Source organism: Hibiscus syriacus, unplaced genomic scaffold, assembly GCF_006381635.1.
Source record: "Hibiscus syriacus cultivar Baekdansim isolate YM2019G1 unplaced genomic scaffold, ASM638163v2 tig00110450_pilon, whole genome shotgun sequence".
Lineage (NCBI taxonomy): Eukaryota > Viridiplantae > Streptophyta > Magnoliopsida > Malvales > Malvaceae > Hibiscus > Hibiscus syriacus.
The window spans coordinates 1,616,170-1,688,258 of NW_024062743.1; the positions used below are offsets into that span (position 1 = coordinate 1,616,170).

The following is a 72,089-nucleotide window of genomic DNA, read 5'->3' on the forward strand; positions in this document are numbered from 1 at the left end:
AAAATCCTCAAGTATGGAATGATGAATGTAAAGAAACTTTGGAATCCGTTAAGAAATATTTGTTCAATGCTTTGATTTTGGAAGCATCGGTCGTAGATCGTTAATTCCTTACCTAACAGTCTTTGAGAATTCAATTGGATGTGTGTTAGAGAAGCATAATGAATCTGGAAAAAAAAAGGAAAGAGCAATCTATTATTTAAACAAGACGTTTACCGACTGTGAGATTCGAAAGCCATTAACTCAAAAGTTATGTTGTACTTTAGTTTGGGCAACTCGAAGGCTCAAATAATGTATGTTATACTATACCACTTGGTTGATATCCATACTAGATCTGTTGAAGTTCCTGATAAATCTTCAGCTCTGACCAATGGATTTGCTAGATGGTAGATGTTGTTATTTGAATTTTACATTGTATATGTTAGCCAAAAGGAAATCCAAGAGAGTGTCATAGAAAACTTTCTTTCAAGTCGTACTTAGATGACTATGAGTCCCTAAACTTTAATTTTCCATAAGAGGATTTGATGTGCATCTCAACAGGTGTAGAAATAATTTTAGATGACAAATCTTAAACGCTTTATTTTGATGGAGATTCCAATGCTTTAGGATGAGGAATTAGGGCAGTGCTAATTTCTCTAGAAAGTATCTAATATCCTTTTACAAGTAGACTAGAGTTCTTTTGCACTAATAATATGGCAATATATGAGGCTTATGCCATGGGGTTAAGAGCATCCATGGAGGAAAGTTGATGTGCCCAAAGCGTATGGGATTCCTCTTTAGTTATGTATCAACTACGAGGAGAATGTGAGACAAAGGATCCGAAGCTAGTTGAATACCAAAATTTGATCCTTGAACTAATAAAAGAATTTTAAAAAGTCACTTTCACTTATCACCCTCGAGAAGATAATCCAATGGCTGATTCTTTGGCTACATTAGTCACTATGTTTAAAGAAAATAAGAAGACATATATGATGTCAATCACATACAAGTGTATGAAATCCCAACACATTACTATAACGTATAAGAGGAGGCAGATGGTCATGCATGGTACTATGATATTTTGCAGTCTATCAAGTATCAAACGTATCACCCGTGTGCATATGAAATTGATAAAAGAACACTTAGAAGAATGAGGTATACCCTTTATGGATAAATTTTATATAGAAGAGGAAGTGACAAAGTTTATGTTGAAATGTGTGGATACTAAAGAAGCGAGAAGTATCCTACAAGAGGTGCATGGTGGAATACGTGGAACAGACATAAATAGTCTCTCTTTGGATAGAAAGATTATGAGATATGGATGCTATTGGGCTACTATGCAGACAAATTTTGTTGATTATATAAAAGATTATTATAAGTACCAAATATATATGGATAAGATTCATGTGCCTCCATTCCTGATGTAAGGCAAATCTACAAGCTTTGATGGAAGAGAGTAGATAGCTTTATTGTGTCCCGATCTAGCATTGACAAGTACTGATGTCCTTGAATTTATAAGTTTGGGCTGCAAAATAAGATAAGAAAAGAATGATTAATAATGGAATTAATAAATGGGATAATAATATAAGTAATGAAAATAAATAATAAGAATGAAATGAAATAAAGAAAGGATAGAGATGGCTGCGGAATTGATGGAAAAGATGGATGATGGTGATAATGAAATGTCAATGGTGGTGATGTTGTATCTCAAACACGCCAAAGAGGAAACTATGCTACGAAGCATAATCCCGGTCTTCACAAACTTTCTTGAGGGGTGGTGATAGTGTCTTCAACCCACTAGATATCAATCTAGGAATTTTGGAATCAAAATGGAAGGAATGATGCCACAAGTATAGGAACTATACTTATTTAATCGATAAAGTTCACAAAGAACTTTGAAGAGAAATAACTCACAAGAGTATATTTTATATAAGAGATGAGATGATTAAAAATGAAATGCACTAGCCTATTTATAGTTTTTCAAAGGGTTTAGGCCGAATAGACACATGATGGTTCGGCCAAGGTTGAAACCCATTTGAAAATACATGATTTTTGATGAAAATACATGATTTTAATGAAGATACATGCTCTTGGCCGAATGGTTATGTGTTGGTTCGGCTCTAAGGATGATTTGAATGTATTTGGAAGTTATTTGGGCGCCAAAATGGAGAAGGAGGAGTCTTTGCCGAATAGGAAGTATCCCTTGGTGTTTTGGCGCCTCTTTGATGTCACATGAAGTGCACATGCTTGAATGATGCACATGGCAGCCTACTTGAATGCACACGGGCCTTCTTGCAAGGCTTAGGTGAGGTTGCAACCATAGGATGATGTCTTGAAGTCCATGGGCAGCCTAGAGATGAACTAGCTTCAAGTTAAGCTAGGTGAGCTTTTTGGTAGCTAACTAGGTGAGTTATAGCTTGATGAACTCAAGCTAGTTAGCTTTGGTCTTCTCAGCTCCTCAACTACTCTCCCAGCTACTTCTAGCTACCTTTAGTCCACTTTTCAACAATTTGGTCCAAAGCTCTCCTCCAACTAAGTTCAACTACATGCTAGCTCCTCCAGCTAAGTTGAAGCTCCTTAAGTGATAAAATGAGCTGCCATAATGTTCAAGAGATAGTGTGAGCTACTATGCTTATCCTTTTAGCTAACCAAGCTACCATAATATGCCTTGCTTTTTGTTTCACCTATAGGAATTAACAAACAAACCAAGTAAGCAATGTGTGAGCTCATTTAAGCAAAAATGCATGCTGTCGTGAGGTGTTTGAGTGATATAAGCTATGAATGATCATCTAGAAGCTAAGATAACATGTATATAAGCTAGATAAAAGGCATAGGACGTTCATGAGCTTTAAGAAAACATATATGAGCAAGAAAATAGATGCATGCCTGTAAATGGGCTAAAGAAACATGGATTTAAAGCTAGTGAGCTAATGTAAACATAACATGAGCTAGAATAAATGACATGAGTTAATGAATGAATGAATACATGATGCCATGATATCTAAATGATATGCAAACATAATAAATGAATCTAAAACATATGTAAACATAATATAAAGCTAAGTAAAGATGTGAAAACATATTTTATGCATGAAAATCATATAGTTGTAAGTGAATGATAACATATGATTATTCAAGCATAGTTTAAGATGCAAATGTATGCTCATAATAATATATAGTGCATAAATGAGTAAATATAATATAAAGTAAGGTATAACTCCCTTATATTGAGCATGATGAATCTTTAATGATGTGAGTGTGTCATGAAGAAAGTTGGTGCTAGACATGATCACATCATCCTCCCCTTCTTTTAGGCGATTTGTCCTCAAATCGTAAGGCGACTTCTCCTTAGTATCTTTCCATTCAAATTTTGCTGATTTGACTTCAAAATGTATCCATTCAATAGAAAATTGTTCAAGACATTTCCTTTTGAAAAGATCTATGAAAGGATCCTCGTGAAAGGTCATGAATCTTGAATAAGTACTTTGAATCTCCTTATCCTGAAAAGAAAAAAGACTTTTATAAGTAAGGGAAATATTAATCATTAGAAAGTTAAAGGTATGATCCCTGTTCACATCTTTTGGATGGCCAAAAGTGATGTCTTTTGAATCACAAGATATGTTGCTTTGAACTATTATGTCCCCAAAAGTCATGTTCCTTGGTCCTCCAATAGGTGTATTCATTGAATCATGAAAGGTTATAACTCTTGGAATGGAAATGTCCTTAGAATCCTCATAAGTCACGTCCTTTAGATGATAAAATGTCTCCCTTTGCCTGCATCTCTTGGCTCTTTGAAGGTCACGTCCCCTAGCCTCCCAATTTGACAAGTTGTGTCGCTTGGAACATTCGAAAATCAAAGAAAAAATCTACAATTACATGGTTAGAATAATCGTCCTTGATCTTTCGTTTCATCCATAGGCATTCTCGAATAACCTTGCCATCACCAAGTGATAAGATAATACCATAGATATGAATCAAATTGCTGCAAAATAAATCAAAACATGTAAAGGAAAAACTATTGACAAGATGAAAGGAAATATCAAACCAGGGTGGATGTTTAATGGGAGTTGGTTGCTGAATTCTATTCTGGATTGGCAATGTACTTGGAATGTCAACGAACACAACTCTTGGCACTTCAAGTGATGCTTTTTTTGGAACTTCAAATGGCATAACCTTTGAAATATCAAAAGACATGTTTTGTGAATCATCTCATCGAAAAGATATGTCTCTTGAATTATCCTGCAAAACAAAAGAGAGAATAGGAGAAGAAGTAAGGTTAGATAAAAATTGTTCTTCACTCTCCTCTTTTCTCCAAATTCATTTTTCAACTCCAACGGTTTCTGCATCCACTCTCGTTCATCATTTTCAACTCCAACATTTTGTTCAACTTCAAAATGCTTTTGTTCATTTGAATTTTTCTCCAAACATTCTTCAGTTGCATTGTCTTTAAGTTGTTCTTTCATTGCTTCAATGTTCTTCTTCAAGGTGTTTTGATCTTCATTTACTCGGCTAGGAGATAGTGGAGTCAAGATGATTTTCCTTTCATTGTGAAAGAAGGAGTATCGGTTTATGAAACCATCATGAACATTACGCTTGTCAAATTGCCATGGCCTCCCCAAGAGTAAATGACTCGTATTCATATGTACCATGTCACATAAAATCTCTTCTTTGTAACTTCCAAGTGAGAATGGAACAAGTACTTGTTCAGTGACCAACATCTCTTCCTCATTGTTCAACCATTCCAATTCGTATGGGCTGGAATGTTTAATCGTTGTAAGCCTCAATTTGTTCACCATGTATGTAATTGCAATGTTTGCACAACTTCCTCCGTCAATAGCTACAAGACACACTTTACCATTTACATGGCAACGAGTATGAAATGTGTTTGTTCTTTGCTGTTCGTTCTCCATTGTTTGGAAAGATGAAAGATCATAAGACATTGTTAGTAGAAAGAAAAAAAATTAAAACCTTACCAGCACGCTCTAAGAGCCTCACAATCTTCACTCCAAAGAAAATTAAGAGATCACTCCACTCATACTCGTGTTTACTCTCGGGAATAAAATTTGGCTTTTAACAATTCCCCTTCTGATCTCACTCTCTCAATTAGCCTTTTTCCACTCGATCTCTCTTGCTAAGTCCTTTGAGGAACTTACTCAAGATTATAACAAGTTAATTCTTTCCTTGTATGCGTCGGCTGCAAATAGGTTAGGGTAGAAAGAGTAGAAAAAAATGGAAAAGTAGAAGAAAGGATTCAAAGGTATTAAAAGAAGGAAATGGTTGAAGACAAGGAAAATTAAAGGATAGAAAATGAAGATGTGACTTACAATTCAAGAAACAACACTTACTGCAACCTTTCTTAAGAATAATAAGGTTATATTCTCTTAGTATAGATGGCCTTTTTGATGTACTTTGCAATGGTAGAGCACTTTCCTTGGCTTGCTTTCTCTTTTTTGAACTTTTCTTTTCTTTTCTTCTTTTCTTCTTTTCTGATTTTTTTCTCTTCTTTTTTTCTTTTTCTTTCTTTTTGCACTTCAATTTTGATGTAGGAGTATTTTCTTCTGTTTTTCTTCTGTTTTGCACGCCAATGACACTTTTGTTGTCAATCCAACTATGCTCTGATTATCGCTTGATGGAAGAGAGTAGATAGCCTTATTGTGTCCTAATCTAGGATTGACAAGTACTGATGTCCTTGAATTTATAAGTTTGGGCTACAAAATAAGATAAGAAAAGAATGATTAATAATGGAATTAATAAATGGGATAATAATATAAGTAATGAAAATAAATAATAAGAATGAAATGAAATAAAGAAATGATAGAGATGGCTGCAGAATTGATGGAAGAGATGGATGATGGTGATGATGAAATGGCAATGGTGGTGATGTTGTATCTCAAATACGCCAAAGAGGAAACAATGCTACGAAGAACAATCCCGGTCTTCACAAACTTGCTTGAGGGGTGGTGATAGTGTCTTCAACCCACTAGATATCAATCTAGGAATTTTGGAATCAAAATGGAAGGAATGACGCCACAAGTATAGGAACTATACTTATTTAATCGATAAAGTTCACAAAGAACTTTGAAGAGAAATAACTCACAAGAGTATATTTTATATAAGAGATGAGATGATTAAAAAAAATGCACTAGCCTATTTAGTTTTTTCAAAGGGTTTAGGCCGAATAGACACATGATGGTTCGGCCAAGGTTGAAACCCCTTTGAAAATACATGATTTTTGATGAAAATACATGATTTTAATGAAGATACATGCTCTTGGCCGAATGGTTATGTGTTGGTTCGGCCCTAAGGATGATTTGAATGTATTTGGAAGTTATCTGGGCACCAAAATGGAGACGGAGGAGTCTTTGGCCAATAGGAAGCATCCCTTGGTGTTTTTGCGCCTATTTGATGTCACATGGAGTGCACATGCTTGAATGATGCACATGATAGCCTACTTGAACGCACACGGGTCTTCTTGCAAGGCTTAGGTGAGGTTGCAACCATAGGATGATGTCTTGAAGTCCATGGGTAGCCTAGAGATGAACTAGCTTCAAGGTAAGCTAGGTGAGCGTCTTGGTAGCTAACTAGGTGAGTTATAGCTTGATGAACTCAAGCTAGTTAGCTTTGGTCTTCTCAGCTCCTCAGCTCTCTCCAGCTACTTCCAGCTACCTTTAGTCCACTTTTCAACAATTTGGTCCAAAGCTCTCCTCCAACTAAGTTCAGCTACATGCTAGCTCCTCCAGCTAAGTTGAGTCCTTAAGTGATGAAATGAGCTGCCATAATGTTCAAGAGCTAGTGTGAGCTGCTACTTATCCTTTAGCTAACCAAGCTACCATAATATGCCATGCTTTGTGTTTCACCTATAGGAATTAACAAACAAACCAAGTAAGCAATGTGTGAGCATTTAAGGTAAAAGCATGCTTTCGTGAGGTGTTTGAGTGATATAAGCTATGAATGATCATCTAGAAGCTAAGATAACATGTATATAAGCTAGATAAAAGTCATAGGACGTTCATGAGCTTTAAGAAAACATATATGAGAAAGAAAATAGATGCATGCCTGCAAAATGAGCTAAAGAAACATGGATTTAAAGCTAGTGAGCTAATGTAAACATAACATGAGCTAGAATAAAAGACATGAGTTAATGAATGAATGAATACATGCTGCCATGATATCTAAATGATATACAAACATAATAAATGAATCTAAAACATATGTAAACATAATATAAAGCTAAGTAAAGATGTGAAAACATATGTTATGCTTGAAAATCATATAGTTGCAAGTGAATGATAACATATTATTATTCAAGCATAGTTTAAGATGCAAATGTATGCTCATAATAATATATAGTACATAAATTAGTAAATATAATATAAAGTAAGGTATAACTCCCTTATATTGAGCATGATGAATCTTCAATGATGTGAGTGTGTCATGAAGAAAGTTGGTACTAGACATGATCACATCAATTCCCTTTACATATGATTTCCACAACATGGCTATTCTCTATGTGGAGTATGGATGCCATTTGAGCAATCACACTGAAAGCTTCAAATGAACATCTCTTCATCCTAGTACCAATTTATTAATTCATTAAGTGTGTGGAATCTACTTCCTATTCCAGTATCATAAGGTCTACAGTTTACAAGGTCATAAAAAAGTGATAATCTACGATATAGGTTACCAGAGAGAATTATCTCATATAACACCATTAATCTGAACAACACGATGATGGATGAACTTTGTGCACAATTCAAGATAAAACATGCTAATTCAGCAGCCTATCATCCAATAATGAATGAGGCAATAGAAATGGCAAGCAAGAACATTAAGAGTATTATCACAAAGACCATTAAAACTTATAGAGACTGGTATGAGAAGTTTCCCTTTTCCTTGTTTGCATATTGAACTAAAGTATGAACATCTACAGGGTAATGCCTTTCTCTTTGGTCTATAGAGACAGTATTACCTATTGAGATAAAAGTTTTGTCACTGTGAATTTTTAAAGACGTGGAGTTAGATGAGGGTGAATAGGTTCAGGCTCAGTTTGATTAACTAAATCTTATTGAAGAGAAGAGGTTAAAAGCTATATGTCATCGACAGATGTATCAAAAGAGGATGATACGAGCCCATGATAAGAAGGGTTTTCCGAGAGAATTCCGAGTAGGTGATCTAGTGTTTAAAAAGATTTTGCATATTCATAAAGATTTTCTTGGGAAATTGATGCCTAACTGAGAAGGGTCATATGTTATCAAAAAGGCCTTTTTTGGAAGAACATTGATTTTGGTAGAGATGGATGAATAAGTGTTGAGAAACCCAATAAAATCAAACTATGTCAAGAAATATTATGCTGAGAAGAAAAAATAGAAAAAATAAAAATGAAATGGGAGCTCAAGATGAAAATCCGTAAAGGGCGTCTTGAAACCAAAGTAATGATTTGAGTTGAAAATCTGAAAAGATAGCTCAAATGTGTTTTATTAGGCATTTGAAAATTAAACCCTCTCAAGAGCTTGTATTTTGGGAGAAACTTCACGCTTACAAACATTTTAGCAACATTTGAAATATTTCAGAAAGAATATCACCTTAGTGCTCCAAATTGTATCAAATTGACTAGTTCAGGAACACTTATGTTTTTGATCATTGGGGCATTTGATTCTTATTTTTAGATTTTCATCATTTTTATGATTGTCGTGACTTTAGATAATTTTTGAAATTTTATCTATAAATTTCAAGTTTAACATTTTAAACTTCAGTTTCAATCACTTTACAAACATCTTTCAAGTAGGCTAACATAGTTCAAAATAAAATAAAAGATTTCTTGGTATTACTTTGAGTTAACCTTTTTAAGTGCAGGGAATCTAAAGTATACCACAGTGTCAGCACTTGTGTTTATTGGTGGAAAGTGTGTGACAAGGCATGGGGTAATAAAATGATGATAATCAGTCAACGAAGTCCCTATTAGGGCATTATTAAAGGAAGATGGAAGAGTATTTTTAATAAAAAGAAAAAAAAAAAGAAAAGAAAAAGAGGAAAAAGAAAAGGAATCTAAAGTGGAAACCCGAAAGGGCGCTTTAGAATGTTTGATGTGGAAACCCAGAGAAGATGTGAAAAAAGTGTTAAACATAAGTTAGAAGTCAAGATTTGAAGAAGCAAAAGATGAAAATTCAGCAAAGATAAAGAACTGAACAAAGAGAATGAAGAAAAGATTTACAAGACATTGGAGCTCGTAATACTAAAATGACATCATGCATGCATATTTAGGCATTTTCAAAAAAAGAAGCATACATATTTATTTTTATAAAGTTTTTAATGTCCAACATGAATTCAAAGATCAACAAAGATTTCACTTCATAACTTTGAAAGCAAAAATTCAATCCACCTTTTCACTATTAGAAAGAAAGGACCATAGCAAATAATCAATGACCTTCAGGTCATTACCTTCGGATGCCTTAAATACATGTCAATGACACATGATAATATATTTGCAGGTTTAAAATTTTCAAGGAGAAGATAGACCAAGCATTTTCAAGGGAGGATTTCATAACGACAAGAAGTCGTCCAGTGAGGGAGAAGAGGTTCTTAATGAGAAGAACTTATTCAACCTTGGGTCGTCCATCACATAAGAAGTTGGACCATCATCACTCTTCTTGCTCGATTCCACCATATAAGGAGTTGGATTAGCGTCATTTTTTTGTTGAATTCCATTACAAAATAAGATTGATCAATATTCCTTTATACTATATTCAATCACAGAAGGAGGTGGATTAGCATAATTGAAGGAAGAAAAAGTTCATATAGGAGAACTTGTTCACCTCCACATGTCCATGTTGGGAGATAAAAGAGCTCATATAGGAGAGCTCGTCTATTTTTTCTAGAGAAAATTCAGTCATCCAAGATTAATTTTTAGTGAAAAAGGAAAATGATGAGAAAAAAACCAAAAAGGGAAAAATAAGTAATATAATAAAAAAAACCCCAAACATGCTGATAAATTTAATTTTTCTTTTGCATATCAAACATCCATGTGATTGGGGAAAATTGAGTGAGAGAGTTTTCAGATGCAGAGAGATGAGTCATTCGATCGAAATTGAAGGAACAAACCTACATGAGATCAAAGAAGGATATGGAAGTCTTATGGAGTTGCAATCGATCAGACAAAATTAGGTCGTTATTTTCTTTGCCATGTTCTTGTTCCCATAACAAGCAAAGAGGGACAACTATAATACCCTAATTTTGTTTGTAATTCTAAGTAGATTGAAGATATTCGAGGGTTATTTTGAAGGTCATTATTTCGATTTGAGATTTTGTTTTTAAGTTTTTTATCACATTTTAGTCCAAGATCAAATTTGTAAATAACCTTAGTAATTATTGATTCACTTGTATGTCAATTCACTATTTTCACAATGTAGCTATTAATCTTTTACTAATTTGGACTCGTTTGTTCTTAAATTTTTAATAGGACATTTAATTTGTGTAAATTTCTAATTCATACTTGTAAATTCGTGTACTTTACAATTTAGACCTTCAATCTATTGTTTGTATTTTATGTAATTTTTCTAATTCATGTTTTATTTTGCATTTTTATTAATTTAGTCCCTAATTAACAATTAGATTTTGGATTTTGATTTTAGTTTAGTCATTAAGTTGAGTGCTTAAAATCTAGGTTTAGTCCATAATAAATATTTAGATTTTCGATCTAGTTTTCTTTAGATTAATTTCATTTTAGTCCCTTAATTTAGGGAATATTCGATTGGCTCCCTCCTTAATGTCAGAGGGTCCATTTCGATTATTTGATTCAATAATTGGTTAAAATCAATTAGGATTAATATTAGAGCCTCCATTTTAGGCTTAATTTCACTTTATCACCTTAATTTAGGGAATATTTGATTTGGTTCTCGCCTTAATGCCCGAGAGTCTATTTCGATTATTCGATTCAATAATTGGTCAAAATTGATTAGGATTAATATTAGAGCTTCATTTTTAGATTTAGTTCTCTAGGTTTTTTTTTTAATTTCGTAATTTGACACTCCAAGTTAGAGGAAAGCCTTAATTAACCCATTATCGTAATTAGGTTCAATAATTAATTGTTTGATTGCATTACGATTTCAAAAGTAAGGCAATGTTCATTTATTAAGGAGTTAATAGTGTATATCCTGCATAAATGCGCGGGGGTGACCACTGTTGATTCCCGAAGTAAATCAACATCCTTTTTAAAACCCCATATCATGATTGCTTAATCGTCAAGCCAATGTTTGTTTATTGGGATTGATAATGAAGCTTCCGTATAAATGTCAGGGGTGGTCATTATTAGTTTTGGTAAATCAACATATTCTTTTAAAATTTGCATACATAATGAATTTTAAATTAAATGAAACCTCAAACTCAAAATTTGAAATTTTAAAATATATGGTAATTGACTAGGTACCAAGTTTTGGGCACTGTGGGGGTGCTAATCTTTCCCCATACATAACTGACTCCTGAACTTGACTTTCTATTTCGTAGACCAAACTTGGTATTTTTGACAAAATAAAATATTTTATTAAAATTACCTTATTTTAAGTGTTCCATTTGCACCTTAAAATGATTGGTGGAAACTCTTATCTTTTTACTAAAAATATTTTCAAAAACCCCATAATCGTATCTAGTTGGCTTTTCCCTCCGAAGGGCCGATTGCGACACCTATGATGATAATGTCATCACATAGGTAGAAAGACACTTTCTACAAATAACACTTTCAAAGGCGTTTCCTGTAAAAAAATATTTTTGTCCTACATTACACAAGAGATCAACCAGAATTATAAATTTATAAATTTATCTTAAATTGAAGTTAATATTAAATTATTAAGAGTCAGATCGAGAAATAACTTTTGAATAAATATATTCTAATAAAAATCCCCCAAAAAATATTAGTGTTAAAATATACATTTATACAAGAGATCAACCAGAATTATAAAATTATAAATTTATCTTGAATTGAAGTTAATGTTAAATTAAGACTTGATATAAAAATATTTAAACAATATATCTTTTCTTATTTAGGTGCTTAATTTTCTTCCGTTCAATTTAGGTGCTTAATTTTCTTCCGTTCAATTTAGGTGCCTAGTATTACCAATGTTATCATTTAGGTGTTTATTCCACAACAGTCATTAAAAAATCTGTTAAAAGTCATTCAATCAAATAGTATTTAAGATGTTCCATGATTTTTTATTTCCTTTAATTTAAAAAATAAAAGTCATGATTTTCTAGTGAAAAAATCCAAAATTTTCCTATTTTTCATAAAATACCCCAAGACATTCAATTTCGACACTGACCACTACCACCGTCAGAGATCACTGACTCACCCGTATGCCACCAATCCACCAATCATATGTCGACCACTCACCCACTGATTGTGTAACACCCTAAACCCGAATAGGCCTAAAGTGACACATTAGGCTGCCAAGGCAACCCCTGATTTTCAAAACATGTTCATTCATCTTTTAAAATATCATCAAAAATGTAAATAGAAGTATACAAATATTTTATAAACCGAAGCTCCGTGACACATAGTTTAAATCAAAATATTAAAAACTCTTTCTTATAAATTCGAGTACATGAGTAAGGTTCTATGAATACAGATACCCACTAAAGCTACAGTACAATACTCTGACAGACATGCTGGAAGTCCTACAAAGACGGTGCTCCATGAACGACCCAAGTTAAAATCCTACGAACGAAAACATCTGAACGTTGAGCTTATAAAGCTGAATAGTATAATTGCTAATCTAAAGCAACATTATGAGTATCATAAATACAAGGATGCTAATAACATGGTACTAAGTAGTAGGTACATGGATTATCCTAATCAAGTGTTGCCTACTTAAGGTTCAACAGTTCTACATCTTAGTGTAACCCTTTCGCTTACCTTAGTCTCTATTAAGTGCCTTGCCATGAGTAAACGTATACTATGTCTCTAACCTTACTATCATGCTACTAATAACATGCAATACTAAATGAAATCATTTCGTGGACATGTTGGTGCGTGAATCTATGGGTATGCAAAAGTATAACAACAAACATGAGGTAGGTCTAGTGGTGTGGTCGGAGGAATTTTATATATCTCTGGAAAACACACTAGCCTACCTTGAAAACTCGAGAGTCTCAGGATAAGAACAAGAATTTTACATACATTACATATAGGCTCTCAAGCATTGAGCACGATCTGAAATTTTAAGTGCATCGGATGCGTACGTCCCTAGTCTACATGTAGGTTCTAGATAATTGGGTGTGATCCATAATTTTACATGTATAGGATACATATGCCCGGTCAATTTACTCCGTCGAGTCTTGAGGCATCTACACCTAGTTGGAAAATTAGGTGCCTAAGGCACTATTAGTACTATATCTATATATTACATCATGAAGGATGATTGCCATATTGCTAAAGTAAATCCAGTGTACTGATTGTTCTCCGAGTATCACACAATGGGTAGTTTTATGAAATCTTACCTTATAAGGTTATTAAGATTATCACACATAGTATTATTATCTTATTACTATTTTGTCGTTATTACCAAGGTACCCCATAGAGCTAACATCTCGATGCACACAAGTTCAACCAATGCCACGCAAGGGCCATTAGAGTACCTCAGTTACTCGCTCTCGAGCTTATGAAGACAGATGAGCTCATCTCCTCACTCGACATTATCTCACTCGTTCTCTCATCTAGAATGATATAGAAGGGTTTATTAATCCATTATTATGATGCTCTATTTTCATTGATCGTTATTTAAGGGCATTTTACTCATTTTTCGTCTCTAAGTGTATCTCTATATGTTCCATGATTTTTCTACGATACTGATTATGCTATTCGCTTGTTGTAATATTTATTAGCCTGATACCTGACTCGATACAATACTGAGTAGAACTACTCTAGTCGCTCTTACTAAACTCTCCCTCTATTCACCATCAGTGACAATATGACATCTCTAGATGTTTATTTTGATATTACTAGTTGGCATGCATTTTTTTACGTTATGTTGCTTTGGTAGGAATGGTTGAAATATACTTCTGTAGTTATTAGCGAACTTAAACTACTATATGATGCTTATAAACGATATATTACATATTAGTAGTAAATGACGTTTTAAATGTTTTATTATTAGATCGTATTATTTAAAGAAACAAAATTTTATTGTTTTTCAAATACGAAAACTGTTTTAAAAGCATGTGACATCTCTTACTCATGTTCGGGAACGTATACAGGAAGGAGGTGTTACATTGTCTCTCTTATCAACCACTCTCAGTTCATGCACATTCAAATTACTAGTATTGCCGATCACAGCTCCTTTTTGCCACTATCGTATATGCTAGTACGAATGCCTCGGAGCACAAGAACCTATGGCCCTGGCTCTATTATCTAGCATCCTCCATCAACACCCCCTGGATTATTCTGGGAGATTTTAACGCCACTGTTAGTCATCATGATCGTCATGGGGGACTGATTATGGCTTACGTGATATGGGCTTTCAAGGACCGCAGTTCACCTGGTCGAGGGGTCATGTCTTCGCTAGACTTGATCGAGTTCTGTGTAATTCAACAATCTGTTGTTCTCCATCTCCTTCGCATGTGATAAGACCATCGGCCGTTACTGCTCATGGTAGGCAACATTAAGCCCATCGCTAAACAAAGATAACTTTGTTATTTCTCTGGCTGGTTGACCCATAAAGATTTCTCCCGGATGGTTCGGGACAATTGGACCACTTCTACTACTAATTCAGAGACCATTGCTACCTTAACAACAACAGCCGATGAATGGAACCGTACAATGTTTGGATATATTGGCACGCAAAAGAAGATAGTTGTGGCTCGCGTAGGAGGGGTTCACAAAGCTTTGGAGCGAAAACACTCAAGTTATCTAGTCCATCTCGAAGCATATTTAATGCTTGATCTTGAGCGCATTCTTGATCTTGAAGAATGCTTATGAAAAAAACGATCTGATCTTCAATGGGCAGCTAAAATACCGGATGCCTTATTTAGTATGGCGCCCCCCAAAGCCCCAGGACATGATGGCCTTCATGCAGAATTCTTTCAATCTCAGTGGTCAATTGTAGGCGATATGGTATGTAATATGGTTCAATTAGTCTTTAACGGTAACATGATTGAACCCTCTTTGAAGAGAACTGTCCTTGCTTTGATTACAGAAAAAGATGCGCCGAAGACCTTTGTTGATTTCAAGCCAATCAGTCTATGCACTATTGCGTATAAGATCATCATCAAAGTTATTGTTCGTCGCCTTCAAAAAGTTATCCTATTTCTAGTTTCGATGAGCCAAACAAGCTTCATCACAGGGTGCTCCATCATTGAAGACACTATTAGCAATCAAGAAATTATTCACTCCACGCGACAAGTTAAGAGCAAAAAGGGGTGGATGGCCATTAAAGTAGATCTCGAGAAAGCTTTTCACTGGATTAGATGGGACTTTATCCGGGATACCCTTTCTGAGGCTGGGTTTCCTCTTAAGTCTTATTCAAATCATCATGCAATGCATCACCACTTCCACTTTTCAGATACAATGGAATGGAACTCTATCACGTGTTATTACCCCGGAACGCGGTATCCGTCAAGGGGACCCGCTCTCACCGTATATCTTTGTGCTTGCCATGGAACGCTTGGGACATCGCATCTCTGCTACGGTTCATAATGGTGCTTGGAAACCGTTTACTTTTGGCCATCAAGGATTGCATGTCTCTCATTTTTTTTTCACCGATGATCTCGTCCTTTATGCGAGAGCCGATTCTCATCATGCTGATATTAACAATGATGTGCTCTTCGTCTTTAGCCACTTTTCTGGACACAAGGTTAGTAAAGCTAACACTCAAGTCTACTTTTCACCCAACACTGATGTAGTGGATCGCACTACTCTCCAAGCTTGGATTTCAAGAGGTTGATTCGCTTGGCAAGTATTTGGGTGTTCCTATTTTCCATAAACGACCCACTGCCTTGGACTTCTTTTTCATTGTTGACATGATCCGTAATAACTCTCAGGTTGGGTAGCCCAAACTTTATCTCTAGCTGGCCACCTTACTCTTGAAAACTCGGTTCTCAGTGCAATTCTAATTTCTTTGGGGCTCCAATACTTCAAGTCCGAAGGTATCGCTTGTCAACTGGGGAACCGTCTGCGAACTAAAGAACTGAGGCGGCGTTGGGGTACCTCGTATGCATGAGAAAAACATGTCCTTCATGATGAAAGTGGGATATAATAATCTCTTGACATGTAAGAATGCTCTTTGGGTCAAAATCCTTTGCCAAAAGTATAAAATAATCGAAGCCTGCCCCTCCTCTATCCAACGACCGATTTGTATCTCTCTGTGGCGTGGCCTTTCAAGGGCTTGGAAATCCCTTCTTCCCCTCCTTGTGTGGTCGATCGGATCTGGAGCTCGTTGCAGGTTTTGGAGCGATGACTGGGTACCTTCTTTGGGTTCTTTAAATAACTATGCTCTTGAAGCATCTACTATTTCTGATGATCTCCTTGTGCGCGATTTAGTAAATCCCGAAGGCTCTTGGAATATTCATCAAATGGCTCTCGTCTCCCGAAGACTCTATCCTTCAGCATCGTGAAAATTATGATGAAGGTTTTAGCGTAGCTTCTGCTTACTATTCGCAGCTTAAGCATTGCTGGCATGACACTAATCCCGTTTGGAAATCAATATGGTCTTTTCCTATTCCACAACGACTTTGGCTTTTCTTATGGCTCTCTTTGAAGCAAAAGCTCATGAGGAATAGTGAACGTGTCCGTCGTGGTATGACCTTGGATTCATCCTGTCCCTTTTACAAATTTGGTGAGGAGTCAATCTTGCACGTTTTGAGGGACTGTCCCAGCGTTAAATTTTTTTGGCGAAGCATCATCCTTGTTACTGCACGCACGAATTCTTTTGACTCTGATATTATTCAATGGCTCCTCCATAAGCTCACCATCAAGAAAACTTTGCAGGGATTTGAAGTCACTTGGTCTCCCCTCTTCGCTTCGATTCTCTGACAGTTGTGGAACGGCCGGAACAATGAAGTATTTAATGGAGATAGCCAACCACTCGAAATTACGTTCTAACATGCTTTTAGTTGGGCTCGATGTTTTGAGTCTCGACCACCAAAGACTCATATAGCCTCTTCGTCTACTCAGCAAGCTAGCAAATGGACTAGACCACCTGAAGACTGGTTTTGCTTAAATTGTCATGGTAGTGTCAAGGTTCCATCCAGACTGGGTTTGTCGGGGGGGTTATTTGGGACTCTGCTGGCCATTGGATCACTGGATTTAGCAACAACAAAAAATTGGTTGCTCAACTGTATTGCAGGCGGAAGTGTGGGGCTTATATGAAGGGTTTTGACTAGCTTGGAATCATGGTGTCGATTGATTGGAAATTCAGACTGATAACGCCGAAGCTGCAAGGCTTATCGGTTCGAATGATTCTGCCAACAGTCCCATACCGTTAGTCAGAGCTATTGCATTCATGGGAAATTGACGGTGGTGAACTTGTGTCCGATGGATTCCTCGTTCTGCCAACTCAGTCGCTGACATAAATAAATATAGTTTAGAGTTGTTTATTGTTTTCGTAATAGTATTTTATATTATAACTAAAATTTATAAATTTATTTATTCAATACATTTCACGAACCAAACGATCTTGGTGGAAAGGAATTATTATTAGGCTTTTAGGTCTAGGGCTCAAATACTAGTAATACCAAGGGTACGAACATTCAATGTCAAGTGGTTGAGAATTATTTTTTAATATATATTATCTTATAGTTACCCGGATTAATAATGAAAAAATATTCAATACATCAAATAAAAAGCTTGATGTAAAAATAAGTGCTTAAACTATATTATTTTTTCATTTAGATGCTTAAAAGGTTATCATTTAAATGTCTCAACCGTAATGATCATTAAAAAAATATGTTATATGTCACATGTCATATTTATAAAATTTTGAAATTTTTATTTAAAATTAAAAATTTTAAAAATTATATTTTAAAAAAAATATTGTTTTCTTAAATCTAAAAACACCCAATAAATTTAAAACCTTAATTCCAAAATCTAAAAATCAATCGTCGCCATGGTTGCCCTGGTGGTAGCCAATTGTCCACAAATAATCACCCTAATCATCGTCGGTCACCTATGGTTGTCGCCCTTTGATCGGTCGTGACAGTAGGTCTATTTGGCCATTCTATTATTTGAGAAAAGTGGGAGGACGCAGGTGAAGGTAGGGATGGGCATGGGTCGGGTTGGGTCGGGTTTTTGGTCCACCCGACCCGACCCGAGAATAAGAGTCCTTCATCCGAGACCTGTCAAAATAAGTTTTCACCCGACTCAATATATAACTTAAAATCTGAATCGATCCGACTATAAATAATAAAAAATTATTTTTAATTAATAAAAATAGTGATTTAATTGAAAAAAAAATAATATATAGAGGGGTATTATTATAATTATTCCTAAATATTTAAGATAAAATTATATATTTTTTCAAGTCGGGTCTGGTCAGGTATTTTTCATCCTAAACCCGAACTCGACCCGACCCAAACTCAATTTTTAAAAAAAATATGATCTAAACGAGTCAGGTCGGGTCGAAACTCGTCAGATTCGATCCCACGCTCATCGCTAAGTGAAGGGAAGTTGCAAGATGCACGGGGTTAGAGGATTATTTTTAATTTTTAATATTTTTATTTTTTTTAAAAATATTAAATTTTTTAAATTATATAAATACAATACACGTCAATTTTCAGACTTTTTAAGGGTCGTTATAATTAAAACACTAAAATTAATAACGTTTATAATATTAGACATATGTATTGATAAAATAAAATAAAAATTAAGCACTTAAATGGGAAAAAATGATATCATTTTAACATTTATTTTTATGTTAAGTTTAAATAAGATATATAAAATAATCATAACATTGAAAAAAACAAATATCGATGTAAATAAATACAGAATTATTTATAAAATAATGACAAAATTTAAAAACAAAATTTAAAATATTGAAATAAAAAAAATAAAACTAAATAATATGCTCCCCTCATTATATATTTTTTCTTGTGATACGAAGAGGAATGGGAAGATAATGGAAGTAGCTGTTGTTAAGACCCTTTGCTTGGGTTTAAACCCCAAGGTAAAATGGATGTTCTATTTTTTACTTTATACTATCTCGTGATTTTTATGCATTTTCTTCTCGAGTTCAACCCACTTCTTCAAACTATCCTCTTACTTTTTTGTTCTTTTTTTCACTTAATTTTCACGTAGAAAAGTGTGGTCTTTTCTTGCTTGTTGAAATGCAAAGTAATCCGGGTCGAATTCGTTTTAGTCGTTAATGGTGTTAGCAACCTTCATTTTTGTTTGCTTTGAAGCTTGTTAGATGATAATTTTCATTCTTTTTTATTATACAATTAGCATATTCAGTTTTTGGTTTAAGCATTTTTACATACACCTGGCGTGCAGCATCAACAACACGTTTTGATTATTAGAGGGAAGCTATAGTGTTAGGAAAGGGAATTCAGCTTTTAGTTAGTTGCAAAAAGGGTGTTAATAATCAGTTGATTTTGGATATCTAATTTGAAAAATTTTAGTCTTTAGTTCTGTATTCAGCCTTTTTGTGTTGTGTCCTTTGGGTTCTGTTAATAAGCAGGCAAACTTAGTTTTTGAAGGCAAAATCCCCATGAATTTTTCAGATTTTCATCTATTGCATTAATTATGTTGCTCCGCTCCTTTTTTTTCTCCCTTTAAGAACTCTCCAAATGCATAAAAGATTTAGGTAAAATATGCTTGTGTCCAATACTTACACCAAGGGATTTAAATTGCGGTTACGTTTTCGGTTACATTTCGTTTATCTTGATTGACAATAATGGGTGATACTGCGGCCATTTTTTGTATTGCAGTTGTGAAATAACGTTTTTGGCCGTCAACTTTACTGTTATATAACGGCTACTATTTCAATAGCTGACCACTATTTAAATCCCCGCTTACAACACTATCCGAGGAACGTAACCCATTAATGCATTAGTGGAATTCAACGCTCAAAAGTAATCCTCTTGAATGCAAAACATTAATCTGGTTTGAGCTAATACAATTTTTGCTTCTTTTTTTTGGCAGATTATTAGCTATAAGCATCAGAAGGGTATCTTTGTTCCTGATATTTCGTGCAATAGAGCGAGTTTTTCTCCTCAAATAAGATACAAGGCACTAAAGTTCCATGGAAGGTAATCTCATTTCACTGCTATTTATGTTCTTATGTCAGGGAAAGTATGTTCTTATGTTCTGTACTTGGAGTTCTTAGAGACTTTGTGAAATGCAGCATCCTACTAGGGTTATCACTATCAGGATTTTTGCATTGTAAAAAATAAACTGTTTAGATACGTGTTTGTAATTAATTTATATATGTCCTAAGAAAACTTCATACTTAGAGATTGTTACCTGGGTGTGTTGTACTCGATGTTGCTATTTATCTCATATTTGTTAATGTTTGCTTTACAACCTATTATTCATTGGGCTTTGCCTTTCCACGTCTTCTAAGTTATGATTAAGTGCATTTATATTTTTAAAGTCTTGTATTCAACTCCACTTCGAATGGTATCAGATAAAACTTGATATTATCCTTTCTGGAATTCAATATTATGTTTTTTCCTTTCAGAGAAAGACATGAAGGTCTTCATCCTGCTCATGCTATCTCATCAGGTGCAAAAGCTGATAAGTTCTCTTTCTAGTCTTAGTTCCCTTCACCCAAAAATTATGTATTTATTTTTTTTACTTTGTGGTGCTAATTTTTTTTTTATTGTGTTACTTATTTATCTAACTCGGTTAGAGGTGGAAAATGTTGGAGTTACTTCCCAGTTTGAAGACCTTACTGTTACAACTTCCATGCTGAAGACAGACGAGAGCTAAAGGTACAAAATATTTTATATTTCGGGGTAATATGTAGGCTTGTCCAATGACCAAGCTAGGCTTTGTCTCAAATCTTTTATTTTTCTTTTCCAATCCTGTTTCTAACCCAACTTCGCCTGTGGGCATACTTATTGTTTATTAAATATTAAAAATAAAAGTATTTTATAATAATTTTATATATTTATTATTTTTAATTTTGATTTGGGGCAAGCCTAATTACAAAAATTCTTGTCCAAGGCCTAACTTGGGTTGGCCTGGCGAGACTGGCCAACTATGGCAATAGCCTGGCCCTTGGATAGATCTAGTATCATGTCAGAAATGAAGTTCATGATGAAAGTGAAACACAACAGTCATGCAAAGGGGTGGCCTTTGCTTTTGTTGTATAATGAAAATTTGTTATGCTGATCTTTGAAGGCAACTGGAATGTTTGTGAAAGTTAAGCTAAGTTGTTGCATTTCTTCAATCAGATAAGAGTTGAGGTATCAGGAGCCAAAACTCGAGCTATATTCAATGATGTATTTGACAAAATGGTTGCTGATGCCCAGCCAATCCCAGGTTTTCGAAGAGTAAAAGGAGGTACTATTTTATTTCTAATGGATAAGTATTATTTCATGGTTTTCTAAATGCATCTTCATGTTTCTCGAGAGTCCTTCAATATTCATTAGATTGCGTCTTATTGGCATGGAAGAGCGCATTCTAACAAAAATATATCATACCTCATCAATACACCATAACTCTTGCTCTCAGCTCCCTAGTCAAAGACAGATGATTAATCAATGGCAGGATCTCTTTTATTCTTTCCTACATTAGCTATGTTCTTCCTTCCTAAAGGAAGATCATGCTTCATATCTACAAAGCAATGTTCTTCTCACTCTTTCATGGAACTTCCGTTTCAATTCCTTCTTGCCTTTTAGGATTCGAGTAGCAGTTCGACAAGTTGAGGCAAATGAATATCATGCCAATGAAGCATCTATGCAATACCCATTCCTCAAAAGTAAAGTGCTTTCTACTTGGATTCTTATTCATTGCGACATTGAAAATATATCTCAACTCTCGACCATTATGTTGACCCTCTATTCGCCTTTTACTTGCACTAAAGAAAAAGATACTACAATTGCAAATGGCATATGTGTGTGCACACATACTGTTATGTGTCAGAGAATCAAAATAGAATGTTTAAGAGAGAAGAAAAAGAAATAGAAAGTTTTAGATTAAGAAATTGGAAAAATCCAATGAAATCAGATGCCCTCTCGTTTTACATGCTTTTCTTATTTGTATTTTAAGGCCTTAGAAACAGGCCAAACCGGTTAGAGTTTGGGGCGCCTTTCTGTCTCAAGCGTTTACACCTTTCCCAGATATCCTTCGCAGCTTGTTCTAACTCTGAAACATCTTCCTTGGCTGCTGCCTGATCCTGCACATCATTCCCGCGTTGTAGCTCGGCTGCCTTTCTCAACATTACCCCTCCTAAATTAGGAACCATGCCCTCAAGGTTTGATGCAGTCGTTCACTTGATAGTCTCCTTCATCATTAAGGGCAGGGGTGTGATATGTTGGAGTGGTTGTTTGTTACATGGTTTGAGTTGGGAGACATGAAATATTGGATGAATTTGAGTGGAATCTGATAGCTCTAGCTTTTAAGCTACAAACCCTACTCCTCACTTCACAATTCGGTAGAGTCCGAAGAATCACAGACCAAGTTTCTGTTGCCTTCTCAATTTGAGCGAAAATTGTCGGTAGGGCTGTAAAAGCACAAACGCCCAATCTCCCTCTTCCAATTTCTATTCCCGACGACACTTATTTGCCTGATTCTTCATCCTCATCTGCGCCTGCAGCAAATTGCATTTCAACACCCGTAGCAACTCATCGCGTTCTTGAAGTTCATTATTTGAGCTTCTATCAAAATAGTTCACAATGGTAGGGGAATCTCGTCCATACAGATCTTGAAAAGGTATCATACCCGTTGAATTTTGATAGGCAGAGTTATACCAATATTCTGCTCATTTCAGGTATTTCTACCACTTATTCGGATCGTTGCCAGACACGTAATGTAAATACACCTCCAAACAACGGTTCAAAGCCTCAGTTTGTCTGTCGATATGAGGGTGGTACGTTGTGCTCATGCTCATCTCGATTCCTTGCACCTTAGCATTTAAGTCCATAACTCACAGACAAAAATTCGATCCCTGTAATTTCACAATTATCTTTATCATAATCTTTTTCACGATATATTTGCTGTCAAATTGCTTGGAAAGGGAAAAAATGTACGTACTTCGTGAGCCTATCCACAACCACGAGGATGGCTTCCTTTCCATTGGACTTGGGCATACCAACAATAAATTCTAACGAGATGTCTTCAAATACATGGTAAGGAATTGACAGAGGTTGGAGAACTTCGTCCGGAGCTAGGCTGTCGCTCTTCATTTTCTGGCAGACTTGTCACTCATTGACAAACTTTCTAACATCTCTCCGCATACCCTTTCGGTAAAAATTAGCGGACAACCTCTGCAATGTGCGGGTAATTCATGCATGCCCACCCATCATTGAACTATGAATCTCTCTCAAGTGACAGCAGAGTTATTTCCTTTGGAACCATGACTCACCCTTGAACCAACATAAGTCCCTTGTGTTCAATGTATCTTGGGTATTCATTCCTTCATTCAGTGATTCTTTCTTTAATGACTTTTATATCTTGATCTTGTTTACTCGCTGCTTGAGTATCTTCAATGATACCAAACAGGGGTTGAGACAGTCGTTAGACTCGCATTAGTTTTAATGTTGTTTATCTCTTGATCTTTTTTAGTCGCTGCTCGAATATCTTAAATGATACCAAACAGGGGTCAAGACAAAGCCATTAGACTCACATTAGTTTCCCTTGACAGAGTGTCTGCCGCTCCATTAAGCTTACCCGGACTAACGAATCTCGAAGTCATAGCCAATCAGCTTTGAAAGCCACCTCTGTTGCTCTGATATTTGTATGGTCTGTTGGGTGAGCTCTCTTAGTGACTTTTGATCAGTCACGATGATGAATCTTCAGCCCCAAAGATGAAGTCGCCATTTTCCCTTTGCTTGCGTGATAGCATACATTTCCCGATGGTGGTGGAGGGCCCTTGCATTAAGTAGGCCAGTGGTTTATTCTCCTGTGAAATGGAGCTCGATTCGACTCGAAAACTCTGAAATGGAGCTCGACTCGACTCGAAAACTCGCGAGCTTAAAATTTTCAAGCTCGACTCGAACTCGAAATCCTGAACTGAAGCTCGTGAGCAGCTCGAAAAGGCTCGAAATGAAAAAAAATATTAACAACTCTGAAGCCTCAAACTCAAACTCGAACATGAACCTTAAATACATGAATCTTACTGTATTTTTAAAAAAAAAACATAAATATTAATATTATTATTAATTTATTTTTTTAAATAAAATCTTAATATATTATATTTTCGAGCTGCTCACACGAGCTTTTCGAGTCGAATATCGAGTAGTTCGTTTTAGCTCGTTAAGAACTCGAGTCGAGCTCGAGCTCGAGTCGAGTCCATTCGATCCGAGTATTTATCGAGCTTGATCGAGTCGATCTCGAATAACTCGCGATCTGTCTCGTCTCATTTACAGCCCTACCCTATGTTAACACGACTCCTATCCTATTCTCGAAGCATCAATCTCTATGCAAAACGATGTCAAAGTTCGGTAATCCCAACATCAGTGTCGAACAGAGACATAGTTTTAGTTGTTCGAACTCCCCCCGAGTCCTATCGGTCCACTCAAATGACTCCCTTTTGCGGAGCAAATTTGATAAGGGTGTCGCGAGAGCGAAAATCCTGATAAACCTGCGTTGTACCCAGCTGCTACATCCATCAGAACCATTTCTAAGCAGTTCCATCCATTCGAAATGGTGCCATGGTCACACGGTTGTTCCGGTCCGTAAAAGTCAAAGAAGTATTGCGAGGAGGCAGGCCACTCCTTTGGGTTTTTACCAGTGAATAAAGGTAATTCCACGTGTATTGGTTTCGAGGGAAAAGAGAAAATATAACCGGATTCCTATTTTACCTTTGCCTTACCCCGATTGACCATAGCTTCCCCTACTCCTTCCCCCTCATGGTAGGTAAGAATGGTATAGTTTTATGAGATTGAAAATGGTTCCCTATGTTGAAAACTAATCATTTAAGATCCAATATTCAGGAATTGCAAATAAACATATTTCTTTTTTGCCAAAACCTATGTTGCTCTGACTCTACATTTTTGTAAGCTCCAAATATGGGTATGAAATATGAACCTCCAAATTCATGGAGATCTTGGAGAAAATTGAAAATACCCGTCCTTGAAACTTAAGAACTTTCATTGTAATTGCAGTTGCCTTATTTTCTTGACATGCTTTTTAATCCTCTTTATGATTTGCTGATGTTTTCTTTAATCACTCCATTGGTTGATTTGTCTCACAACAACACTTTCGGTGCTGGCAGGAAAAACACCAAATGTAAGTTTGAATATCTAATGATGTGATGCACATGGATGACATTTGCTGTGCTCTCTATGCCGTTCTGATTCGAGTGTGAATATTGGATGCTATTACTTTGCTTCGACTTTTCATTTTTCTTCAAGTTTCTGTATCCAACAATCATGTTAGATGCATATTCGAATATGGGAATAGAATGATCCTTCAAGAACCCTCCGAATACGTTTAAAATTTTGGGAAAATTGAAACATATCCATGTCAAATTCATATAATTATTTGTACTCGCACTCGAGTCTGAATGACATGGTCGGATCCCAATCCAGGTATGTGTCACAAATTGATATTTTTCATATATATAAATCCATTTATACAATGGAAAACCTTTTTTAGTTTTACACAGACTAGGATCATTGGATGAGTGAAAATAGACGGTTGAGAATTAAATTTTTATTTTTTTCAATAAATATATTTTCATTTCTTACTGTTAATCTCAGTTGTCTATTTTCACTCATCCAACATACTAAATCTGTATAAAATTAAAATGTTTTACATCGTGTAAAAAGATCATATCCCTAATGTTTTTAACATGTGGAGGGCTACATTTCTTGGAGGGTAATATATCTACACTCGTGTTCGAATATGTGACGGATAAAGATTGTCCGGAAAAATGAAGAGACGAAGCGGAACATGATGCTCTCACTCTCGTGTACATAATATTTTTTACTGTCTGGCAGATACCAAGAGAGATTTTGTTAGAAGTTCTTGGATCATCAAATGTATACAGGCAAGTAATCACAAAAGTAATTAACTCCGCCGTGGCTGAATATGTTGAAAAGGTAAGCAATGTGTTGGACAATATTTGCTCTGTCACTTCTCATTTTACGTATTTAAATGTTGCATCCACTTTTGCCCTTTTTTAACCTAACATTTTTGGCCGCGTCCATTTTTATCTTTTTTTAAATTTTAAATTAGGCTGTCATTTTTAGCCTTTCGCCATATTTTAAGGGCCTCGTAACCGGACTTTTATGGTAATTTTTAAATGTTGCAGAAAAGCCTATCAGTTGGTAAAGATTTGAGAGTTGAAGAAAGCATTGAAGATCTTGAAGAGATGTTTGAACCTGATGAAATATTTAGGTTTGGTGCAGTCATTCAACTTCAACAAACAGATTGAGCAATTTGTTTACGTTCGGTTCGACTTCGGAAATCTAAACCATCAGGGTAGACCAAACATCTAGCAGCTTCATTTGAATTTGGCTCGGTTGTTGTCGAGTCAAATTTTAGGTTTTAAAAGTTCCGATTCAAATTCAAGTTTGAACTTGATCCAATGTTAAGAGTTTGAATACAAGGATTGGGATAATCTTCTAAGATAATCTTCTATTAGGTAAATAATTTTTTGCAGGCAGATGGTAGTGTAATAATTTGAGTTTAATTTTAATTCATAAATAAGGGTAGTAAGTAAATAGGATGAAGAAACCCTAATTAAAATATATATATATGAAGAAACCCTAATTAATATATATAGTGGTATTTTTGTAAATACATTAAAGAATATACATTGGCTCGGGTTCGGGTTATTTTTTTCATATCTAACCCGCACCTGTTCCGAGCCCGATGACCTCCCTCATAAAATCTAAACCGACCCAATCTGAACCCGAATTTAAAAAAAAATTTGACAATATCGTCTTGGATCTGGGTCCAATGCCCATCTCTAGTCGTAAAATATTTTTTGAAAAACATTTTTCTCATTTTTTAGTATTTTATTGGCGGAAAATATGTTGGTTAGTGTAAACTATTTTCATGATCAATAGATTTTCTTTTATCATTTTCTTTTTTTGTAAAATGACTTATAGTTTGATTTTTCATAAATAATTTTTTGAACTCCTCACTTCAAAATTTTATAATATAATATTATATTTTAATATTCTAATAATATACGTAATTATATTATATAACATTATATTATATTCTTATTAATTACTAATAAAAATTACTATTTTTATTTAATATTATTGAATTATTAATAATGAATAATATATTTATATATTTAATATAAGTTTAACATTCTAGTGATATTTAATAAAAATGCTTAATATATATTTATTAATAAAATTTACGAATTAGTATAAAATGATTTATACTATATCATCCAAACATAGTGAAATAATTTTCATAAACTATTTTTTAAAAAATGTAAACTATTTTACAAAAAATATTTTTTAAAAACTATTTTCAATGGAACAAACAAAAGATTTTATGTCAAAGAAGGAAAAATATATTTAAAAAGTTGACTCACAATAAAATATTAAGTAATTAATGTTGGTAAAATAGACTGCTGCAAAACGAGGCGTTAGCACTTACTGGAAAATATTAAATAAAAGAATCAATCAGAAGATAACTGTTTCGTGGTAATCCAATGCCTTAGAAGCAAATTCGCCCGATGTGTGTAATCGCTACAATGGACGAACGTTGACTCACAATAAAATATTAAGTAATTAATGTTGGTAAAATAGACTGCTGCAAAACGAGGCGTTAGCACTTACTGGAAAATATTAAATAAAAGAATCAATCAGAATGATAACTGTTTCGTGGTAATCCAATGCCTTAGAAGCAAATTCGCCCCGATGTGTGTAATCGCTACAATGGACGAACATCCCCCTAAGGTTAACACGGCTCTCCAAGAATTCGTACACCCGAAAACTGGAGTAAACTTGGTGGTATTGCTCTTCTCTCAACTCAAACAACACTCAAAAGAGAGGAGTGTTTCAAAGCAAATGATTGCTTGGGATATCTCAAGTGAATGAAATTACCCTCTATTTATAAGCTAAATAATGAGGGCAAAATAGTCACTTCCAAATCACAATTTAATTCTATTAAACATAGAATTAAAAACCATTAAAAAACTGTTACAAATTGAGCATTACCAACATTCCTCCACTAATGCGAAAGAATTCTTTCGTAAAGATGAGAGCAATGAAGTTAAAACACGAGAAGAGCAATAGCAAGATTAGTTGCTTAAGCACTAGTGAACGTATCTGGAACTAGTACATAGTGATGATGAGCAATCCTTCTCTTAGATAAGTGAAACTAGTTTGAAAATGACTCAATGTTCATAGAAGGGGCTAATCCTTCTCACTTACGTAGGTTATTTCATCAGGTCTATCTCAACATAAACCACTCAAACTGAGCTATGAAATAATTAAGAGCTTTTATAATAGCTCAGCCTCACAAAGGGTATGGTGGCTTTCTTCAAGTTCATTAAAAATGAACCACCCAAACTCTGGATAAGAAATCATTAAGAATAATATTCAACCACATAATTCGGTGATTCAAATGTCCTTCTCACTAGGAACTCCCATTCAATATGCCTTCTCACTAGGAACTCCCAAACTCTTGGGTTTGAATTCATTAAGAGTTTAATAAAACTCATCCTCTCAAGCGGTAAGTTCATCTAGTCCTTCGCGATTATAACTACCCACTCAACTCTAGGTTATGAACTTATTAAGAATAGATATTCAGCCAAAATCGATAAATTCATCAAGTCTTTCTCACTAAGACCACCCAAAGCCTGGGCTATGAATTTATTAAGAAATTAAGCTCATCCTGGCATGCACATTATTCATCATAGGGATAGGCATAGGAATGTGCACTATGATCTTCCATGGTTCGTTTGACCACATGGAACTTAGATAACTAAGTTGGGTATCCACCATGAATTCCTCAACCAATGGGCTTTAGACCCATCCCCCTCGATGAATCTAGGACCAAGGATCTGCTAGGTTCCTTTCCGACTTCACATACTCTAAAGAGAGAACTCCGTTCTTTATTAAGTGTCTAACTGATTTATGCCTTATGTGAATGTGTATTTCCTTACCATTGTACACATATCACAACTGCGAATCACACAAAGAAATCGGAGGAGTCGGTTTTTCCCACAACATAATATCTGCTAACAAGCTTCTGAGCCACTCGGCTTCTTGCCCAGCTAGGTCAAGAGTTATAAACTCTAACTCCATGGTAGAACGAGCAATACAAGTATGCTTTGATGTTTTTCACGAGATTACTGCTCCACCTAAAGTAAAAACATACCCACTCGTAGAGCTTACCTCATCATTATCAGAAATCCAGTTGGCATCACAATATCCTTCCAGTACTGCAGGATAGCCAACAAACTCAAGTTTCCAATCCAAAGTACCCTTAAGATACTTCAGTAAGCGTCTAAGAGCAATCCAGTGTTCACCACTCGGATTATGAGTATATCTACATAGTCTACTCACAGCATAAGCAATATCAGGCCGAGTATAGTTCATTAAGAACATTAAGCTTCCGATGAATTTATCATATTCTGTTTGGGAAACGCTACTTCCTTTATTCTTAAATAGATATATGCTAGTGTCACAAGGGTTCGAACATGGACGACATCAAAACTGTCAAATTTCTTTAACACTTTCTCAAGATAGTGTGCTTGACTTAAAGAAAATTCTTTTTCAGTAATTTTGACTCCTAAGATTACATCAACTTCTCCCAGATCCATCATCTCAAATTTAGTGGACAAGAAACCATTTGTTTTGTTAATGGACTCAATGTTAGAACTGAAAATCAACATGTCATCAACATACAAAACTTATGATGACACAATCAGTATCAAACATCCTCAAATACACGCAAGCATCCGAACCATTCACAACAAAACCAAAACTAAGTATAGTTTTATGAAATTTCTTGCACCATTGTTCTCATATAGATCTCCTCATCTAGATTTCCTTTCAAAAATGCAGTCTTAACATCTATTTGATGTACTCGCAACTTATGAATGTAGACTAGTGCAAATAATGCACGGATCGTTGAGATGTTCATAACGGGAGAGTAAGAATCAAAGTAGTCTAAAATAAACTTTTGAGTGAACCCTTTGAAAACTAGCCTTGCCTTTTACCACTAGATCAAACCATCTGGTCTCATTTTCTTCCGGAAGATTCATTTGCTACAGATTAGTTTAAATCCTCTAGGCAAGTCAACTAATCCCAAGTATGATTAGACATTATCGATTCTAGTTCATCATTAATAGCGCGCTTTTCTAGAAACTTGCTTCGATATATCTTATAGCTTTTTTAGGATCCTCATATAATATTTAAGCTATATGATCAGAAAGAGAGTCTAAATCATTTATCTCAGAAATAAAGGAAGTGATAAAATTTGGTCCAAATAGCCTTTTACTTCTTCTAGTCTCGAAATCTATTTCTTGAGAAAACCTAGTAGAAATTCTAAAAGAAGTTGATAGAATTTTTTCTATTTAAGTTTATACATTTAATCTACATTTTGAGACACCCCCACATTTCTAACATTTTAGGATATCCATAAGTGTCGTGTAAACAAATACTCAATCATACTAGAGTAAAGTTTGTTATGAATTTTAGCCATAAAACTATATTTTAACAAACTCAAGTTTTGTTTACACATAATTCTCAAAGTTTTGAGAAGTTACAAATCATTAAGATTAAAATGCATAAATCAATATGAAATTCTTTATGACTTTTCCTCATTCAAAATGAATTTCGATTTTTTTCCTAACATCAGAAAAAATGATCTCAAGTTTAAAACAAGAGATTTTAGCACAAATTCTGAAATAGATAATCTCTTTTCTTTCCTCTACTTAGGAAAATCACTTAGAGATTTAATAGCTACAATATACTTTTAGTAGCAATAGAGTCTATCATATTCTCATTCATGATATTCAACATATTAGCCTTAAAGAGATCATCATATATTTTAATTACTATAACTAAATTTGGTATTCCACTCAACCAAATTAATCACTACTCTTTTAACTTCTGCACTACGTTTTAAGAGTTTTTATCTTGTCATAGTATTTTATAAATTGGAATAGTGAGCATAGTAATGAACAATGCACCATGTAGGTTTCTATGAAAGAGAGGTGCTGCACTAGGCACGCTTAAGTACCAAGTCTTCACAGAACCAATCCTAGACATGCACTTTCATACTCATCACACTACTTTCCAATAAATCATTTGTGAATTTCCTCTTAATTTAAATAAGATCTCTTTACAGAATTATGCTTGATACTTTTATTCACAATAGTATCTTATTAAGCATATATATTTTTGGGCTCACACTACTATCTTAGCCTTAGTAGTACTACCTTAGTCTTTACTAGTGGTTTTATCTCATTTCATAGTATCCAATAAGTTTTAAAGACTAGTTTAAAGGATCATGCAATCTAATTCATGTATTAACAAAACATGAACTAACATACAACAAGTCTAAATAATCTGACCTCGCAGGTAGAATCAAAATTCCAAATAGACTTGTTCATTCTCACCATGCATGCAACTTCATTCTTTGCATCATTATTTTGAAGAATCTTCTTGTTCAACATCATCATCTTCATGATTCTCCAAAATTGCAACTTATGTTATCGTTATAAATTTCTCAAAAGAAATTATTAGTACGAAAATAGAATTGACATTTTTTTCAACTTACTATTAAAAAACGGAATAGTCTTACCCCCACATGAAAATAAATAGTTACTCTTTTCCACATATTAACTAATCATACATACATTATCTCACAAAAAAAAAAATAATCAACATTAGAATCATATTACTTATTGATTATAGCATATAAGTTTCAAAATTGAACATTTACTAAATACCAACATTTATATAGCTATTAACAAACATTTATATAGCTATTTAATAAACCGTTCAACCTCCTATTGAAACTTAAAAAACATTTAAATATAATGGTTATAATTAACATTCATGCTTAAGATTAAAAATCATGAAACTGCAACACTAAATGTGTAAACATGAGTATCATATAAAAATTAATGCAAAGATTTATTGCATTTAAAATGATTAACCTTAATGCACATTAAAGGTTTCTTTCACCACACATTTAACAAATGGGCATTTCAATAACAATTCAAGATTTATTATAAAAATAATAATAAATTAACCAATTTCAACATTCTCGTGAACCAAGACCCAAACGAGAACGAGTGAAATCACTATCGGCTAATACTTAAATATGTATATTACTTTGTAAATAAACACCATTAAAGCTATAATTTGCACAATTGATGGCCAATTAAAATTATTCAACGTTTCAATTCAAATTTATTTACAAAGTAATATAAATCCAATATTTAAAGCTATAATAAATGCATAGAATTGTTTCAACCCAAATGTATTAGTAAATAAAGATGTTACTCACCTTTAACTCATGTAACAACACTTTTCTACATGCTCCTTTTAATATAACAACATAATGAGTTACAAAAATCACATTAGTGAAACCGTTATAGCATATTAATAAATATATAAATTCTCATTATGCTAACGGTGGTTATAACTCATATCATTATAGCATCTAAAGCATCTTAGCATCTTTTTTCCCAAATACCTATTTTACTATATTCTAAACTATAGCAATAAAATATAGGTATATATTCAAAAACGTTTTAAACGTTTAAACAACCATGAATTCTAAAAATCATTTCTCCTTGATTATGATGTTACAAAAATTAATCAAACATCTTTAAAGGATTTTCATTTAAGAGAAATTTAAAGTCATTTATAACTTTAATCTTCAACACATTCAAAGGTAAAACGTTTGACATTTAAACGCTAATTATTACCTCTTCTTTTTTATTACAAACCTTTCTAATCAAATGTAATAATAGAAATTAAAACCATTTAATATACCACCCAATGGCTTTATCACATAGCTTTATCACAAATGCCTTTTTATTCACCTTTAAATTCTTTCTATTCTAAAACAGTCAGTTATCAAAATTATATTCAACTTTCCACTATTAATGTTTGCCGACTAATTAAAGCATTATATACATTAAGCATTTACATAAGTTCTTATAGTGGCAGTTACTGACTGTTAATAAGTCATTTAATCGTATTAAATGTAAATAAACATTTAGACTTGTCAAAGCAAACCAATTTTAGTTGCATCAAGCTGTATTTTACCACGAGAATAATATTATGTATCAAAATATTACGTGCCACTTTGATGCAAGGTTGAACCGACATTTGAATCCAGACTTACACATTCGAATGCAACATATGGTTTCAGCGTTCATTTTACAAATATCTTGCAACAGTTCGAATTTGCTTCTAAATTGTTGGTAAAATAGACTGCTGCAAAACGAGGCGTTAGCACTGACTGGAAAATATTAAATAAAAGAATCAATCAGAATGATAACCGTGTCATGGTAATCCACTGCCTTAGAAGCAAATTCGCCCCGATGTGTGTAATCGCTACAATAGACGAACATCCCCCTGAGGTTAACACACTCTCCAAGAATTCGTACACCCGAAAACTAAAGTGAACTTGGTGGTATTGCTCTTCTCTCAACTCAAACAACACTCAAAAGAGAGGAGTGATTCAAAGCAAATGATTGCTTGGGATATCTCAAAGTGAATGAAATTACCCTCTATTTATAATCTAAATAATGATGGCAAAATAGTCACTTCCAAATCACAATTTAATTCTATTAAACATAGAATTAAAAACCATTAAAAGACTGTTACAAATTGAGCATTACCAACAATTAAAATATAAATTTATTTATAATTAAATGATTAAAATATGAATTTATAATATTTATTTAAGATTAAATGATATAATAATATAACTATTAAAATTTATTAATTAAATATTTCGACTTTAACTTTTTAAAATATTATATCCTAATTGTAAATTAATGTAATTTAAATTACACTAACCTAATGTGATGTCAAAAAATAATATTATAATGTAATCGCTCAGACCTTAATAATTTAACATTTAGAGTAGGTTTCATTTATATTATATAAGATTATTTTTTTGAATATGATTGACACGTTACAGGGAATTTACATTACCTTATTTAATTTATATTGAAATTGTTAAATATTATAATGTTCGATTGAAGTAATATATGATTAACTAAAAATAAATTTTAACAAATTGTACTTGTGACATATTTTATTTTTAATAACTAAATTTTTTAATATTAATTTAAAAATATTTAGATGGAAATTCATAAAAATTTATAAATGAATATTTTACATTTATCATAATATATGATAGGATTTTAAGTTAAGTTTTTAACAATTAAAAAAATAGTTATTTAAATCATTTTAAAAATTATTTTATGTTTGAAACTTACTTTGTAAATGATGATCAAACTTTTCGCAAAGTGCCAATAATAATATTTTATTCTTCAGTTCCAGAAGAATCCGAAAGTAAGATAATAGTAATCTCGTAGTTGAGTTTTAACATTTTCTTCGAACCAAATTTGAGTGAATTAAAGTTACTTATAACGGAAAATTTTATGGAACGAGTCCTATATCGCAATATACTATTAAATCGACGTATCAAAATACATTATAAGTGAATTTATTTTTAATATGTAAATATTAAAAAATAAAAAAATTATTTAAAATTAATTATTAATTAAATTTTAATTTTACTTTTAATAGAATTATAATTAAATCATGATTATTTATTAAAAATAATAATTAATTTAAGTAATTTAATTTGTTTAGAATTAGAATTTGTAAATTATTTAAGTTAGGATTTTCCATCAGCGGCAGTCATCGTCAGAGATCACTAGGAAATTCGTCGGAAAATACTATTGAATTGATATTTTGATATAACAGTAATTTGTAAAGTTAATTTTAGGCTTAATCGAAATTGTCAAAAATCATAAAAAATAATTCAATGTCCAAATTAACTTGAAAAATATGTTTTAAATGTTTTCTAACTTTGTTAAACCTTTTCAAAAACATCTCAATCATTTTCGCACTTTAAAGTTAAGTTTCTAAGGATTTTTATTGAGGGGGTGCTTAAATTGTGCAAACATATTTATTGTAGTATGCCTTTATCAGACTAGCTGAATCTTATCCTTAACTCCCTTAGTCCATCTTTACCGAAACTCATTATTTAGATAAATTTGCCATTGTCTGGCTAGCTGAATTCAACTTTATTGTAGTATGTCTTTATCAGGTTAGCTGAATCTTATTCATAAAGCCGGGACGTTTAACCAATTGCTCTAGTGGGACAACTCAAGCTTTATTGTATATATATTATAATCACCTTTATCAGGCTAGCTGAATCTTATCCATAAAGCCGGGACGTTTAACCAATTGCTCTAGAGGGACAGCTCAAGCTTTATTGTATACATATATAATTACATTATGGGTATAAGGATTCAATTTCTAAAGCTTGTCAAGAAGAACCTGTTATAGTCTAGGTGTTGTTGAAAGTCAACAAATCTCATCCTTAGAGTTCAATTTCCAAGCAACTGACCTAAACTAGATTCATCTACTTGACTATTCCATATTTAAAGATCATGATCATCATTGAACGTCATCAACAAAAGTAAAAACCAATCAGCTTTGCAATATCATGTGCAAGAAGCCCCATTTTGTCTGCATCTTTACATACCTGAATGCCAAGGCTTTAATTGTTTCTTCATGCGTAGAGAATGCTAGCTTGGTTCCTATAAGAGAATGGTATGGTGTTTGAGTGTATCTTCAGGGGTTAGGTTCAGGGTCATTGTTTTATCAGTTTTCAATCTTGTCACATTGTCAAAGATTTATAACTATAATCATTTAAATAGTTTATAATCCAGTTGATATTAAAAGAACTTCAAAATTTCACATTTGATTCAATGTTCACCATCTTTAAAGAAGCATAAATTCATTTACATATCCTTACAAAAAAGCTGAGAAAGGACGAAAAACAAATTCAAACAAGATGTTGCAAATGGAATAAAATTCCATAATGGATGAAATGATCTTCTCCTAATTAGGATGCCTCATTACTCATCTAATGAAGTGGCATTTCATCAATCAGATGCTACATATTTTGCTTTGATGCCCCACTCGAGTTCGTCATCCACAGTTCCACCAAATCTTGCGTCAATGACCCTTTTTCAACAAGCATCTCTATCTCCTTTAACAAAGGCCTACAATTCATCGTAGAATGGTCAGATGCCCCCAAGTGGAAATCAAATACACTATCTTTATCATAGCTGTGGACATAAGGTTGGTGGGACCTCCGTTGGCCTCGGTGTGAGGTACTGACCTTTAATCAAATGGGGGTACAGATCTGAGATGGAAGTTTTGAACACCTCCAAAGTATTTCAAAAGTCGGTATGTACAACTAGCTGCTCATTTCCTTTTATGGTTGTGGAGGTTCTGGACATGACATTCATTTACATCATCAATTTTTGTCGTTTGATCGGTTGAGCTTTTGGAAGTGACTTTTAATTTTCCTTTACTGATTGAATTTTCAAATAATTCCCCAACTGTCACAAGATCCTTGAAGTCCCCTGTTGATTTTACCAGTATCAGCTCGAAGAAAGGATCCGAGAGAGAATTATGAAACTTATATAATATTCCTTCTTTTAACATAAGAGGTTCAACTTGTGCTGCCACTCTTCTCCATCTTAGGGCATATTCTTTAAAGCTTTCAGTGGCTTTCATCCTTATTCCCTGAAGATCCTGACACCTTAGAGCTAAGCCTTTAACATACCGATATTTCCCTACAAAGGCATCAGCTAGATCGACCCATCTCTTGATTTGATCTCTGTTCAAACGGTTATACCATACTATAGCTGGCCCATCAAGACTACCCTGGAAGTAGTGACTCGACAGATTATCATTATTTAAGTACCCTTTATTTAAGTACCCTTCCATCTTTCTGAAAAACTTTCTAAATGAATTAGGGGACAACTGGTGCCATCATATTTCTCAAAATTAGGCATCCTAAATTCATGTGGGATGACCAAATCTGGGACCAAGATGAGGTCTCTCGCTTCTAGTTCTTTATGGGATGCATTGACATTTTTCATAGTTCCAATTACTTCTTTCAACTGCTTGAATTCATCTTCAAATTGTTCTTGAATAATGAGATTTTCCCTAAGTGTGAGTGTGAAGCTCCAGGGTAGGTTATCATTCTCGACGTATTAGTCTGATAACACTTATATCTTTTGTCAGGTATCTTCTCTCTATCAGTGACCTTGGTTGCAATCACTTGGATCATTTGATTCGACACGTCTTGTAGAGAACCCGATGCTTGATTCCTCGTATTTTGTTGTAACTCGGCCAACTGCTCTTGTAACCGATATTGGGATATCTCATAAGATTGCTCTATTATTTTCATTTGTTTGTTCATGATGATGAGGAAGTAGTATAAATGAATGATCTTGGTATTACATTCATATAACCCACCATAAATTATTTTCATGTTTTCATAACCAGTGCATGTAAAATGCTTAAATAAACAAATGTGATGCAAATGCATGTATGCACAAGGTGTCATTCCAGAGTGATCATCTTAGAACAACTTTCATTGAACAAAAAGGTTTTGATACATCAAATAACTTTATACATAAGGAATATCTTTAACTCCTAACTTCTCTATCTCTCTCAAAAGCCAAGTTAACTTCCACTCATGTTCAGGTGTAGAGTTGTCCATCTGCTCTATTTCTCTTACAAAGCCAGATAGATGAATCAATTTGTGAGCCAAATGACTTGCTTTGATCATAGCTTCTTTCATGACGTTGTCTTTTTCCTCTATCTTAAATTTTAATTCTCGAAAATGTAAACGAAGTTGTTCATTTTTCCTCGTAAAAAGTCTTCGTTGTTATGAAATCCTTGGGCAATATTTTAAAATCATCTACCATCCTCATCAATATTTTGTTCCTAGCTCTAGTGGCTTCTAGTTCAGCATCAATATCATGCTTGTGGAGATGATATAAAGTTTCCATGTTGGCTATGGAAAATTCAACATCTGATTTTCGGCTTGACATCTTCCTAAATCATTAACAGTTGTATCACTCTTTTTTTCCTGCAATATGTAAATCATAAGAGAACTTCTTGGCTCGACCTTTATGCATCTTGCAATTCTTTCTCAAGTGTTCAGCGTCTTTCTTAAGTTTAGTGACCCCTGTTGTCCACTCTTCTGGGGTATTTTCTATACCGTATTTTTAAAAGCTAGATTGATCATTTAAAAACCATTATGCATGGCTTTCATTTCTCTATTCAGTTTACTGTTTTCATTCCTCAAATGACGAACTTGAGTTTTTCCTTTAGCAAATCTTCTTCCTTCTGGATGCCCCCACTGATATCCTTACCTTTGAACACTTTTGGCTCTGCCTTAACAGGACAATAACTCACCAAACTTGGTCGACCTTTCATTTCAAACTCTAAAACTCCATGATCCAAAAGATGTTGGACTCGATGTTTGAAGGCGATGTAATTCTCAATAGAATGTCCTTGAACCTCGACATGATACTCACAACAAACATTGACATCATACCAATTTGGATACGGAGGCTGCAAATGTTTCACATAATGTCGGGCCACCTCCCGGGCTTCTAAAAGCTTATCATACAACTCCTTATATGATATAGGGAGAGAATCAAATAGAACCCCCTCTCAGCTTGGATGGAATTGGAGTCTTCAAGTTTATTCCTCCTGAAGTTTTAAGTATACTCTTAAATGCCCACGAATTCTGATTGCATGGTTTCTTTTCATCTTTATAACTTTATAGTTGTCACCATTTCTTTGGGGTCTCTAGACAACTTGTTGATACGAATGGTGAATGTGTGTGATTTCTAGATTGGTTAGGATTAGTTTATTCTAAAGTAGCCCTTTGTGTACTTGACATCATAGGATCGTTCTCCTCGAGCTCTTTCCTTTCTTTTATAGAAGTCTCTTTTTCTTTGGCCAAAGCAGCTATTCTATCCATCATCTTGGACATTTTCTCTCTTATCTCCTTTTCTCTTCATCGGACACACGATCCTTGGGCTCATAGTTCTTCACTAGAGTTTGCTCAAGATGCCATTCTGTGTTATAGTTTAATTGATCATGAAACCCTTTGTCCATCATGAAAACCTTTTAATATGATGACTACTCACAAATCAACACCTTGATTATGTCATGAAGATGCGATGCAAGCAAAAAGGAAAAACAACATATAAACTAGTTAGTACCAAAAATGATAATAAGATGAAAAGAATTATTATAGAAGCAAATAGTAAAATAAATAAATTAATAAGCTAATGCAAAACGAGAATGCGAATACAAATGCAAATGCCAAAGCACAAGGTGTTAGTTCCTAAAAGTGAACACCATAGAACAACCTTCATTTTGACAACAAGATTTCATTACACCATGTAGTCAAAATACAATTATGATTCTTCATTTATTCTTTTTCTCGAGTCGTATTCTTCATGGAATCCAATATTGCACCCAAAGTTGTCGGTATATTTTATCACCATTGATGATGTCAGATATACTTAAATTGAATCTTGAGATATCCACTTTTACTTTCAATGCAAAGTGGTCTTCATGTTTTTATGAAGGGTCTTTTCGTCCTTGGTATGACTGTATATATCCTCTAGGAACATCTTGGCCTTTTCTCCTTTAAAGGAAGTGTTCAATCCACTTCAGATTTCTTTATTTATCGGATGTCCTTCTTCATAGATCATTTAAACATCTTTGGATCTCCCGGTTTTGACTACATGATTAAGAATTTCTTATCTCATTATGACCAACCTTCTTATTAGTCAATAACTTGTGAATTAACACCTTTGGATGTCATGAAGATGCAAATGCAATAAAATAAAACTAAAATAGACATAGAACAAAAATGGGTTAGTGCACATAAGATAAACAACAAGATAGTAAGTATTGTAATCATTAAATACAACATACTCTCACATGCTGGCTACCCAATCATGCTTTAGTATGTCCTACCTCACATGATATCTACCCACACGCTTTTTTATTCACACAAAAAACCTAACCACATGATATCTAATTTGCATGCTTATTCGAGAAAAGTAAACCTAACATCATAATTTCTAGTTCACTTATATTTATTCGGAAAAGCGAAATTAAATAACTCAAAAAGCTTTTCCTTATGTACCCTCTTCACTGGACTCTTAAAGTTCGGGTTAGGCTCTACCTAGGTTCAGGTTCTAAGTTCACTATATGTTGGGTTCGGTTCTAATAGGTTCTCGAATTGTCCTTGCCAATGCCCCCTTGGGCTACTAGACCCTCAATCCTAGCCCAAAATAGTCTTTTAGGGATCAAGTTCAATTCGAGGGAACACACCTCCTTATGTCTGTACAAAGATGAATACTATTAGGATTTACGGAAGCTCGAATCGACAACCGAAACGGTTTGTAAAGAGGGGTCGGAATGATTTTTGTGTTTAGGAAGTAAGAAGATTGAAAGATAAAAAATTACAAAGCGATTTATAGTGGTTCGACTTCTCAACCAAGTCTACATCCACTACCTTAGCTCCTCACTAAGGATTTTCCAACAAATTCACTAATTTGTTCTTTCTTTTTCAAGGACAAAGAGATAACCTTTACAACTCCCTAGTTTTTCAATGGCTAAACTAGAACCTTTCCCCATCTTTTACACGGGCTTAGCTAGAACCTTTCCTCTTTACAAAAGGATAAAAGAAGTAAACAAATAAATCTCTCTATGGTAGGTGTTTACGAGAATTAAACTCACAAGAACAAATATTTATAAGAGAAAGATGAAATAAGAATGAAAGACTTCTTCTCTTGTGTTTGATTGCTTGGATAGGTGTTCTCATTCTTCTTCAAGTGTCCTCAGCTTGTATTTATAGCTTGGAATGTGTTTGAAGTCATATCTAGCCGTTGGGGATGTTTTGGAGCCATTTGAGGATGATTTTTCTATAAAACAATATTGTCCATAACAGGGGGTATCAATACCTCTTCAAGGAGTATCGGTACCACCCTTTTTAAATTCAAATTAAACTAGTTGTTGCTAGTCGTTGGAGCTAGGGGGTATGGATACCCAGGCTGGGGTATCGGTACCTAGGGTATGAATACCCATAGGGGTATGAATACCCATAGGGGTATCAAAACCCTTTTTGCATTCGATGTTTGAGCAGTCATAAGGGTATTGATACCCAGGCAGGGGTATCAGTACCCAGGGAAGATACCCTTTGAAGGGGTATCAGTACCCATTTGCATTTTTGCTCAAATTTGAATTTAATAGACTTTGAATTATTTTTGAAACCTTTTGAAAACTTTGAATAAATTCAATTCAAGTCCAAAAACATTTTGCCTAAAATTTGTTATATCGAAACATAGTTCTACAATCTCCCCATTTTGATATAACAAAACATTTGAAAAATCATTTAAGGCAAAACTCCCTCTTAATAATTTTTTAATGAAAAAGATACCAATTGATACCAATTGTTGGAAATATATGAAAAATGTTAAGCTCTCCCTTTTTCTTTAAGAAATTGAATTTTTCAAACCATACTTCTCCCCCTTTTTGTTATATCAAAAATAATTCAATCTTTGAAGTTCAAAATAACTTTGAAGAGTAAGTGGTAAATTTGACATTTAAAAATTATTTGAAAAATCAAAGTTGCCTCTCAATAATTGCATTCCAAACAAAATTAAGTTATTAACAACTTGACACTTAAAATTGAATTTCAACAAAGAATAAAAAACATGTTAGTAGCACATGAAATTCAATATATCCAAGTCTAAAATACTTTATGCAATATCAATTGTTGAAATTAATTGCATATGCATAAAGCTTTTCCAAAAATGTTATGCATTTGAAAATTTTGATATCAATTGTTAGAGAGATATCATTTTCATTTAAACCACATGCATAACATTATAATTTAGGTCAAAAAATTTAAAATATGTAAAATCAAAGCATTTGAAAAGTTGATATCAATTGTTAGAGATATATCATTTGCATTTAAAACCAATTTTGACCAAAATTTATTATGACGAACTAAAAATTATGAAAAATCATTAAAAATTTAAAGTATTCATCATAAACATCTTTTCAACATACATGAGATTAAAACAATAATGCATAATCATTTAAAATCAAAACTCATGCATGCATAAAATCAAATGAGCAACCAAATAACCAAAATTAAAAAAAAATAGCGTAGAGGTTACCCATTCCTTTTTCATGTGTGGCTAGAGCATCTTGAATATCATCATTTTCATCACTATTGCTCCTACACACCTACAAGAGACATTTAAGTAGATTTTGGTATCCAAATTGCTTTGGATCCTTGAACGTTAGTTTCAATGCCCCTTGTTCCTTTCAGAACCCATACTTGTCTAATTTTAAAACGTTTTTCTTTCTTCAAAGGACAAGTGTGTTCCTTATGACCATGATAATGAAAATGTGAGCATTTTTCCATTTTTAAACATAATAGGTTGTTTTTAGAAATTAATTCTTTTTCTTTTGTTAAGTTTTCAAGCTTAACTTTTAAATCAAAATTTACTTTTTCTAAATCATTTATTTTGATTTTTGAAAGCTCTAAATCATTTTTCAAAATTTCATTTTGATTTTCAAAATCAAGTCTTGCTTTCAAAATCCATTTATTTTCAATTTTGAGTTTTGAAATTAATTTCGTATATTTGGAATTCATGGTCTCAAATCCCAAATACAACCTATTATAAGCATCTTGTAACTCATCAAAAGTAAATGAATTAAATTCATTTGAGTTAGAAGATACCTCGAATTCTTCATGAGTAGCCATTAGGCATAGGTTGACTACTTCATCATCATTGGAGTCATCTTCATCACTCCAAGCTGCCACATATACCTTCTTCTTGGAAGATCCCTTCTTTTTTAGAAGGGGACAATCATACTTGACATGCCCCATTCTTTGACAATTGAAGCACACTGGGGGACTCTTCTTCATGGTTGATTCATGCTTTACTTCCTTGGATGTCATGAATCTATTTAAATCTTTTAAGAGCTTGACCATTTCATCTTCTTGTTCATCACCATCTCAGAAAATCTATCTGTCATAGCTTTGATGTCTTCATCGGGTTTCATCTTGAAGTTCTCGTAGCTATGGTTGAGAAGACTTTTCTTTGATTCCCTCACTTCGTTGGCTTCTTCATGAGTGACTTGGAGCTTATCCAAAATCTCTTTGGCACTGGAACAAGATGAGATTTTTACATATTCATTTGGGCCTAAAGAAAAAAAAATGTATAACCTTAGAATTAAGCTGGAACTTTTTCTTTTCTTCATTACTCCAATCGTCGTATTCACCGGGTGGAGTGGAGTAACCCCTTGTGATTGAGTTCCAAGCTCCTAGATCGTAGGCTCAAATAAAGAACATCGTCTTATTCTTCAATGTGCATAATTTTATCCATTTAAGAAGAGTGGCTTGTTGACCGATTGCGAATCCATAATAGGTGATTCTTCAATTTAATAGGCACCAGAGGTTGAAGCCATCTTTTTATCGATTGCGTCAGGAATCAATAGAGCTTCTTCGAGGATCATCTCAAGGATGTTAAGCCTTCTAATGAGTCAAGCTCTGATACCAATTGTTAGGATGTATGGAAGATTGAATCGACAATCATAACGGTTTACAAAGAGGGGTCGAACGGTTTTTGTGTTTAGGAAGTAAGGAGATTAAAAGATAAAAAATTACAAAGCGATTTATAGTGGTTCAACTTCTCAACCAAGTCTATATCCACTACCTTAGCTCCTCACCAAGGATTTTCCAACAAATTCACTAATTTTTTCTTTCTTTATCAAGGACAAAAAGATAACCTTTATAACTCTCTAGTTTTTTAATGGCTAAACTAGAACCTTTCCCTAGTTTTTACACGGGCTTAGCTAGAACCTTTCCTCTTTACAAAAGTATAAAAGAAGTAAACAAATAAACCTCTCTAAGGTAGGTGTTTACAAATATTAAGCTTACAAGAACAAATATTTACAAGAGAAAGATGAAATAAGAATGAAAGACTTCTTCTCTTGTGTTTGATTGCTTGGATAGGTGTTCTCATACTTCTTCAAGTGTCCTTAGCTTGTATTTATAGCATAGAATGTGTTTGAAGTCATATCTAGCTGTTGAGGATGTTTTAGAGCAGTTTGGGGATGATTTTTCTGTAAAACAAGGATATCCATAACAGGGGGTATCGGTACCTCTTCAAGGGGTATCAATACTACCTTTGTTAAATTCAAATTAAACTAGCCCTTTCTAGCCGTTGGAGCCAGGGGGTATGGATACCCAGGCAGGGGTATCGGTACCCAGGGTGTGGATACCCATAGGGGTATCATTACCATTTTTTCATTCGATGTTTGAGCAGTCATAGGGGTATTGATACCCAAGCAGTGGTATCGGTACCAGGGTATGGATACCCTTTGAAGGGGTATCGGTACCCATTTTCATTTTTGCTCAAATTCAAATTTAATGGACTTTGAAATTATTTTTGAAACCTTTGAATAAATTCAATTCAAGTCAAAAACATTTTGCCTTAAATTTGTTATATCGAAACATAGTTCTACAAATACCATCATGAGGACCATAAGGCATCAGCTCCAGGAGCGATTCAGTATCCCATTCGGAGGTGAAAACCAAACGAGGGAGTAGCTTCTCACTCCTACTTAAATAGGACGGAGCGGGGTTTTAGCTCATGTTATGCAAATGCAATTGTGCAGTGTGTGAGGAAAAGTAATAACAAAGCAAACAACATTGAACATAAACTCAAAACCTTGAAAAATATTTACTCTAAAAATATTAGCAAACAGATCAATACAACTATTTAGTGGTTAATCAAATCATAAACACTTATTTAAACCAAACAGGGGATCAAAAACCAAATCAGAGCGAACTTGTAATTTTTATTTGTAAAGACAATTTATTAGTCAACTAATGGTCTGACTCTCTAAAAAAAGTCTCCAGCGGAGTCGCTAAGCTGTCGAAGCGGTCTTTTCCCGGTTAGTGATAAAAATGTGGTGCGAGAAGTCACCACCAATATTTGATTAGGGTGTTATTGGGCACCCAAAAATAAATTTGCCATTTTAATAAAATATTAAATTTAATTAAAATGACAAACTTGTGGTCTGCGTTACCAAAATTTGAGTTCGAGAGTCGGTTACGTCTAGGAAAGGATTAGCACCCCCACAACGCCCTAAATCGATACCTAGTCAATTAATTAATTGCCTTTGCAATAAAACTTACAGGTTCGAGTCAAATTTAATTTAAGATCCCCTAAATAATGTTCTTTGAATTTTCAGATGGAAACATGCTAATATTTAATTATTTCCTATCGAGAAGAAATGACCTTTTGTGCATTAAAACAATCATTTATTACTCCAATTGAAATTAAGAGATATTACTATTTCATCTTCAAATTCAATATCGATTCAAGTGAAAATAATAACATCTTATGATTTCCAATTGAGAATAAATGACCTTTTGTGCATTTAAACAGTCATTTATTACCCAAATTGAAATAAAGAGATATTAATATTTCATCTAAAAAATTGATATTAATTCGAGAGAAAACGACAATATCAAATTATTTCCAATCGAGAATAAATGACCTCTTATGCTTTAAAGCAGTCATTTATTACTCCGACCGAAATGAAAGGATATTACTATTCTCATTATCGATTCGAATGTTATTATTTTGAAAATCTATCAGAAAACACATGCAAAAAATAAAACAAATAAAAGAAGCATACATCAAGCAAACACAATAAATTAATTATTTTACTGATATTTAATGAGAATAAGGATGTTTAATTATTTAAATATATTGAGACGAGGCCTTAGATTCGTTCTAACATTCTTTCTTGATGAATTTAATTAAAAGAACATTGTCTTTTCCTTAATTCCCGAATTTTAAAAAATGAAGTTGATTCAATTCGTGTCACTAAATGGGATAGACTTTCGTTTTAAAATTATCGAAAGTGACATTCTAATACGTTAAGATAGTCACTTTACGAAAATATAAAAATGATTGAATATTACCCTTAGTCAATTTATTTCGATTCGAGTCAAGCAATGCTTATGAGGATATCATGCGAGTTAATTAGGACTAAAATGAACTATTATGCAAACAACATGCAAAAATTAAAATAAAAGTAAAAGCATGACTAAAACATAAATGATCGAACTATCGTTTCAAAACTAAAATAAAAAAAATATACAAGTGACTAAAATAAACATTTCAATATTAAGTGCTAAAATAAAAATAATTAGAAAACGAGACTAAATCAAACTAAATTAAAATTCTATGGCCGAATTAAAATAAAAAAAAACACATTCGAGTTCGAAATACAAACATGCAAAAATATAGTGGCTATTTCATAAATATTCTAAATTTTCTACATTTTACATATTCGAATAATAAAGATAAAATTACAAACTAAGTCCCAAAATATTTAAAGAAAAATTAACAGTCACTATAGGGCTAAAATGCAAAACATGCGTAAACGTGCAAGGGCTCAATAGAAAATATCCCTAAATATAAACATCAGGCACATAAATGAGTAAATTGCAGAGAAAATCCCTACATGTGACTAACATACAAAACGTGCTAAAAGTTAAGGGGCTAAAACTGAGATTAAACCAAAAATTATACAACATGAATAAAAAAGGAAAAATAATGAAATCAGTCCTTACATATGACCATTCTGTAAAAATACGCTAAACACAGGGGGACTTATGTGAAATTTCCCCCAAAATTCCTTTACAAATACAAAATTTATTTTATCATTCTTAGCCGATTTCAAAGAAAAAAATTGAGAGAGCCCTTTGCTCTCTCTAAAAAATCCTGGTTGGCCCACTGTCGGCCACCACAACTCTGGCCGCCAGACCTCCCAAACTCAACCAAAATAACCCCTAGCTCTGATCTAAACCCCTATGACTAGATTTAGGGCTAAAATCCCCTAAAATCGACCCTAACCGAACCTAAAAAAACCCAACCCTTCGATTCTCATGTTCTAACCGTCGAAGAAGACGAAACGACTCCCCTCCGACCCAGGTAAACACTCGACCCTAGCTACTCTCGGTTTACTTTGACATGCAAGGCGTTTATCTTTTTGCTATATTTTTTTATTCGAATACATATATGAAAAAAACGAAAATAAAATAAAAAGATACCTTTCAAATTTTTTCTTGTATTACTTTTTAAAATCAAGTGGGTGAACCCTTTTTTACATTTCTTTCGAGATTTTTATAGCAGTGTTTTACAGATATTTTGTCCCTTTTTTGCTATGAAAATGATTACAAAATATAGGCTCTTTCATGTGATTTTGGTTTAGGGTTGCTTGTGGCTTTGGTCTGATTTTTCTGACACGGCAGGGGCTCGATTGGTGGCAGTGACGATGGCTGGGGAGTGGGTGAAACGGTCGGTGGCATCTGTTCGATCTGGATCGTTGGATGGGTCCAGATCCGATGACCGAGATGAATGGCGGCTGAGGATAAAATAAAAAACCCTAGTTGGCCTCTGATCTGGACCATTAGATCAACAAGTCGATACAACGATTGTAAGCTGATGGCGTGCAAGGCTCTCAATAGAAACCCTAATAGGTTTCCACACATAGACTGTAGCAGTTGGCTCTGGGTTTGGATTATGTAGCTGGGTCATACTTGTTTTTAGACTTGGCCTGCAGAAAAAAGAGAAATAAATAAATTTATTCAATAATAATAATAATAAAGATAGTAGGACAAAAAATGAGTGTCGACAAATGAGGCAACCCTTGACAATTTATATGAACTACACTTCTTGCTCCGATCCTACGCTATTACCCACAAGTGAAACAATCACATGCTAAGTATTCACTTAGTGAGACATAATAAAGTAAGCAAGGCATTTTAAAATATAGGTATATCGATAAAGATCAAATATGATTTGAAACCATACAATATATATAAATACTTAAAATTGACTTGATAAGCCAAGTTTCCGTCAAATAACTTGCGAAATATTATTCCCATATGCATAGCATACTATCAATCGATGTATTCATAAATTCATTCACAACCCAATGTATAACAAATGAGAATGCAAGGTACCTAATAAGCACCTAAGTGTCGCAATAACGTATAGGTATTGTGGTACACATCAACAATATGCCAACCATTTTCAGAGTAGTAATCTCGTACGACTATCATCCTTGCACACAAAGTATCGAAAGTATGCAAAGGTACTGATATAATTATGCAACAAATGCATTTAAAAAAAATCGATCAATAACCATCATGCACCAAGTATGCCGGTTACATACATAGTGCTTCAGTACACAAAGTACTACTACAATACCACTTATTTATGGTATTAACATTTCACCTATGAATCTCCATGTACATATAATAGGCTTTAAAATCTAAATTGTATGTTAAACATTTATTCCAAACCATCATTAAATGATAATTTGTGTGAAACACATCCATTATTTTAGGGTAATTCATACCCCAAAATTATTTGTAAAATCATTTTCATAAACTTTATAAAAATATTTATATATCAAAATACATTCAAAACATATTTAATAAAAACACTCGAGGTTGAATCATCACGTCATCCTCATATCATATTGGTACATAATAAATGAAATCACCTGGTATGCCTCACTATTATGCCTTTCTATCAATATTCGATTACTCTTTAACTTTTTTCTTGCCTTTCGCTTTGCTTGTATCTCGAGTTTGTTGACAATCTACACAAGTATCCATACAAGCACATACAAATATAAAATTACATAATTTATACTAACATTTTATACATAATAATAATAATACTCAAAGATACTATTATATTTGAACTCTTCTAAAATTCATCTTAAATTTTCCTTTTTTACTCATAATGGACCCTTGCCATAATTTCCTTCAATTCAAGCCTTAAATAAACCCAATAAATTTTCAGCATTTTAAATTTACAACAAGTACCTCAACAAATCCTTTTTACTACATAAGTCACTAACTTTTCCAACATTGCCATTTTGTACTTAAACTTTGTCAACTTTCCAAAATGGCTTAATTTTATATTCTAACTTCAATTTCATCCCCCAACAACAAATTCCAGTAATGCACAACAATTATGGAGTAATTACACATTCATCCCATAACTTTTCAAAATTGTCGAAAAGGTCCCATAACTTTTGAAAAATTACAAAATGGCCCAAAAAATTATTCTAAGGCTTGTAGAACCTTCCAAATATCATTTTTAAGCCTAATGAAAATTTTCACAATATTTCCTTTAAGGCTAAATGCTTTAGGAGTGTAAATCTCATGATTTTCATTTGATTCAAGTATGAAATCAACCTGGAACCAACATTTCAAGCCCTCTACAATGAAACCCCTAAATTAATTTCATCAAAACCTAACTTTCCTCCTAGGTTAGGGTTATGCTGAAACTTTATAAACTTGTACAATCATGTACAAGTATTTTAATCATCAATTATGTTTGAAAATGATTATACAACATCAAAAAATCTAAATCCTTCATCAAATCATGAAACCCAAATATGAACATAAACCCTAGAATTTGGGATCTTTGAACACAAACCAAATTAGCATGCAATAATGGTACCAAAATATCACGCTTTTTTTAATAGAACAATTTTCTATTTCACGTCTTAACCCAAAATCTAAAGGAAATTGCTTAAAAATGAAAAACAAAGTTTTCTTACCTAGGATTTGAAGGTCACGACAATGGAGGTTGAAAATACCCAACTTCATGAAATTTTCCTTTCATTTCATGTTAATTTAACCTTTATTTAAGCTTAAATGAATAAAATATTCATTTAATGAGAAATGTCCATTTTACCCTTAATGAAACTTGATATTTACCTTAATATCAACCCACATAACCCTTATCATCTTCCTAAAATCAAATATGAACAAAATAATTCACCTTTACAACTTTGCCCATGCAAAACTTTCCAAAATTTCAATATTGTCATTTTTCATCCAACGATCCGAATTAAACATGGATATAATTCCTCAAATCCAATGATCATTATTATTTTACATCATTTAAGCATGTGAAAATAATAATTTTAAGTTTATTTTATCATCCTTTAAAATTTCCCAAAATATTTATTCGATCTGATTTATCGAATTCTTCCCGGAATTTAACACCTTCTATTTTTTAACATAAATTCCGGATCCAAAATCTGATTTCCAAAAAAACCCACACATAAGGTGAATTATTTTTTAAGGGTACTAAACTTGTTTAAAATTACCTTTTTACTCTATGAATTTTTTCAACTTTATACTTTGGTTACCAAATTTTAAAATTTTATGTTTTGGTCTATAACCAAAATTTGGGTTATTACATATATGTAACTCTGACTTACTATTAATATTGATCATTCGTATCGATTTAATAAGTTTGAACTTTTATTTATTGCCTTTGTGGATATATTCATAGATTTATAATACATTTCTAAGTTATGATTGTTACATATTTATTTAATTCTTGAATTAAAAGTTCAAGTTGGACGGGTACTTGTATATTGACGTTATGAATTTCTAATTAAAAATAAGAAACGACTACAAGCATATGATTTAGAATAATTCGAATTAGCCCAAAGCAACTCACGACAAGGTCGTAGAATAATTCAAATTAGCGAGTTAGTGGTTAGCAGTAAGTAAGTTAAAAATTAGTAATGTTATTAAAGCTAGAATCAAAATGCAATTAAGTAAAAAAACATTAATAATAAAAGTAAATAAACAACTGCAATGAAAATGACAATAACCAAAATAAGCAGGCCAAATTCAAAATGAATGAAAAATGAAAATAGTGACCAAAATAAAAAATTAAATAAACAATACATCCAATTCAAATAAAATAAAAAAGGAAAATAGGAGGAATGAAATGTAAATTAATGCTAAAAGTTTAAAGGCATGAGTGAGATTAACCCAAAACTTCTTGCTATATATGTAACACCCTTAAATTGTATACATACTAAAATACGAATTAAAGATGTCACACTAACCTTTTATAACATTTCTTACATGAAAACTCATAAAATTTTGTTCCATTTTAAAATTTCAATTTAATGATTAAAACTAATTTAATTTATCACGTAAAATTATAAAATAATATTTTATCATCTGACTGAAATCTGATTTTAGGCAACAACTAGGCAATTCGATACTGTTTCATAACATAAGTAAAACTGTCTAAAAATTGCTTAATTCAAAAATCAACCAATCAACTTTTAAAACATAATATTATAAAATACTATTCATTTGTACTACTAATTATATCTACTACCAAACATATTAAAGTAGTTCAAATATATTATTACAAACCATTTTAAAATTAATTTATCAAAGCAACCAAACAATCATGATATAATGCCACTAATAAGCCAAAATAACATCATAGATATCTTACTGATACTATAGGTCGGTACAATTTCCCAAAAAGAGATGCTTGTGATGCTCTTCACTTCACGTCCTTATCCTTTTCATTACCAACGCGTAAAAATCATCTGTAACATCCTAAAAGAGGGCTAGTGACTAAAATGTGAATTTTGAAAGTTTTGGGTTTAATTTTGAAATAAGTTAAAAGTTCAGGGACTTTATTAGAAACATTTTATAATGGATGGTTTAGTAAAGAATGAAAGAAAGAATAGTAAAATGGTCATTTGACAAGAAAGATTTTTATCTTTCTTTTTGTAGGCTATATAAACGTGGGAAATGAGGGAAAGTTTCCAGAGAACTCTCTATTCTTCATCTTTCTCTTCACCGTGAGAGCCAAAGCAAAGGTAAGTGATTTCATCTTGTTAATTCCTTGAATTTATAGGTTGGGTTGGAATAATTGGGTGTTATATAAGCTTAAGGAAAGCTTATATAAACTTAAAACAATAAGATGAGTAAATTATGATGGGATTTGTAAAATGAGTTTTATAGATAATTTTGATATGGTTTGGTTTTTAGGGTTTTGATGAGATTTTTTACTTGACATAAGAAGAATTAAGAAGTCTAAAGCATTAGAATTGAATTTGGATCATGTTGATATTTTGGTATGATTCTTTAGCCTCAAGAATTTGGATGAAATATGGGAGATTATAAGGTGTTGGAATGCTAGAAATTAGTTATAATGGTTATAGATGAGTTTGATAGTATAATAAAGGGTTTATATATAAAATTTGGGTAAAGTAATGAGGAATTTCGGGTAAAAATAGCCTATTCTGGGCAGGTGCATCGGTATACTATGAATATGCACCGATGCACTAAGACCAATTTTGAAGGTGCATCGATACATTAAGGGGTTCATCGATGCATGGGTATTTCGAACCTAATTTGTGTACTGATGCATCCATAGTGCATCGGTACACCTTTAAAGGAAAAACTGAATATTGGTCTATTAAATTCTTTCAAGTTATTAGCATTAAATTACAAGGTGTAGATATCTGATAATTACCTTAAAATGTATATTTATGTAGATATCGAGCACGAACAAGTTCTGGAACAATCACCAAGTTAAAATTCGATCGAAAGAAAGAAAATCATAAAAGTGGATTGGAACTTAGTGAGGCCAAGGTGAGTGTATATTAGATAGCATATGATGTTTAATGGAAATAAGACTTGCGATAAGTCTATTTCCTATAGTGTTATGCATGAATTCATGAACCTGAGCATGTACTTGCTATGAGTGTCCGAGCTATATGTTATTGCATGTGTGTGACATGATTTGAATGAATGATATGAATATGTGATATACGCGTATAAGAGATTAAGTGAATGAACCTTGATGATAAACATGATAATATATATGTTTTTGTAATCCATGCAAAGTAATATGAGCTATGTGATATATGAATATGAAAACATATGAGAAGTGACATGAATTACATGAATAAGAAATTAAGTGTTTACATGTATCTGTGATATGTGATTTATATGAAAGTGAACTATGTGATATGAGATATATGAAAGAGAAAGTACATATGATAGTTAAATCATATGAAATGTTCTACATGTAAGTGATCAACGTGTATATATGAAATATGTGAAATGAAATAAATCATAATGTCTATGTTCTATGAAATGAGAGCCTAGAGGTATAGTTGGCATGCCAAGAGTCGAGGGATTTTCAGTGGTCCTGCCCTTCTGGACATAGTGGTCCTTCGGGACAAATATTCAGTGCCCCTAGTGGGAATTATTCGAGCTGCGGTGACAACATTAGTGCACAACCTCATAGACTCACGTATCTTTAGTTCTCCAAAGTGTACATGGGCCAGTAAAGATATAATATAAATAAGATGTATATGATTGTTATATAATTGTGTAATTGGAAGTGAGTGTATTGGTTAAATGTATTGCATATGTTACATGGTTTAATGCTATAATTTATTATTGTTTGATATGTTGGATTATCTAACCATATAAAGTACCCCTTCTAGTTCAACTTGTACAATTTATGACAGATTTTCTAATCCAACCTACAAAATCTACTTTGAGAAGAGTTAGCCATTCAAATTTCTAACCTATTACAAGTTTAAAATTCATATATTCTAGTATATAGTTCGGAATCAACTTCCGTTTGTTTTACACACAACTAGAAAGATAGATGAATCCAACTGTGTAAAAATAACCTTCTAATGTTTTCTATAGAATTTATGATAATTTTCCAAAGTTACCTTCCAACTCATGGAATCTTAGTAAACTTCAATATTATGCATCTTGTTCTTGCTTGATATTTATAGTCTAAATAAACGACATATCTTTTCTCCATAACTTGAATAATGAGAAGAAAAACAATAACAAATTCTTCACAACTTTTGATAACCAGAGAATTCTAGGAAACTCTAAACTTTAGAAAGATTCTTTGAAACTACTATTTAACTATAACTTGTAGTTTCCAATGATCTACTCTTATTTGTTTTCTAGGAAATTCTGAAATATTATAAAAAGATGTGTTCATATCTTTAATAGTTCAAATATCATTTAAGAATATTACCCCAACCGATCCAAATACAGTCAAAACTTGATTTATCCATTACACAAATGCTAAAAAGCATTATCCAATCCGAATAGTATTTCTTAAACTCATTTTAGTTGTATAAGATCTTAATATCCATTTTAGAAATATCCTTCTCTTTGATCGCTACTAATTATATTCAAATCAAAGATCAGTATTAAAAAATTCCAATGTACTTTTTAGTTAATCTAGAAGTTCATCCATTCTTTGGAAGGAAATTCATCTTTTACTATCATCTCACTTAATTGATCATAATCTATATATATTCACATAAAATCATCCTTCCTCTTCACAATTAATATCTTCAAACCCAAGGCAACAATTTCAATCTTATTCAAATTCAATAATTCTTATCATTACACTTTTGATTTTTCTTGAACCTTATTGGATAATTTTTACTAATACGACTTACCCACGCATTCTAACCTTCAAATTTAATTGTTACTTTATCACTTGCGATTAGTTCCTATATAATTTATCATCTTTGTATTCTTCTTCCAATTACTATGATCTTGAAACCCTTTGAGTCTTTCAAATTAATTACTTTATACAAAAGTCTAATATACCCGATAAGGAAATAACTGCTCTACACTCAAACTTATTTTGAATTTTTGAAGGATAAAATAATTTCATCAGATTCACTAAGAACTTAACTATATTTGAACTTTTAGCGGATAACTTATATACTTCTTACCCTTGCCCTTTGTCCTTAAGGGTTTATTCTTTACTCTATCACTCAAGACTTGTTCAAATCATATTTTTCTCTCAATTGACTTAATACTTAACGTATATGTATTTATCAAATATTTTAAACATAATGTAGAAACCTCAGAATTATCAACAAATTCAACGATCATAGGGTCCTCTTCAGTCTCAAATTTTCTTGCATATCCTCCAAACATACCAGTAGATTGCTCTAAATCGATAGCCTTATTCTTTAAAAGATCAAGTTGTAACCACATCTCAGCTTCTTCCTCATTAAGAGGTAGAGTATTTCTCCCACAAAATTGATAAAAATCTCTTACAAATCAAACTTTTCTAGGGTGAATACTAAAATTTGGGTCAATTACAATCTCAATCTTCTTTTTAGCATTATCAGCTTTCTTATCCCTACTCTTAGCTTGTCCTGAAGCTTAAAATTAATCATTTGAGATGATTCTTCTACTTCTGACATCTAACACAACTACATTTCAAATTTACATTAATGAGTAGCATCAAAAATTAAATCACCTAACCATACCAGATCAGTAATATTGATAGTCTAGTGGCATTACACATTTTCAACATAATTTAAACTCGGTTTAGCCTGAGAATTGGTTAAACCTACAACTCTTATGCCAATAAATATAACCCCTTAACCCGTATACATACTCAAATATGAATTAAAGATGTCACACTAACCTTTTATAACATTTCTTACATGAAAACTCATAAAATTTTATTTCATCTTAAAACTTCAATTTTGCGATTAACTAATTTAATTAATCACATAAATTTATAAAATAATATTTTATCATCTGACTTAAATTCGATTTTAGGTAGCAACTAGGCAGTTTGATATTGTTTCATAACATAAGTAAAACTGTCTAAAAATTTCTAATTCAAAAACCAACCAATCAATTTTTAAAACATAATATTATAAAAATACTATTCATTTATACTACTACTTATATCTACTACCAACCATTTTAAAGCATTTCTAATCTACTATTACAAACCATTTCAAAACTAATTTATCAGAGCAACCAAACAATCATAATATACATGCCGCTAATAAGCCAAAATAACATCATAGATGTCTTACTGATACTGTAAGTCATTACGATTTCACAAAAAGAGATGCTCGCGATGCTCTTCACTTCACGTCCTTATCATTTTCTTTACCTACAAGTGAAAATCATCACACGCCAACTATAATTGAGGCATTATAAACAACAAAGGTGATATAAAATATAAAAATAACTTAATAAAATCAAAATAATATAATTCATTATATAAAACATTTAAATTCAAAAACTGACTTTAATAAGTCATATCCTCATCTTAAAAAACCTGTCAAAACCAATATCTCTCATATACATAAAAATCATGACAATTAAACGTCAAATTACAGTAATCAGTAAAATATTCATTTCCATTCAATCACATCTAGTTCTCATAACTTACCTTCACATTTCAAATTCATAACTCATATTTCATATTCATATCTCATATTTCAGATTCATAGTCCAATGTATATTTAAAGAGAATGCAAGGTACTTGAGTCAGATGAGTGTGCGCAATATGCACTCCATGTGTCTAATCAGTAAATAGTATCATGCACTCAAAAGTACCTCATATAACTTGCACCAATGGTGCCACAAATAATGTACACAAATGAACTATATTAGTATCAGTAAATAGTGATCACTCTACTCCATGGCATGCTAATTGTACCTAAGACTCTCAATGCAACATACAATGGGCTATAAAATTATTTTCATTTGTATATCCAACATATGAAATAGATACGATATTATCTTATCCAAATATCTTTGATAAAAAATCAGTACATTGGGTAGTTCATACTCGAAACCATACATAACCATTTATCAAATCTCATATAAAATATGTAACGCCCCAAAATACGGGCTAGGAGTTTCAGATATTTTTGAGTTGGACCTTAGAATAAACTCCTCAGGGCAAGTTGGAGAGCGTCACCACCCTTTTGAAGAGTGATGCGATTGATTGGTGGGAGACCATGGAGATGGCGATAGAGTAAAAGAGACCCACTTAGGAGTATTTCCTATCAAAGTTCTGTGAGAAGTACGCCCACATCGATGACTTGCGCGACCATTTTCTATATCTGACCAGGGCAACCATACAATTTTTGAGTATGAGAAGGAGTTTCTCAGGTTGAGCAAGTATGCTCTAGAGTTTTTTTGACTTAGGCTCACTGTTGCAGATGGTTTAGGGATGGCCTCCATTTTCAAACTCAATTAGTAACTAACCCCTCTCGTGTATTTATGGATATGACCCGCTAGGCTACGACGATAGAGAGAATTCTAAACAAGAAAACTCAGTCAGTGAGTGACTTAGTGGGGTAGATCCAAAGGGCTTCAAAGATATCTAGGTAGTCTCAGTCATCACGAAGCAGACCAGGGGTTCCCAGAGTTTAGGGAGACCGCAACAGGATAATCTAGAAGGGAGACTTAGAGTTCAGACCATGGAGGTAGGTTTGACTCTCGTAGGAGACCATTATCATTCGTATCTGGTCGAGTAATAAAAAAATTGGGTACCATCTCATCTAATGTGTTCGACTTATGGGTGTAGACACCCTGGAGAGTGCTACCAAGTGACTCGAGGTTGCTTCAATTATGGGTCCTTGGACCATAGTTCGACCATGTATCATCTCAAAGGTCTGCCCATTTGTTCTATGGGGCCAAGGGTCTTGAAGGGGTGTCAAAACAAGTTCAGGCAGTACAGTAGTGTTACTACTAGATTGAAGTTCATTTAAGAGCCTAGGGTAGCATCATGCTAATATGCCATCAAGGCCAAAGATAAATGTGATGTTGCATATGTGATCTCATGTATATTTATGATTTTATCCATTCTTGTTACTACATTAGTAGATCCGAGTTCCACCTACTTCTATGTTTATTATGATCTGATCCGAGAGAGAAATATCCCAGCTGAGGACTTAGAGACAAGGGCCAGAGTGTCAAGTCCCCTAGGATTAGACGTTTTGGTTGACAAAGTTCACTGTCGTTGCCCTGTAGATCTTCAAGGTGAAATATTCTTAGCCGATTTTATAAAGCTTCTATTTTGAGAGTTCGACGTGATATTAGGCATGGATTAGATTACCAAGAATGATGCCAGTTTGAGGTATAAGGCGAGACAACTTAAATTTTGCAAGGATGATGTGACCAAGGTAGTGATGACCAGTGGGAGTTCGGGTAGTACTACCAAAGTCGTTTCAGCGATTAAGACTCAAATGTTATTGAGTTAGGGGTATGATGCCTTCTTAGCACATGTTGTGTATATGCGAGTCTCCATTTAGATGCTTGGGGATATTTTATTGTACGAAGTTCTCCTATGTGTTCCTAGAGGAATTACTGGGGTTATCACCTGACAGTGAGGTCGAGTTTAGCATAAAGGTTTTTCCAGGATTAGCTCTAGTGTCCATTGCACCCTATCGCATGGCACTGAAAAAGTTAAAGGAACTAAATAACCAAATTCAAGAGTTATTGGATAAGGGTTTCGTTCGACCGATCGTTTCACCTTGGGGAGCACTGATCCTCTTTGTTAAGAAAAAGGATGGGTCGATGAGGTTGTGTTCAACTATCAATAATTGAACAAGTTGACTATCAAGAATCACTACCCTATCCCTCGGATAGATGATTTGTTCGTCAACTTAAGGGCGTGTGTGTGTTCTCCAAGATTAATTTGAGGTCAGGGTATTATTACTTCGAAGTGAAGGATGTTGACATTGCCAAAATTGCTTTTAGGATAAGATATGGCCATTTCGAGTTTCTCGTGATACCATTCGAACTCACCAATACCCTGAAGACATTCATGGATTTAATGAATTGGGTTTTCATCCCTATTTAGACCAATTTATGGTATTCTTCATCGATAATATTCTTGTATATTCTCGATCGGAGGAAGAGTATGATCAGCATCTTTGCATTGTTTTGCAGACGCTTAGAGAGTGTTAACTATATTCCAAGTTAGGGAAATACAAGTTTTGGTTAACTGAAGTGGCATTTTTAGTTCATGTAGTAGCAACAGATGGCATCTGAGTGGATCCTTAGAAGATTAAGGAAATGTTGGAGTGGGAACCGACTATGAATACCACTGAGGTGCAGTGTCTTAGGCCCTACTGGGTAATACCATAGATTCGTCAAAGGTTTCTCCATGGTTGTGGAACTGTTGACCAAGCTACTTCAGAAATGAGTTCCTTTTGTATAGAACAAGAAGCGCCAAGAGAGCTTTGATAAGCTAAAAGAAATCCTTATGCAAGGTTCCTTTCTAATAATCAAAATCTGGTAAGGACTTCACCATGTTCATTGATACGTCACTAAATGGTTTTTGATATGTTTTGATGCAAGAAGGGAAAGTTTTTCCATATTTGTCTCGCCAACTCAAGCCTCACGAGCACGACTACCCTACTTACGATTTGGAGCTTGTCGCGGTGGTTTTTGCTTTTAAAATTTGGAGGCACTACTTATTTGGGGAAAAGTGTCACATCTTCACGGATCATATGAGCCATAAGTATTTGCTTACTCAGAATGAGTTGAATTTGAGACAATGAAGATGGGTAGAGCTTTTGAAGGACTACGACCATGTGATCGATTACCACCTGAGTAAAGCGAAAATCGTTGAAGATGTTTTGAGCAAGAAAATTGTGGTGGAGTTGTAAGTCTTGCTGGCACGTCTGAGTTTGACTGATTTGGGTTGTTTGTTAGTCAAGTTAAGGGTTGAGCCCGAGATTATGAATGAAGTTAAGACATTGCAAGTTATGGAAAATCGATTAAAGGCTCGAGTAGAGCAAGTCCTCTTAGGTGAGGCCCCCGATTTTTTAGTTATGCAATGGACGCACACTATACTTTCGAGGGTGTTTATGTGTGTCGGTCGCAGACATCTTCGGGACAAGATCCATCATGAATCATATTGTAGCCCCCTCTACATTCATCCGGGTAGCAACAAGATGTACCAAGAGCTCCAACCTTTGTATTAGTGGTCGAGCATGAAAAGAGAAGTGTCCAAATTTGTTGCCAAGTGGTTAGTGTCACAACAAGTCAAGGCAGAACATCAGGTTCCCTCAGGTTTTTTGCAATCGATTAGATTCTGTAGCGCAAATAGGAGAGAGTGACGATGGATTTTGAAATCGGTCTATCGATGATGAGATTTTTGGCATGATGTTGTATGGGTCGTAGTGGATCAATTGACCAAATCTACTCATTTCTTCTGGTTCATATGGACTTTACGTTAGAGAGAGTGGCTTAGCCGTACATCTGAGATTGTGATATTGCATGGAGTCCCTATCTTGATCATTTTTTATAGAGATCCATGGTTCACTTCTCATTTTTAGAAAGCACTACATGAAGCTTTGGATGCTAAACTACATTTTAACACCGCCTTTTATCCCCAGAAACACAGAAAGTTGAACGAGTCATTTAGATCTTAGAGGATATGCTCAGATGCACCGTTTTGGATCTTGATGGCAAATGGGAGGATCACTTACCCTTGGTGGAGTTCGCACACAACAACAACTACCAGGAAAGTATTCATATGGCTCCACGAGGCCTTATATGGGCGCAAATATAGAACCCTGTTATGCTGGACAGAGCTTAGTAAAGGTAAGATAGTAGGTCTAACTTGATCCAAGAGATAAAAGAAAATTTTAACTGATTCAGAGTCCATTGAAAAGGCTTCTAACAGACAAAGGTCATATGTCGATCTGAAGCTCAAGGATATTCGCAGTAGGATACAAAGTATTTCTCAAGGTTTCCCCATGGTTTGGACACAAGATAAGTTAACCCCATGATTCATCAAACCATATGAGATTTTGGAGAGAGTTGGGCTAGTGGCTTATCAGTTAGCTTTGCCTCCAGAGTTAGAGCACATTCCCAATGTGTTTCACGTCTCCATGCTTCAAAGATACCGATCCAATATATCCATGTTATCCCCCTTGAGCAAGTCGAAGGGAGGAAAGACTTGACTTATGAGGAAGAATCGATCTGAATCCTTGCCAGAGACATCAAGGAGTTAAGAAACAAGAGGACGCAGTTAGTGAAAATTTTATGGAACAACCATGGCGCAAAAAATGTGACATGGGAACCCGAGAAAGACATGCAACTTCAGTATCAATACCTCTACTATTCAGGTAAATTTTGAGGACAAAATTTCTTCTTAGGAGAGGAGAGTTGTAACGCCCCGATATATGGGTTAGGAGTTTTGGATATTTTTGAGTTGGACCTTAAAATAAACCCCCTAACCCATGAAGCTTTTGACCCGAGTGGCTTTTGATTTGAGCTTGAGATGAGCCCAATATGAAATAAAAATAGGTTTTTTAAAATGAACCAAGATATAGAGGGACTAGGTAAGAAATTATCCCTTTTATTTGAATCAAAGTTGAAAACCCATAAATGGGAATGATCTCACGTCTTCTACCTTCTCTTTTTCTTCATCCCATGCTTCTATTCTTCCTCTCTACTCTTTGCCTTCTTTTTTATTCAAGAACCAAATAAAGTTAGAAGCTTTAAGAAATTCAAGCCTCCATTGTGAATTCTAAGGTAAAAATCACAATCTTCATCCTTCAAGCTTTCTTTCAAACCCATTTTGGTAAGTTTTGGTCAAGTTTTCCAAAAATGAGTTTTGAGGGGTTTATGAAATTCTAAGCTTTAGTTCGTTTTTAGGGATTTATCTGGTGAAGAAATGTTTCTAGCTTTTTCCTAAGAATTAAAAATGGGTTAACAACTCATTTTCTTTGCTTTGGTTAGTCAAAAGCAAAGGGTGAGCTCAAAGCCTAAAGGAAAGGAAAATTAGTACTTCATTGATTTTGGGACGTTTTCAGCAAGCTAGCATCAATGTAACATGATTCTAACTTGTCCATACCACATGTAGTTCATTAAATGTGCATATCTGGTATGTTTTGTTCATGCAAACATGTTAGAGTGATTTCACGGCAAGATTATATTTGTGTGTTATATGCATGAAAGATGGTTTCATTTTACCTTTAAGACCTCAAATAAGATATTAATAAGCTCTGCTAGTTTTAGGAGAGTGTATGGGTGGAATTTGAGTATATTTTCGTGCTCAAAATAGAGCATTATGCTTCATTGGTATCGGTACTGGAAGAACAGTACTGATATTGTTCTTCATGTAAGGCCTAAATCATGCTATTTTATAAGGGAAGTATCGATACTCTCTATAGAAGTATCGATACTCGGGGTCTGGTATCGATACTCAGAGGTTCAATATTGATACCAAAGTATTTTTTGAAACATCAAAGCCAAATTTGGTATCGATACTCACGGGGTTACCAATACCCAAGGTAAAGTATTAGATACTCCCCAATGGAGTGTCCATATCCAAGTATTTTTCAAAACATCGAAATAGATTTTTGTATCGAGACTCACCTGAGTATCGATACCCAAAGGGTGAGTATCAATAATGCTTTCCCAATATCAATACCCACATTGATTTTTGGGCAATTTTAGTTAATTTGTTTAGGTGTTCGAGCTAAGGTGTTTTGATTTTGTATAAACTAAAAGTATTCGATAAAAGTGAAAAAATCAAGATAACTCAATTCTCACCTAGAAATAAAGAATAAGATGATATAAGATTTGCCTTTGTATGATGCTCAGGAAATGACTGGGACACCCCGAGTTACTCTAGTATTATGACGATTGTCCTTTGTTTGTAAATATCTAGATATTGTCTAATGGTACGCATACGATGCATGTAAATTTTGGGTCATATTGGTACGAATTCTGATGCATGTAAATTTTAGAATCGTACCTTATGCTCGACTAGGCTCGGATATGAGCTTCTGATGCACGAATTATAGACCTCACCCTAACCTCTCGAGGATCCAAGGTAGACTAAGGGCTATAAGTTTAGACACACATAAATTATGGTTCTTACCTCGAAGCTATCATGTTCTAGATAGGCTAATGTGTTGTTCGAGATGCACATAAATTTCTCCAACCATTCCACTTGGCCTATCTCATGTTTGATATGTACTTATACATGTTTATAACCTTGCACACTAAAATGTTCATGTAATGAAGGCATGTAGTATTGCATAGATATTCTCGTGGCACTGAGCTTTTGATCTCATCTTATGGAATGTGTTTCCATGCGCAGGTTAGTAGAGGGGATCGTGGGGGGAGCTTATCACATCCGTACATTCCAGACCAGAAGATTTGCAGAGTATGTCTTGTTTTTATTTTAGAGGGCATGTATTCTATATGTACCTTGTGTATTCAAGTCATAACTCTATTTTGATTTTAAACTCTATGGTTATATTCTATGTATTTTGGGAGACTCCGTATTTTTTAAACTTTATTTTGATTCCACATATGATATGATGGATGATTTTGATAATTGTAAACTGTGTGGCATTTCGGTGATTCCGTGTGACATCGTAATCCATGGATCTTCAAGTCGGGCTGGATTAGGGTGTTACAAAATACTTTGGGTAATTCATACCCTAAAATAAATAAATAAATTATTTACAGTAAATATTATGGAAATATTCCATAATTTGATTCAAACCATTCTTTAAACATTCATACGAGGTTGACTTACCACAAATCTTCCTCAAACAATATAATTCAATAAATAAAATGCACTCACCTTTGTCTCACTATTGAACCTTTAACGACGATATCCTTTTTTAATCACGTACTTGGTCCTTGGTTTTCGAATCGATTCGATCACAAGATTTATCGTAGTCTATATAAAATCATTTACACAACACAAATACTCAAAGCATATGTTATTATTATACTAACATATTCTAAATCCATAAAATATAATCGATACTTGTTTGTTATAAAAATCACTTCACTATTTAATAACAACTTCAACATTTCCAATATGACATTTTAATCCCTTATATTGCCATATTCATCACTAAACTACTCAACTTTCATAAAACTTTACAATTTAGTCACCATTTATGAATTCTTTTAGAATTCACACTAACTTTTCCAATTAATTCAAAATGATCCTTTACCAATTTACTTATTCCAACCCCCACACCAACAATTTGGTTCCAATTCAAATTACAACTTAAAATTTAGCATTCAAATAATAATTTCCAGCATATTACATCCATAATTAAGTATTTATAATGTCTCATAATTTCAAAAACTTGGAAAAGAGTCCCTTACTGTCATAATGTTCCAAATTGATCCAAATCAACTTCCAAAACATGTAGAATCATTCTAAATCAAATATAAACCATAGGAAATTTTTGTATATTTTCCCCTAATTTAATCCCCTATGGTTGAACCTACTTAGTATATTAGGGCTTGAATTTCATTCAATTTCAAGCATGAATTCAAACTCCTATGATCAAATTCATGCAATTCCAATCATTCCCACATCAAATTCATTCCAATTTCAACCAATCTTCAAGAAATATAACCATGGCCAAATTTGATATATGAATTTGTTTTATGATTTTAATCATCACACATGCTTGGAAATTAATCTACAACACTAATAACATAAAATCATCCTTTAATTCTTCAAAATTCAAAATGTTCTTCATGAACCCTAATTATGAATTTCATCATCCAAGCATGGTTTCCATGAATTATTAATATCAAATGATAGAGAATTTCAAGGATATTAATTCTCTATCTAATAGCTTAACCCAAAAATCAATCAAATAAGCTTAAAAATCAAAATAAAAAACTTGCCCTTACCTTCAATGATGTCCGCGGTTTGGAGAAGATGAAGAGAACTATTTTCTTAAATTTTTCACACTTAATTATCATGATACATATGGCTTTATAAAAATTAAATGAATTTAAACATTCATTTAAAACTAGTTTACCATTTGCCATTAATGAAACTTGATAATTTATCCATGCCACCATAATATCTTCCAATTTGATATTCAAATTCAAAGATGAACCAACAAAAATTGACTTTCCACCTTTGCCCATGCAATTTTCAAAAATTGTAATTTAATCACCTAATTTCAACATTTTGGCTTAACATGAAAAATCAATCTTAATTCCACCTAGCCATGTTAAATTTCACTATTCTAAATTATAGAAATAATATTTCCAACCTTTTTCTTACATCCTTCAACTTTTTGTGAAATTTCTATTCAATCGATTATCCGAATTCTTATTGAACTTTACTACTTTATAACTTTCAATACAAATCCCGAATCAAAATTCCAACTACCTAAAACGTCAATTTAATAATAAACTATTCATTTACAGGCCAAAATATATAACTTTTAAAATTTACTTTTTTGGTCCCTGAGATTTTTCAAAAACAATACTTCGCCAATAAACTTTCAAAATTTACATTTTGGTCACAAAACAAAATTTGGGGTATTACAATATAATCTTTTTTTTAGTTAATTTCCAACCCTAACCAAGAGAAAAATCTCCCACTTCTCTCAATTTTCTTCTCTCGTTGCTTTCAACCATAAGTTTTTCTACTCATTCGACATAGTCGACCACCATTCAACAGTGACCAGTACTCCACTCCCCCCAAATCTGATCAGGATCTCAACCAACTACCCAAATAGACCCAAAACCAGTGTTTCCTCTTTTAATCTCTCTCTTATCTGTAGACACTCATTTTCGCCTCGAGTTATTTTGTTTTTATATATATATATCATTTTATTATATATACATATGTATATAGTAATATAGTTTGTGAAAATGTTTTTGACAAAATATAATATATAATTTTCAGAAAATGATTGTCGAAAATTTATATATTATATAGGTTTTGAAAATATTTGTAAAATATAATATATAGTTTTGAAAACATTTATATATTGTATAGTTTTTAAAACATTTTGAAAACTTATATAGTATATAGTTTTTAAAACATTTTTAAAATATAATATATAGTCTTAAAAACATTTTTAAAAAATTATATAATATATAGTTTAAAAAAATATTTTTTGAAAAATTATATAATATATAGTTTAAAAACATTTTTTTAAAACTTATATAATATTTTTAAAGCATTTTGAAAACTATATAACATATAGTTTTGAAAACTTTTTAAAATAAAATATATAGTTTAAAAAAATATTTTGAAATATATATATTATATAAATTATATTTAGTATATTATTATTTTTTTATTTTATTCATTTTATTTATTTTAATTTATTTCATTTTTTTCCAGGTTTAATGTCTTGGTCTGGTTCAAAGTGGTCCAGCAGAAGTCCAAAAGTCCACAGAATGGGCTTGACCCAGCCCAGGTTCCAAGCTAGGGTTTCTCAACTTAGTCCCAGCGCCGCACATCTTACAGTCGTTACATCAACCAGTGATCAATAGCTCAAATCACGTGATAAATAGGGTTCTGATGCCCTAGATAGTTCATCAAATGTGCAGCCAGATCTGGACCGTTGGATCTGACCCAATCCAATGGCCAGAAGCATCGCACGTCACCGAAAATAAAACCAGTCAAACAAGCAACAAACACGTTCCATAACAAAATCAAATCTCGGTGAGATCGGGAACAAACTCGAGGTAATCGGGGGTAACCCCAAAGCAATCAGAAACAACCCCGATAGGAGGCCCTATAAATACCCTACAAAGCCACGAGGGGGAAAGGAACCACGACGAGAAAATGACACCGAACAGTAAACCCACAGAGGACCAACGAGAACCACCACAGACCGAGAACCCTCGACAGTACAACCAAGAGAAACCCATCTCAACATATCAACCAACATAAAAAAGAACATAAACCAACCGTGGGACAACAGTACCCACAACATAACATTAGCAAACGCTGCCAAAGATCCATAACGACACACAAAAATCAACCAAACATCATCAAGCCAAGATACCAACAGAGAACCCACGAAGAAAACAAAAACACAGAAAGCAGAGTAATGTAAGCATAAACACAAAACAAAGGAAGCAAAGTAACGCAAGGACCAGCCGCGGTGTTGAGCAAAGAACCACCGGAAGTCCGAAAGTCGTTGGATTTAAATGGTGAAATCCGAAGCTTGAGGTGCATATCTACGCCGTTCAAAGCTTTTTTAGGAGTTTTTGCTCTCAGTTTTGGGACAGGGGTGTTGAGACGAACATTTGGTGAGGATTTGGGCGGTGGCCGAAGCGGCGGCCAGCGGCGGTGGAGGCGGCCGAAAATCGGCTGGTAGAGAGAGGTGAGTGAGTTTGTTTTCTCTCATTTCCAGAGAGAATGTAAGTGGAGAAAATGAGGGGGATGTGAGGGATTGAGCCCGATTTTGGGGCTTAGATACTGATATCAAAACGGTGTCATTTTACCGAGGGCCTCCTACGCATTTTCTCGGCCGATTAAACTATTCCACTGGTACTTGTGATTTGTAAGCTTTATGATTTGGTCACTGGGATAAAATTTTGGTACTTTCGATTTGGAGTTCTAATTTCGTTATGCCTACATTTTAGTCATTAATATATATATTTTTTCCTTTTTTATTTCATTATTTTTATTTTTATTTTTCTTATTATTATTATTATTATTATTATATTTATTTCACTAACCTTTACTTGTTTATTCTATATATTATCATTGTTACATTAATATTTTCCTTTTCCCTTTAATATCTTTTTCCTTCATATTTTTTTTATTTTTTATTATATATATTTATTTATTCTCACTATTACTTTTTTATTATTTTCATGCATTTTCCATTTTAATTTTATCCTGCATTTCATGACAAATTTAACAGTTCTATCTTTTTAAGGGTCAATTTCCAACTAATCAAAGGTAAGTACTTAATTTTCACAATTAAAGATAACCGACAAATTAATTGGTACCGAAAGTGCGGTTCAAGGGTGTAAATACTTCCTTGACCGTAACCGACTCCGAACCCGACACGTTTCTGGTACAACGCAGATCAGGTAAGACGGTGTCCGACCCACTAAATTCGTTTTAAAATGGTCGGTGGCGACTCTAACCCAATTCATTCAAGTCGAAGCCCAATTCGGGGCCCAACCAAAAGACGGTTCCGACAGCTTGGCGACTCCGTTGGGGACAGGTAAGTGAGCAGGCCAAAATTAATTTTTGGTTGTCTTTTTATGAAAATGGTAAATTTTAATTTTAATTTATTTATTCGATTCCAATTATTTATCTTGATTATTTTTCAAATAAATAGTTGTACTGATGTTTTTTAATGATTTCAGATTTTTCAAAAATTTTCATCTTAGGCTTTATACCCGAGCTCCGAACCCTTTTAAGTGGGGGTGAAAGCGACGCCTTCGTGATAATTTATTCTCCGCATAGGCCTAGCAAGTAGCCTTCGGGATTCATATACTTTATGTCTTCATGTGAATTTATTCACCGCATAGGCATAAGGGAATGTGTCCTCTCGAGTTTAACTTAGTCCACACAAGCCTGTGATGGGTTTAGGACTAACGGTCTGGCAAGCCCAAGGGGGCACCGGCAAGGAGAACTCGAGTACCCTTTTTAGAACTTAAATCGGGAGAGTACATGGAATTAGAGCCCACCCCAAAACCTCATTCCAAACCCTAGTTGCTTTGTTTCCTGCTTTATTTCTTGTTCAAAGCATGCGAACTAGACAAATATGCGGTTAGGATTTGTTTGAAATTAGCATGCGGGATAGAGATCATGTCCGGGTAGAAATTAAAGTATATGGGGTAGATATCATGTGGGGTAGGAATTTTTCATTTTATTATTGTTTTGATTTACCTCACTAACTCTTTTTATTTTTGTTCTCTTTTATTTTGTTTTCATCATTTGCATCATTTAAAATGAGGTGTTGATCCACCAAAATGTGTTTGTTAAACATGAATAATCTGTATTAATGGATAAAGGGGTTATAATACAAAGAGATAACAAGCTCAGAAGCCCAGCCGTGGTCAAATAATACTCAGAGGCAAAGGTTGCAGGGGCAAGACGAGGAAAATGTTATTGACCTGGAGAGTCATTTCGAAAACTGCGAGAACAAGATGGTGAAACCCTAGCTAAGCTGGAGACCATTATTGATAAATTCTGGAAACAAGTCGATAAACTTCGGATTGAGGGCTCTGATGGCACTTTCGTTTGGAACAAGCTCGACATAGAGTGAAAGCCGAAGATGCAGTCCTTCGAGACCTTTTTTGGGGCAAACAGCTCGTCACCTGCACAAGTTTAGCCAAAGGAACCAGAATGGTTCGACAGGATATTTAACCAGGGAAAAAGGCGGAAGACGAATCAACTTGTCAGAAGCTGTACGGGATCTATACCATCAAAAAGTTTTCTATCTCTTCAGACGTAACATTTTTTCACCAATAAGGGTTATTCAGAATAACAGGCACATTTTTTGGATCAATGCCTCGGACATTTCATGCATCATACATCATGCATTTAGACATTTGGAATTTTGTTATTTTCTTTGCATTCACATTAACTAACATATACATGTCTCATCAAAAGGAGAAAATACTAGATACAGCACCTCAAGCGTTGGACACACCCCATCCGTATAACACCCGTTTGAAGAAGAAGATGATGGAAGCCAGAATTACACAAATCGAGGAGAATATGTTGAAACTATAGAAAGAGCTATAAGACAAGATAAACCAAGCAGTTGAAATACTCTGGAAGCAATCACAAAGAACCAAGAGTCCTTGGTTGATCAGATCGTTACCAAGTTAGTTGGCCTACAACAGACCAATGTGCCTGGGGCAGGTTCACTGGAAGGGGTAACTAACAACCTACCCCGCAAGTGGTTATCTCACTTAAAATCTTACTAGAACTTCGTGGGGACTCATCTGCTACAAAACTGAAGCCCTCGTCCTTTGTATTTAACCCTAAGAACAATCCGGGTTATTACCATGTACCATATTTGGACGAAGAGGACAAAGCGAAGAAGATGGAGGAAAAAATCAAACAATTGGAGGACCAAATGAAGGTAGTCAAAGGAGACCATGACTACCATGAAATTGATGTTGCGAAACTCAGTCTAGTCCCGGACTTGGTTCTTTCTCCGAAATTTAAGTCCCCGGAATTCGAAAAGTTTGACGGGAACAGTTGTCCATCCGCTCACATTTCAGACACCTGGTTATGATCACATCAGGGAGCTTTTCAGACTTGGTTATGGCTAGAGAAATGGTCGAGTCGTCCATAAAGTAGGGCAAGATTAAGGATGGGAAAGCCAATAAGAAACCTCTTACGAGGGAGAGGGATGGAGAAATTAACAACATCAAACACATCAATAAAGGTGTTACAATCTCCGGCCCAAAATCAAATGCAGCTGTACCGTCAGGTACTTCTAAACAAGATTCCAAAGAACCCAGGAAGGAAAGGGAACATTTCGACCCTATTCCGATGACGTACAAGGAGCTCTATCAATAACTTGTTGACACCCACGTAGTGTCACCATATCCGGTGGAACCCATGAAGCCCCCATACCCCAAGTGGTATGATGAGAGTGCTCATTGTGAATATCATGGCGGTGTCCTAGGGCACACTATTGAGAACTGTTACGCATTCAAAAGAGTCGTACACAAGATGCGTAACCAGAATTGGATCGACTTAAACAACTCAGGGGCATCCAAGTGAGGCAGATCATTTCATCATTTGAGGCATTTTGTTTGAATTTTTTTCCATCTTTTCTCAAGTTTTTGTAAGGACATTTAAATAAATTTATGTTACTTTAATGATGACGAGCAATGAATCACATTTGCAAACTTGCAATTCTTTGAATATCAACTGAATTAAGAAACTCTGTAAATGGTTCAAAGTTACAGATCTTTGACAAAGTAACATGTTTTAAAACAAGGACCTTGTCCTTACCCAGAATATACCCTCAAACACCGTACCCTGCTCTTACAATTAACCAATATAACATTTTTCTTTCATAAGGTGCGGACAACATGGGGCATCCTTTTGCATATGACATTATTATACTTTGTATTTAAGACGTTCAGTGACGATCATGATCTTTACAGATGGAATAGTCGAGTAAGTGAATCTAGTTTAGGTCAGTTGCTTGAAAATTGAACTCTAAAGATGAAATTTTTTACTTTCAACAACACCTATGCTATAACAGGTTCTTCTTAACAATCTTAAGAAATTAAATCCGTAAAGCTGAGTTATTCCACTAAGGCAATTGTTTATAGAGGAAACTTGAAATCCCTAGCCTTATGAGTAGATTACGTTCAAACCATGACATTGCTCGAACACTTGGTAATTCGGTGTTTGATCCACTGCTTTTGTCTAGCCAAAGACTTTGTGATGAGATGAACCCTTTAGTTAAACCTGATAAAACTGATTATAATGTTAAGTTGTCCCTCTAAAGCAATTGGTTAAACACCCCGGCTTTATGGATTCAGCTAGCCAGATAACGACAGACTAAATCAAATTTATCTAAGAAAGAAATTTTCGGTAATGATGGACTAAGGGAGTTAAGGAACACCTGTTATAGTCAAATACACATGAGCACTCAAGAATTTCATTTCTAGACCAATATTTCTGCACTACCTTTGTTAGAAGAGCTTACAAAACTTGAACAAATGGAAGATTTTAGAGGACCGAAATAGAAGGTCTAGTAATTGATCATGCTAGTTGCGTCATTTTGTCCGCACCCAATTGAAATGCCAAAGTATATTGCGATATTTCAAAAAAATGACATTTTGGGTTACCAAAACCTTATAAAGGAGGTCAACCTAAAGCCAACTCATCCATTTGAACATTTGTCAAAGAGCTGTAACTCTGAAAGCATTAAAAGAGCTCTTGATTCCTTTGATATTCTTTGAACTCACATTGTCGTAACTGGTTTTCGCCCGGGCACGAAATTTTTACTTGGTGGGAAAAGTGATGTGAATAAATGGGTTTTAAAATATTTTGGGAGTCGCCATCGCTTTTGAGTCAGGTAGGTCGAATACCTTAAAATTATCTTTTAAAAGAGTTTTTAAGAAAACATCAATTAAAAGATAAAATGGTCTGCGTTTTAACCAAAAATTCGTTCTTTTTTAATAATAAAAAGGGATTCATGGTCGGTTACGTTTGGGGAAGGATTAGCACCCCCACAACGCCCAAAATTAGTACTCATTAATTATAAATTGTCTCTATTATTGGAAAATTTAAAAATATATTTAATTTATAATTCTGTTAAATTTATTAATATAATTTTAAGAAAATATATTAATATATATATATATATATATATTTAAATAAGATATTTATTTACTTAGAAATATCAGAAAAGGGCTTCTAGGTGCTTTAAGACAGCTCTTTTCTTAATATTAAAAAATAAATAAATATTAATAAAAT

The 72,089-nt window shown here is 33.7% G+C and overlaps 1 protein-coding gene across 1 annotated transcript; it reads left to right on the plus strand.

Moving 5' to 3' along the window:
- The first annotated feature begins 19,070 nt into the window (after positions 1 to 19,070).
- Positions 19,071 to 43,867, plus strand: LOC120126126. Its single transcript, XM_039144409.1, has 10 exons — positions 19,071 to 19,118; positions 20,096 to 20,202; positions 20,634 to 20,693; positions 20,874 to 20,886; positions 21,352 to 21,460; positions 25,335 to 25,348; positions 26,062 to 26,163; positions 26,376 to 26,511; positions 35,595 to 35,599; positions 43,837 to 43,867. Exons 1-8 carry the CDS (start codon positions 19,071 to 19,073, stop codon positions 26,496 to 26,498), a joined length of 576 nt encoding a protein of 191 aa, XP_039000340.1. The 3' UTR covers positions 26,499 to 26,511; positions 35,595 to 35,599; positions 43,837 to 43,867.
- Positions 43,868 to 72,089: the final 28,222 nt, after the last annotated feature.

Coding starts and splice junctions, on each gene's coding strand:
- LOC120126126 (XM_039144409.1), top strand. CDS start 19,071: ATGGAAGTAGCTGTTGTTAAGACCCTTTGCTTGGGTTTAAACCCCAAG. Junction 19,119..20,095: donor GCTTGGGTTTAAACCCCAAG/GTAAAATGGATG, acceptor TTTTTTTGGCAG/ATTATTAGCTATAAGCATCA. Junction 20,203..20,633: donor GCACTAAAGTTCCATGGAAG/GTAATCTCATTT, acceptor TTTTCCTTTCAG/AGAAAGACATGAAGGTCTTC.